The 54,007-nt window shown below is 39.4% G+C and overlaps 2 protein-coding genes across 3 annotated transcripts in view; one reads left to right on the top strand and one right to left on the bottom strand.

The window, feature by feature from the left end:
* Positions 1–4,032: 4,032 nt before the first annotated feature.
* ARFIP1 (ADP ribosylation factor interacting protein 1) lies at positions 4,033–48,851 on the bottom strand. 2 transcript variants are annotated; one of them, XM_063135371.1, is made up of 10 exons: positions 48,763–48,851; positions 38,560–38,639; positions 33,110–33,211; positions 25,863–25,971; positions 25,356–25,451; positions 21,452–21,564; positions 16,186–16,407; positions 15,555–15,712; positions 14,436–14,610; positions 4,033–5,458 (listed from the first exon to the last, which is right to left on the bottom strand). In XM_063135371.1, the coding sequence occupies exons 2-10, from the start codon at positions 38,635–38,637 to the stop codon at positions 5,303–5,305; spliced, it is 1,209 nt and encodes a 402-aa protein (XP_062991441.1). In that variant the 5' UTR covers positions 38,638–38,639; positions 48,763–48,851; the 3' UTR covers positions 4,033–5,302. The 2 variants fall into 2 exon arrangements, with proteins under 2 accessions (XP_062991441.1, XP_062991442.1); XM_063135372.1 differs by lacking the exon at positions 25,356–25,451.
* Positions 48,852–52,878: 4,027 nt separating this feature from the next.
* The window catches only part of TIGD4 (tigger transposable element derived 4), a 1,618-nt gene continuing 489 nt past the window's right edge, over positions 52,879–54,007 (top strand). Inside the window, exon 1 of the mRNA XM_063135706.1 lies at positions 52,879–54,007. This exon is cut by the window's right edge and continues 489 nt beyond it. Coding sequence (XP_062991776.1) covers positions 52,879–54,007 — 1,129 coding nt within the window.

Genomic DNA, 54,007 nt, shown 5'->3' with positions numbered 1-54,007 from the left:
AAAGCTGCAGGAGCCCTGCCCTCTTTTGTACCTGGTCATTCTAGCTATACTGTCCTCCTTTTCATATGGTCACTCTATGCAACAAGGTCCACTTTTTGGATACAAGGGTACAACTACATAAACACCACATAATCACATAAACACCATGCTATACCTACAAACTGCTGCATATTCCTATGTATTTTCAGCTTCCATGGAGAACACACCACAAAATCCGTTGTCATTAAGAAATTCAGTTTGAATAAGGACACTACATATTTTAATTGGCTCACTGTTACAATCATGTCCAACAATGTTTTGTGAATGGCAACAGTTAATGGCAATAATCACTATCTGTAATTTTCTGCATTTCAATTTTGCATTTCAAGATGTTAAATGGGCTCACCATTGCAATATGCATGTTATTACCCAATAATATTTTGTGAATGGCAACTGTTAAGGTAATGATCACTATCTGTACATTTTTGCATTTCAATTCACTCTAACAACGTTTTCTACATCTTTCCCCTGACCCCCAGGTGTAAATAGAAGTAGACTGCCTCCACAAAAGCTTATGCCAGAATAAATAAATTTGTTAGTCTTTGTGCTACAAGACTTAATTGTTTTCGCTGCAAAAGACTAACTACAACTACTGGAAAACTACAACTACTGGAAATTGCTACATTCTAAAATGGATATTTAATTACTACATGAATGCATTCTTGTTGTCCCATAACTAGAAAAGAAGCACCATTATTGGTGCTCAGTAATGTTTTCATTATTCCCTTTATAAAGGACAATTATCAAGTGGGTGATCAACACAATCCAACCAAAATTAAGTGAAATCTCAATGGATTTTAATGAATTAGGTGCTTTAATCTCTCCTGCTGTGATTAAATGGGATTTAAAAGCACTTGACTCTGGCTGAATAATGCATACATTATACAATTAAGAAGTTATCTTTTTGTATATTGCAGCTGCAAAGTCAGGAATTACTTCAAGACTTAACTGCTATTAGTCACCGGTATAAATATACACTGTACTTATAGAACCTGTTCACTAATTCTAGCACTGAAATGATCAAACTGAGATAAAAATGAGAAAAAGTGCCAACCCAGAGCAAACATTTAAAGTTTCCTCTTTGTTTGTGGGCTTTATTTTATTTTGAATGGTGGCCAGACATTAGCCAGTTCACAGCTCTTAGTGGGCAACATTCTGTCCTTAGAACGTTTTTTTTAAAGCCCCAAGCTCTGAGGATAATATATACATGAAGATTTCACTTTATTATTTAGGCTAATGACAAACTCCCACTAAGATCAGTAGCTGCAAAGAAATTTAACAGTATGCCACTGTCCCAAGGAGAGAATATTGGTATTGGAGCCTTCGTATCTTGTTTAACTGTTAAGTCACATCCTATCTTAGCCATGAGTTACTTAGTGGTTATGGATAAGATGTTCTTTTTTAACCTCAACATGTGTCTGCCTATAGAATGGCAGCAGGATATTAGCAACCTATTTCAGAAGATTCACAAGAGGGATTTTGCATTTCAATCATGCATCTCATTTGTATGTGAAACATTCCCAGTCTGTTTACACAAAGAAACAAATTATAGCATTTCACAATCAATATACGGAAATGTTTTGATGTATGGAGTTCATAAATGATTGCTTTAGTCATACCATTTTATGTATATAGAATAAAAGTTGAAAGTATCCTCAAATTACCTAGACTCAATGTAGGCTGTTTTGCTATATACACAAACAATATTAAAATGAAATTATCTGAGCTACACTGTAGAACCCCTTTCACCCCACCCCCTGAAAAAAACCCAGAAAGAAAGATGCAATTCAGGAAGCAGAGAATGTATTTAGTAAAACAGATTTGGCTAACAGAGTTGTACTTGCTGTTACAGAACACTAAAGATCATCAACATTACAAAATATAAGAACTTAATTAACGAAACTTTAATTTGCAATCCATAGTCAGGATACAAAGTATTTTTGCTGTGTCCAATGGCTTGTGTTTACCTAGTGGGATTATCTATTTTGATATCCCCTTGCCATATAATAAAACTTTTGAAACTCACTTGTTTCAAATGTGGACTGCCATGTAGCATGGTAGATGATGCTATTCAAGAAAGCCAAGTCCAACTAAGTTATGAAGGTCTTATGATCCCCGCCAGCATTTTCAGAAATCAAAAAATCCATTGAATGCAATATGAGATTTAAACAACTGCACTGAACATAGCATTTCAGCTCAGATAATTGCTGTATACTATCAGGAGCACAAAAAGAGCCTGGTCATGATTATACTGCTTCAATTAGATGTGGTAGCAAAGTAGTTTCTGAAGTTTAGCTTGTTAGACCGCACTGTTATGCAACTGTTTAATCCCAATTCAGTTAAAGTGATCAGCTGAATACAGATTACCACCTCTCTTCCCAGTTTCTTTAAAAGTGAAATTGAAGTGTTCATTTATTTTCTATTGAGAAAAGCAAATACTTCAGTGCGTTTTTAAATCCTTTCCTGACTGGAGCAGACAGCTAGTTCACTATATGATTTTACAAACCTTCATATAGTTTTTTTTTAAAAAAAAAAAATCAAAGGTCTCAACATCCTTTGAAATAGTCTATTTTATTGTGCTCACATCAAGCTGGGTTTGATCTACTCCCAGTCTTTGATCTAGTCATAAAGAGCTATCCCTACAGCTAAAAGCTTACAGAAACAGCAATGTTTACTAGAACACTAGAATAAGTGAGCTCATAAATGAAATAAGAATAGTAATGGAATCTTGTGCATTCATACTAGTGATGTGTGAATCCCCTTATCCTTGGGGAAAGAAACTGACCCTTATATCTCTTCTGTTTCAGTTGCTTGTAAACTGTGTCTCTGACATTCTCCAGATTGTGGCAGTGTGACAATCTGGAAAATTGCTAAAAATGTAGATCACATAATGCAATGTCTACAGTTCAAACTATGCCTATTTGAACATATCTCACCATGATTTCAAGTTTGCTTGTGTCAAATTGACTGTGGTTCAGATGTCACAAGCAGTGATTAAGCAAAAATGGAAGCAAAAGCTTCCAAATCCCTCCTCACAATTGTGCTGGGGTAAGGAAGGGCAGCATGCAAGGCTAAGACTGCTGGAAGCTTGTTCATGTCACACTAAACAATGGTTTAACCCAGGTGCCGGCAGCCTTTGGCCTTACTGCCTAATTTCAAAAGATCTGTATAAGCAATCAGTTCAGGCCTCTGGCAAGAGCAATCTGTCCATCACTCTCGGTTCTATCAGGGGTAGAACTGAAAGATATGCAAGACTGAAGAGAGTAGAGTCTTGGAGACAGAAGACATAGGAAAGGAACATGTGAGACAGGGGGAAGATAACTAAAACCTACCCAAGACTTAGGTTGTGCTATTGCAACATGACATCTGGAAGAAAGATATCATTTTACAGGAGCAGAGGGGAGAGCAGTCTGTCTGGGGCCTTGATACTCAAGACTCCTTCCCTGAACGTTCAGCTGTCATTGAAAAAAGTTGCTAGTTCTTTACTGCTGAAAAAGTAGTAAGCCTGGTTCAGTCTTTCAGCCAACTAGTGTAAAAGCAGGGATGATTGAAATTAGTTGGCAAGTTTTAAAAACAGTTATAAGTGGAAATGTATGACTTGTATTTAGTTTTGTTTTTTTCTGTTATTAACTTACCATGCTCAGCTAGTGAACCTCACAGGCTTCTGTCCACAAATATTTTTGGCTATGGGTTAAAATCCAATGACTAACTTAAGCCCCACTCATTTCAGTGGCTCTACTCTGTGTAGGACAAACACTGGATTTAATTCTATAGGCCTATACAAGGCCCAAGAACAGTACAGGCTGCAGGCTGTTTGGAGGAAGTAGGCAAAGAGGTCTAGAGGAGCTTAGCACCTGCTTTCGTAGGGGCATGGCTAGCATTATTGCAGAAGAAAAAGTGAACACAGGTCCAGTCAGGAAAGCAGCACAGGATGATTTGTATCCTGAGGTTACAGATAATAAAAGCATCCCATGGCTAGCTGGAAGACACAGAAAGGTTGTACATATTTTAATCCAATGCACTAAAGGAAACAGACTACAGCAAACACCTTCAGTATGAATACAAAATTAATAATAGAGGCACATTCTGGGGAATAGTAACCGTTACTGCAAAACAAAGACCCAAGAGCAAAAAAAGTAATTGAAGGCTCAGGCAAGAGTGTAATAAGGAATGATTTAAGATGTACTTGATAAACACTTTACATTAAGACTGAAACCAAACCATTTTAAGCAGCAACCGAATCTATTTCAACATATAATACATAATTATACAATCCATATAAGCTGTGATAAGTTATTTTCAGTATCTTATTTATATAAACACAAAAAGCAGTGGAAAGTGTGCAAACAAGGATGCTCCAGAATAGTGAATTTTTAAAGGCTATGACAAGAGAGAACAAACTTCTACATTTAATAACTACTGATTTGGGGTGGGGGGAGCCAGAATCTGTCAGTCAGGGGACATGGTCTGCAGTTCAAACAAGCACACACAACCCAGACTGGCCTTAATCTGTCTCTTTAAAAAGTCATCAATCCAAAGAGCGCTTCCTACAGATTATGTACAGTGGGTAGAAAGAGCGTTGCAAAAGGCACTTTTGAATTTAAGGCAAGTAAAGGTATGGTTTTTATAGAAAGTTAACATTAAATGAGTAGGGCTGTGTCCTGCTTTCCTTAACAGATCAACTTTATAATGATAAAGTGTATGTTCAAAGTTTCAGCCCAAAAGGGTAATTCTAAATTTAGTGTTTTTAAACATATAATGGAAGGACCAACTTTTTTTAAAGGTATTTGCTGCAATTCCATGCATCAGCCAGCGACTGATTAAGGCCTTGTATTATTATTCTATAAAATATTTATTCTTTAAACATAATTACATGAAAAAAGAACCTTTAGAGAGATTTAATACATTTATATAAAATATCAGATGTTGATACAAATCATGAGTGTCTCCCTTTGGAAAAAAATCCATCTAGCCACCACAATTACTAGAGATCACAAACATCTTCGTCAGTGCAAATCTATATTTCCCTATTACAGAAAACCATCCACCCTCAAATACAAAAAGTTCTGTTTCTGAAATGACAAATTTGGTTATATCCACCCACCCTCCCAAATTACTACAGTATGCATTATCAAGGGGGGAGAAATTAAAGCTGCTTGTGCAAGTATCATTACAAACAGTCCTCCAAGTACAAGCTCCTTGATTCTCATTAGGTGTACAGGGATCCTGGGTTGATCAAGGGATGTCTCTATGCTTGGTTCTATTACTGATCTTCAAGCCAAGATGGAGCATCTACTCCAGGTGTTTTCAATTTGATATGGAATAGCTTAAGTGTCTGTTCAAGCTGTTTTTGATTCCCTGCAAAGTATGCTGCAACGGCATTGTGGAACAGAACAAGCTGATTGTGCAATACTTTGACCTGCGGACAAGAATAAATAAAGTTAAAAATGAAAATGCATGTTAACAGAATATTGAACCAGAGGTTAACCTACACGCTGTACCAATTTAAGAGCTGACATTTATTTTCCACTTATATGCTGCTTTTTGACCAACATTCCACAAATGAAAACACTCAGCATAAACCCAGCAGGACAGATCTAGAATCAGTAGATTTTAGTATGAGGAGATAAACAAAAGCTACCTTTCTCAAATGTTCTGGATTACAATTCCCATTACCCCTGACTACTGGCCATGCTGGTTGGGGCTGGGGGGAGCTGCAATCCAAAACATCTGGAGGGTACAGGGTTGGGGAAGGTGAAAGAAGGATATCTTCATTGCAATAATTGAAGGCTGAGGTGGTCTTTAGAGGTATTATCGACATGCATTAGTTAAAACCATCAACATGAACTTTTCTCAGGCCATCATTACAAACCATAATTCAAATAGGTTACAAATAGATGACTGGTGGTTATTAGGTATGAAGCAGAAAAAGTTTGAAAAAAGGATTATAGCTTTCTTCACAGGGATGTTACTGAAAATCACTTCAATCAATATTCAAATCTGAATGCTTGGGAGGAACAGCGGATCATCTTCCAGTTATAAGCAATAAGAAATGAATTCTAATAGCATGTGTCCAAAAGAACACAGGATCTGTGGACACTAGAAAATTGTGAATGGTATATAAAATCCTGAGGGGGATTATTAGGATCAAAGTTATGGACCTTACACTGAGAAGCAAGTGTCACACCATACCACATACATTCTCAAATTTTGATCCATGATTGGCTGATTTAACTATTCTTTCATTCACCTGATGAGGTAGCTTAGGTTGGGAGTTACTTGCCCAATGCCATCCGGTGTGCTTCATGGCTTGGTTGAGAACTTTCAGATTCATGAGCAACAGTAGTTGCTACAATATATAAAAAAATACAACTTTACATCTTATAAGGTAAAAAAAGAAAAGAATGCTCTGCTCAATTTCACAACTGTCATAGTAACATCAACAGCATCAAATGGAGAGGGGCTCTATGCAATGCGATAGTGTAAATCTGTCCATGAGAAACATGCACTTATAATCATGATTAAATCCATGGGTCACTGTTAAGTTCTGAACAAGTTTAAGGTTCAACCAAGGAAAGGAAAGAGAGGTAAAAGTGCAGTGGAAAAAAGAAGCAGATGCTTAATGCTGCCATTTACTTGGAGATCAATGACAAAGACTTCTAACTAAAAGTAGTTAATATCAGGTGCCAGAGATTTAAAAACTGAAAAAAGTTTATTTCATGAGCAGAACAAGCAATTTAAATGCCCACATTCAGAATACATTAACAAAATTAGGCTTTACATTAATAGCAATGTCATGGCTATAGCACTTAAAAAAGAAAAGAAAAAAAAAGAACTCTACAAGTGAAACACCAAACTGCAAAAGCAGGGATTTTAGCAGCCTGTCAAAGCTGCTTTGTGAATTGTAGAAGCCAAGAGGTCACAAATGGAGAATGTGACTTGAAAATCAACCCCTTTCCCACAAGAACACAGACTCAATTGAGCAAGATAAATTAAGAACCAAGCTTTCAGCCATTAATCAATGAAGTATAGTATTTGAATTAATTTCCACGTAAGCACTGTATATAACATTTAAAGCATATTAAGTGTGCTTAATCTCAAGGCTTACATTTCTGAAGCGGAAGTTCCCAACCCTCTTATCCCATAATAAAGTTGTTAATCTTTAAAGGTGCCATCCAACATTTTTTTGTTGCATTAAACTAACACAACAACTACTTCTTTAAAAATGTGCTAAATAAGTTAACAAAACATACCCTCCCTGAATATTCATAATAGCTTGGACTGCAAGACAGATAAGTCTGTAACCAATATTCTATCCCTTGTATAAGCCAAAATTCACGTTAAAAATCTTGCAAAGCATCAATATAAGAGCAAATACAAAATCAGGCAAAAAGTGCTGTAAGGCAGCAATTTGTTTATAGTTCACAACTAGTTCTACTGAGTGTTTATAACTAAAGATTGGGAAAGCACTTGTGTGTGAACTACGTGGGATGGACACACTTAATTTGAACATCTGATTACAATACTCAGACGGCAAACCTAGCCAACATCTTTTTTTACTGACTTAACACTATTTTAAAATCAAGTACTGTGAATTAGATTTATGTATTCACTTATAATGCATTATAGATTTAAAGACATACCACAATAGTCTTGCAATACTCTTACATACTATTTTTTTTTAAAAAGGACATACATAAAGCTCAAAAACCCAGAGGGACTTGACAGAGTTATATTTAGGCAGCCAAAGAACTGGTGTCTCCACAATATTGGTTGAGTGGTGATGGAAGACTGAAGGTACTACTAGCAATCTAAACAAACAGGAAAAGAAATAAAAGCTATTTTACTTACTCACTGCACCCTAACATTGTATTGATTCAACTCCTTCCAACATCACTGTTTCTTGAAGTGCTAGTTCAAATGCACTTGAAAGACTGTATTCTCCCTTATGAGCCTGCTCGTGCTTTGAGATCTTCTGGAGAAGCCCTTCTTTCAGTCCCACCATCTTCACAGGCGCACTTGGTGGGAATATGGGAGAGGGCCTTCTCGGTGGCTGCTCCAGTGCTTTGGAACTCTCTTCCCGGAGAAGCTAGACTGGCTCCCTCCTTGATGGGCTTTCGAAAGCAGGCTAAAACTTGTTTGTTCCAGCAGGCCTTCGGAAAATAATTTTGTCCTCCATCTATGTTAATGACTTATAATTTTGTCGTGTATTTTAAATGTTTATGTTTTATTTATTTATTTATTTATTTTATATTTCTTTTCCTAGGTTTTACAATGTATGTTTTAAACTTTGTAAGGTCGCCTTGAGGCCCAGTATTGGGCAAAAGGTGGGATACAAATAATAATAATAATAATAATAATAATAATAATAATAATAATAATAATAAATGCAACCAATTGCTTTCAGGACATAATGCCTTCATAAGCTCCTGCCGTAGGTTGCTTATTTGTAACTGTAGTGGTGTCTGTGAACTGCAGAGCACTCATTAGACACATTCTAGAGCTGGGCAGGGCTTCCTGTTCAATTTTGATACTGATTATACTTTTAGGAAAAGCTGATCAGACAGCCCTAAGGACTGTACCACTTGTTAATGTAGGTAAGTAAGCTTGTGTGTACATATAAACAGGAGAGAAACCAGAAGTCATAGTACTTTCCCATAAAAACCCTACTAGGATTTTTTTTTAAAAAAAATGGAAGCGTTGAAATATGCTGTTCTTTCTTTCCACGCGGTACACACTTGCATTATCAAGTTGTATAGTTTCTGATGCTTCATAACTTCGGTTCACACTGAAAGAGTCTCTCATTCAACTATACATTTTTATCTCCAACCTGTTCATGAGCAAGCTTCCTTTTGCTTCTGCCAACTATAATAAATTGCTTGATTTAACAAATAGATTCTGGTTTCTATTATTATTATTATTATTATTATTATTATTATTATTATTATTTATATAGCACCATCAATGTACATGGTGCTGTACAGAATAAAACAATAAATAGCAAGACCCTGCCGCATAGGCTTACATTCTAATAACTATATTACATTTCTAGATAACTATAGATAGTGCTATACAAAATGCCTAATGCCAAAACAAAAACAAAACAGAAATCCCAAAAAACAAATACTCCCATCCAAAATGTGAAGCAACTACTGAACTTACACCATATAGATACCCAGCAGAAGAGTACTACTTGATGTTCAAACCAACATGACCAACTTTGGGTCTACATAAGTACATAGAAGCCTTAAATGTACATAAGTACATAGAGAGCTTCGGCTATTGGGCGGTATAAAAATGTAATAAATAAATAAATAAATAAATTAAAAAAGCTACAGCTGAATCTTTGCCCAGTATGATGTGGAGTTACAGCTTAAGTCAATTTGTAACTTAAGATGCAAATGTACTGATTTCTAGCCACAGAAGCCCCAAAATTATTATGAGTAGCAAAGTGCTATGACACAGTGATAGAGCAAATGCTTTGCATGCAAAACAGAAGACAGAACTGGAAATATCTTTCACTTATGCTTTCCTGCTCTTTACTATTTTTCATGGCTCAATACAAAACTTTATACAATGCCCAATACCATTCATGGAATTCATTTTTGATAATAATTAAACATGGATTCAACTTAAAGATATTATTTGTTAACAGCATCCCCACTTATTTTCACATAAGGGTTTACATGCCTTGAGTTTGTTTTAGAATTTCAATTAAGATGTTTGCTTAGAAGTGTCATTGATCACATGAAATACCAGCATTCTCTTCTTCCCATTAAAGCTGTCATCCAAATGGCATTTCTAAGAACAAACCAGGCATAGGAAACAACATGCTGCAGTTGATAGTGGCCATTCCAAATCACAGTACTGGCAATGCCATGTGACTGTGAGAGTCTCATCTTTGGAAATAGAAACTTCGGGTATTTTACATGACATATGAGCTAGCAGGTGGAATACTTTTGGAAGAAGCTCCTTTTTATTATACACATTACGTTTTATTATACACATTACATTCTTCACAATTGTAACTGGCAGCACTGCCATGTTTTATAGAGTTTTTTCTTCTTAAGATAAAGCATTCAGTTCTTTGGGGTTTTTTACACGGGAGGGGAACACTCTTAGCAAACTCCTACCTAGCAACTGCCAGAATATGGAACTCAGCAACTTGAGGGTGAAAATTTATTGGCCCCATGTTTCTAGAATTATCATGGTCCAAAGTAGGATATTGCAAAACAGGCTAAGTGGACTGCCTTGCAGTTCGAGCAAGAAAACTGCTTGAAGGACAACATTTTACAATCCAGAGGCCATGTAATTCTTTATATTCCTTTTCATGTAATTCTTTATATTCCTTTATCATTCACTATCAAGGATCTAAGAGCATTTTCTCAGTTATTCTTAACTTCTACTATTGTTTGACATTGCCAGTAAAGCCAAGCTCAGCTTCCCTCAGTGTTTGAATCACTATAACGAAGAGCAGATAAGTAATAAGTCTGTGCCCAGAATCTCATTTTAGACTCCAGGTGGGGCTTACATGAGGAATGTTCCCCACAAAACATTTTCCTACACCTAGAACACTAGCATAACAGGGAGAAAGCTAGACTAGAACTCTTTTCTCTGATAACCATTTTTCCCATATACAAGAAGAAAAATGATATGAAAGAGTTGTATGAGCTCTACACCTGCAGTCTCAAGTAGCATAGGCCAAACACAGGTTTATCATCTCATCTACTATTAGTGAGGACTATGCAATTGTGTACAGTTTCTCTAAATTTACCTTCTGCCTCTTTTGGCCTATTCCCTCCCAAACTTCTCTTACTCTTTACAGCAGCCTTCCAGTCATTAGTTCTTAGCCACCTGTGGACTGGCTGGATCTCTGTACCCTTTTCAAGTCTGGTATGTATGACATTCAGGCTAATGCTAAACTTGGTGGGAGAGGAAGAACAGCATCTGCACAAGTAGCTTCTTTCTGCTTGTTTCTACCTGCTGGTAGCATTTCTGTATAGCCACAAGCAGAGTTCTTTGAATTAGTGAACAGAAAAACCTTAGCCACTGATTATCTCTAATTTGCTCTTAAGAACAACTCAGCAAGGATACAGAAAGTTGCAAACCAGGAGTGATGTACTCAATATGATTCAAAGTGATTAATTTTAACATTTTCCTCTCTTAAGTGCTCAGGATGTGAAGGTGCAAGTGGTAGCCATCTTCCTAGTATGTTAAAATATTTTGTTGGGCAAAGCAATGCATCAGCCACTCTCCATGCAACCTTCATCATCTTCACTGAAAGACAGTAAAAATGATAAGGTGGGTCCATCCAATATGAAAAAATGGCTCCATCCAATATTAAAAAAGGCAATAGTTTGCCCTCCCAGCTACTTTACACTGTGGCATATAGATAGGGATGGACCAACATTTTGAAACCATTTTGTGTTTATTACATCAGCAGCAAAGAGGCACTTTGAAGTCTATCTCTCAGCACAACCTTTCAGAACTGCAAGAGATTATTTCAATGGTGAAGTATTATTTTAATGGTAAACTATAAGTGTGGAGATTCAGACATTTCGGAATATTCTGATCTCTCATGTTTGCTATTGAAAACTGCAGAGATCTGCAAGTGTGTGGATATGGGTGGTTGGATTTAAAGAAAGCACAATCTGTGCAAACACAGACTAGGCTGGTATAACAGGTAGCGCTACCAACTGTCAAGAGCTCTTGACATCTTATAGATAGTTATTTGTGCACAATGTCACTACAGCTTTTTTTTTTCATTGTAAAGAGAACAAAGATAACAATTTATCTTAACATCTGAAGAGTTACAAAGCCTCCTTCCCTTCAGGGTATTTGTAGCTAATGAAGTCATCGTGACAGTATTTAAAGCAAATCAGTTTTAGAGTTGTACCTCAAATTATTATTTTTTGAAAATGAAGTGAATTAGAGACCTGCACTATTTCAAGGGAACTGAGACCATTGAAAAACATTAAGAGAACTACGTTCATTCACTAAGAGGAGATTTCAACATGATCCATCTTTCCTTTCCTACAACACAGCCTCTGCCACTCCTATCCCTGCAATACGTTAACACAAGCTTAAGTATAAAATCTATTTCAAAAGTAATTGTTTTATTTGTTTTGTACGTTGACCCATAACAAAGTTCTCTGGCAGCCTATGACAAACATAACAATTTAGATTTTAGGAAACAGAACATAAAATCAAAAGTGACATAAAGTACAACAGCAAAACACACAGCAATCCCACAATTAAAAACACAATCTTTTAAAAGTTAGAGGCCCAGACTACATGAGTTATTTAAGACACCTGAGTAAACAGAAAGGTCTTTACTTGGAGCTGAAGAGAATACTGGGATCACACCAAATGAACTTCTCTGGGTAATAGTGGCCAAGATATCAACATCCAGTTAAAGTCACAGGCGATGTATCAGCCAAAGCTGGTAAAAGCTGCTTAAAGCCACTGAGGTCACTTGAGCCTCTAACAATAGCGTTGGATCAATAATCACTCACAGACTGTGAACCTTAACCTTTAGTGAGAGTGCAACCACATCTAGAACAGACTGAACACCATTCACCCAGGTGAACACCATTCACCCAGGTGAACACCATTCACCCCATCAACCACTGTCTGGGTTGTTCATCTTCATTAGCCAAGTGTAAGCCTTCTGCTGTTTTAAATTATTAGTATTTAGTTTTTGTCTTGCAATGGTCCTTGGACCTAAGCAATAAAGTATCTACATTTCTTAGTCCATTGCCATACTTAAGCATTGATTTAGGTCAGCCACATCTTCACCTGTGTCTGATGAAAATGAGAGTATAACACACATCGCGGTGACCCCTCTAACAAAATCTCCCAGCAGTTTCATATAGTTGCTAAAAAGCATGGGATAGGACTCTGTGGAGTCCCAAAGCATACTGCCAAGGGCATGAGGGGTGATCTCCCAAGCACCACCTTTCAGAAATGGCCATTGAAGTAGGAGCAGATTCTCTACCAAGTGGTGTCTTCCATACCCAACCAGGATTTACGTTCAATCAGACTTGACATGATTTTCCCCACCCAAGTTTCACTTATCTGTGCACTTTCAGCATAGTGGGTATTAGCCAGCTGTTTAGCATGATGCCATTAAATCCTCTTCGAACTACTGTAAAGTGAAAACCCTCTTCAAACTAATGAAAAGGCAAACAGTGACTCTTGGGAGTTTTTCCATGACCTAGTGTTCAGGCCAACCATTTTGTTCATTGGACTAGCGCTCACACTGATATTTTGCAGATTTGAAGGCTAAGATGTATGCATACGTTCTGTATTATATTTCCTATCCTCCCTTACCCAATCCAGTCCAGCTATCATTCTTGATTGGGGCAGGGGGAGGGGATATCAACCTCTTTTTATAAAGTTCATTGTACTCCAATTTTGTAACATCTAACATGAGAACCTGAAAATATAAGGAAAACCATGCTAGATCAGACTAAGGGTATATCTAGTCCAGCACTCTGTTTACAAAGTGGTCAACCAGCTGCCCATGGAAAACCTATAAGCAGGACATGAGTGTAACTTTGGTACACATATTGTATATACTGCCTCTGATACTGGAGACAGCATGCAGCCATCAGGAAGAGGATGATGATGATGATATTTATTTGTATCCTGCCTTTTGCCCAATACTGGGCTTCAAGGCGGTATTACAAAGTTAAAACATACATTTTAAAACAAAGGAAAAGAAATGAAAAAAAAGTTTAAAATACACAACAAAATTATAAGTCATTAACATAGATGGAGGACCAAATTATTCTCCAAAGGCCTGCTGGAACAAACAAGTTTTAGCCTGCTTCCGAAAGCCCATCAAGAAGGGAGCCAGTCTAGCTTCCCCGGGAAGAGAGTTCCAAGGCACTGGAGCAGCCACTGAGAAGGCTCAGATTCGATAGCCTTCTCCTCCATGAAATACTCCCCCTAAACACACACACACGCGGATATCTCTAACATGCCACATATTTAGCCAAGATACCATATTTGGTCAGGAAACAGGTTTACTAATAGCAGTACTTTAACTGGAATGCAATGATATTGACCAGTGTACACTGACCAACCATTCTAAATTGCAGGCTTTGGTTTTTCAGTATAGCCTAATGCCAGAGAGGGAAACCATCAGTTCTGTTCCAGGCTGTGCTCCAAAAACCAAAGTAAGTGAAGCAAGTACAAAGTCAGATGAAATCCCAAGCTTTAGGAAGAAAATGCAATTGCAATCTGAGTTGAAACTCAAATTACTCAAGACGAAATTAATTATTGGTAGTGGGAAGGGAATAGCAGGGGCAGAAGTCATGCTGAATTCAAGTTAAATTTCAGGTAATAAAAAAATTATGTATCACTAATTAAGAAGTAAAGCACCTCCGTACCTTGTTTTCCTCTAAAAACTTCAATTTAACTGACACATCATTGCGCATTTTGTCATATTTCTCTTTATGCACTTGGAATAGTTGCTGCGACTGCTCAATCTTTGGCAAGGTGTTAGCATCTCGTGGGCCAAGATTCAGTTCTTCTAAATCAGTGCGATAGGCATCATATTCAATTCTGAAAGGAAGAAGAATGAATTAACATGACCTGCACAAATTGACAAACAGCAACCCATAGCTTATTCATACATTTTAGAAACTTTACATATGGTCTCCCTCAATACTTGTACCCTATCCTTCCATTATTAAAATCTGAAAACATGACTGCTTCTGATTTCTGTAGTTTAACAAATCAAAATTCATACTTCTAAATCTCACTTCATTATGTATAAACTATGCTGTTTTATACCGCCCTATGCCATTGGACGGTATAAAAATGTAATAAATAAATAAATCCCACCCCATTCAAACATTCAGTGTTATTATTGTTAAAAACTATCCTCATTTCAGTTTGTGTTCATACAGCTGCTAAAACATAAGTAATCTCCACCTTCTCCGTCATATCTGAACTTTCATGCTGATGGTAGCATAGTCTCATTTTTACCTAATCAGCATTCTAGGCAATAGATAACTTTTAATCTACATGAATTCAATTATTAATGCAAATCTTATGAAAAATGTAAATCTTTCTAAGTCAACCTTGTAAACATACGGTATTTAGTTTCATCTTCATCAGAACATAAAAGTCTACAATCTGTATATGTTATTTACATTCAAGCAAAGAAATTCATTATAGAGCCAGAAATTCTTTGACTTTTCCCCACATCAACTTCCACTCTCAAATAGGCAAATCACTTTAAGCTTACAAATCAGTTGTTGGGATTCAGCCTTTATATTTAGAGAATTAAATTTATTTCTATGGAAAATGGGTTGGATCCAGATTTACTCATACTTTGAATAAAACCACTCTGATCAATGGGACTTAAGTTAGTCATGGGTCTGCGAGTATGACTAAATCTGAACCTATCATGTCTTACTTAATGTGATGTAAACTCAGCATTCAATACATTATTAGTTTATTTCTTAAAGCTAAGATAATAGATAAATGGGATAAACCATTACCTGGCACTCTCATATTGCTTCACGGTCAGTAACGTATCTTCAATTGTTTTATTCACCAAAGTGTTCACGCTAGCAATAAAAAAGTTAATTGCCCCAAGAAGAGTTTCACCATTTTTAGAAAGAAGTTTTTGAGTCTCTGCATTGTATCCAAACTCCTCCTATAAATAGAATTGAAATACATGTTTCTCAATGCTTAATTTTCTGGTAGCACCAAACTGTTATCACTCACTATCACAGCAGTCAAAAGATTTCAAGTTCAGCCTTAGAACAGCCAACACAGTGAACTTACTTACTCTCTGTCACCTTTTCTGCATTCAAAGCACTTTGGGCACACCACATGTATCTCATTTTTCTTGGACATAAAATGTACAGAAGCACATACTAGCTTCATTGGAGAAACAAACTTCTTAAAATAAACACCTTCAGCTTATTTCAAAAATTCAAATTAGCAGAGATTAGATAGAGTTAGTATTTAACATACAAGGCAACAATTCATGCTGTTTTCTTCAATTCAGTTAAGCCAACCATACTGAAAGTTGGATATAACAATTTTAAGCATTTCCATTGTAGTATGTAGGTAGCCTACATTCCTCTAAATTTTACTACTTTTCTAATGCAGTTAAAAACTTACATGGAGTTCTAATGATTTCAAACTCAAGTCCGCGAATGCATCTCCAAGCTGTCTTTGGGTATGCACCATCTGGAAAAGCTGAGTCGACAAGGTTTGTGCCAGTTTCAGGACGTTCTCATACTTCTTTTTGTTATCTCTCAGGATTTCTATTTGCGCTTCCAACTCGATATCTACTGTTCGTGAGCCTCGGCCCAGTCTCTCAGAGATTATCTGACGAGTACACTGTAGAGTTTGCAAGACAAAGTTTAAAATTACTAAATTAGTTCAGTACACCACATGCCCATTCCTTAAGTTTGCAACCTTAATGCACATCAAAGTTTTTATAATATTCTTCTGAATATAACCAATTCAATCACCTGATATCACCATACACCTTTCCAAAACACTCACTATTTTAGAGGGTAGATTAATTTATGTTTACAAATGCAGCAGTGTGTTCAAAATCAAATGAATACTACAATGACAGCAGTTTTTACTGTTACTTACATGAAGAGGTTTTAAGACCTTTATTTTGTTTGTACTATTATAAAGAGTTGCTACAAGAAAGCAAAGAGTTCTGGTATTTAGAAGCCCAATAAATTACATTCCAATCAATAAGTAACTAAATTGTGAGGTAAGGGAAAAAGTAAGCCCCCCCTCCGAAGATATGGAGGAGAACAGGGTGACGGGGGAGGGGGGCTCCAGGAATGTATGGGAAATAAGGAAATTCCCCACTTCCCACCTCTTTTTAGTGGTGGGAACAAGGTGGGAATCACCCATATGTTGAAAGGATGCTCGGTGGGGAGGAATGGGGCTGGAAGACCTGCACCACAGAACGCATCCAAACCCATACTCTGTCTCTCCCCTTGAAGCCCCAGGCTTCTTCCTTTCCTTCAGCCCCTCCCAATTGCCACCCCAACTGGCAGAAGACTTGTGCTTTCATGGTACTCCATGGAAGCAAACATTCAAAGCCTTTGACTCCTGGGAATAGGTGGGGATGGTTCCAATCCATGTATTTTTCTGCAAAGTGAAGGAGTCTATCATTGGTCTATCACCGTCTTTTCCCAGCGCTCCCTTTTAAGGCTCCAGGGAAATCTGTACGTAGACACACCCCTCTACAGCTAATTACATTTTTTTACTAACCTACTTAATTAGAGTAAAAGACAAAAACAAAAACACACACAACCAGGTATAGTGAAAACCCATGCCTGTTACAAGCAAACTTGTACATTTTTGATAGAATTTTTTAAAAGTCCAAGAATAAGAAAGTGAAGACTGTAGGGATCTTTCTGTTCAGAGAGCCTGAAAGAGTACTCAGCATGAAAGCATTCAATCAAAGGAACTAACATTACACTTCTGGGACTATGCAAATAAAGAGAAGGGGCCATTGAAGTATCACATAATTCCCCGGTCTCCTCCACTCCCCTGGGAATGCTTTGCAAGCAGAGAGGCAGCTAGCATGGTTTGTTCCACGCTGGCTTTGAGGGGCAGGGAGCTCGCTTTCCCGACTCCCAGCTCAGAGCCCTGTCTATGAGCTCTGAGCCAGGAAACTGAGCAATCCCATGTGTGTGTGTGTCCCCTGCCCAACCAGGCCCTGCCTAAGGAACTTAAGATTGCTCCCTTATGTGGTTTCTTTGAAGTTGCCAAACATGGAGCCACTTCTACTTGTATTTCCCATGAGAGTTCCATAATTGTGGGGCCAATGGAAAAAAGTTCTTGTCCCTGGTAGACATCAGTTTAATATCTTTTATACGTGGGCTGAGAGCAGAGCTCAATGACTAACTGTAAAGCCTGGGCAGGCTTGTAATGAGGCAGGAGGTCCTTCAGACCACCTTGAGTGCACCACACCAGTGATTCAAATGCTCATCTAGAACTTTAAATAGTGCATCACAGACACATTCCAGTTCCTGTCCCTTTATGAGAAAAGCTAATGACAGCAGAGTAACATTTATGGCAGTCGCTATTAAAGCAGTAGACAGTATGCTTTTACAGATCTAGAATGTAGAAGACATGTTCCACTTGCACCAATTTGTACAAATGATCCTGAGCAAACTGATACAATTTAAACTGGTTCTGCCAGCAAAAAGGAACATGTGTATTTTGCTGGCTAAAGGGTAAATATGTCATTTTGGGTTGCTGCTGCTATGTAGACATTTGAGACAAAAATGCTCATTAAAAAGATTAACTCATCCTGAAAAATGGAGACCAGATGACTTTAGTGTTAGTCCCTCTTCTGAGTGGACTTAAGTCAGAATGCTCCAACATACAAAGTTGACCAGTTTTCTGAATATTAAATCAAGCATTGGGTCAGAATATAAGTAAAAGGATCTGCCATACATTTTTTTTTGAAAAACTGAAACCTAATATATTCATTTATTTAATTATTGTGAAGAACCTCAAGCTCTGGAAAGAAGGGATACAAGTAAACCTACTCCTTTCATGGATATAGTTTCCCCAAATCCCATCAGTCTTTAATTGCATACTATCTACTGGTTTAATAGCTATTGCCATAATGTTAGCCCAATTCAGTTCACAACCACCATGGAAAAGCTTTGCTCATAGCAAGCTTCATTGTAATAGGAACTGGAACTTGCCTGTGCTCCAAGGCAATAATTAGGTTGTCACCCTGATCCTCGTATTTTTCGACATGTGAGAACATATGCAAAAGCACATGCCATGGACACTTTTCATACAAGGAGCTTACACCACTAGGGAGACAGCAGGAGAGGTCTCATATCAAGTCAGTCGTTAAGATTGCCCTGGCAGATTCCTTCATGGAAGTGGCAAGTTACACAGCACCATTGGGGTACATGAGAGTGCTTTACCGAGTAATGTAAGAAAAGGAGATACGCCCATGGCCATTGTGTTACTTTGCCTAGACACTCCCTACCTTGACAGTTTAGTGAATAATAAAACGTTACTCTGAAACCACGTATTTCATGAACATCTGCACCTTCTAACTTAAGCAATATGTCCTTTATTGCTTTTTCATATTCCTTTTATCATCTCTATGCTTCAACATGACACATCAGCTCTAGCCCTTTTGAAATCACACCTAATATCAACTAGAAAAGTCTCTTCCCCTGCCAGTTCTTGTACTGCACACTCAAGATGCTTCCTTCCACTACTACCACTATGAAATATACCCTCAGATTGTAAACCCGTAGTGCTGCAGTGCATCAAACTTTATAATTGCACCAAGTAAAGAACCATAGTTCTCTGTAACTAGAAGAGTTAATAGTTTTCAGAAAATTCATTGCGACAACTTTAATCAGGAATTCCTTCTTAGGCAGGTGATGAGGTTGCCAAAGCAAATAGCCATTTATGTAATAGATTAACAGAAAACATGGTCAAGAATAAGAGTGAAAGCAAGTTTTGATAATGGTATAATTCTTAAGTTTCCCCATCAACAGACATGAGCAAGACAGCAACACAGATTCTGTTTTCAAAGGCAATTAAGAAGTTACAAATTAGAGGAGAAAAGGAACCAATTCTCTGCTCTCAACATTAATAAATTCTACATAAGATAGTTCACACAACAAGATTTCCCCTCACACCCTTAAGTAGTTCTGACTTTTACTAGTTATGTGCACTTACCTGGAAAAACAATGGGCAAGTCAGTGGATTGCCGATATAACCAGTAGCAATTCCCATGTTATAAGCAGGACTTTTGAACATGGGAACTGCTATTGACTATGGCTCAATTCAGACATCACAGCCAAACCATGATTTGGCCATGGTGAATGGGCTTCAGGATCACACCCTCTCTCCTCCCTGGTACATGCTCAGATTCCCTCCCTTACTTCCTGATCTGTGATTAGCTATAGTTCCACCACGTCATCCAAATAAGACAAACTATAGCTTGCCTGATTTGGGCGACCAGCAAAACTACAATTATTGTAAACCACGAAGTAGGGGAGAGTATCTAAGCCATAGTTTGACCAGGATATCAAGATCAGGCCTATTCCAGTGATTTCCACAATCATGAGTACATACTGAAATGCAATGAGACAGCAAGTTTGTTACTTGCACAATGCTGTAATTTGTTACAATAGATAAGTACATTCCACACAATCTTTATCCCTCATTTCTTGTTGGGAATGGGCAACAAGGCTGCACCTATCCAACATGAACATGTTGGAATGAAGCATGCAGGTTGCCTTCACTTAGAGTAGAACCATTTAAATGGAGCTTAAGTAGTCCTATTCATTTCAATGTTTACTCTAAGTAGGACTGACATTGGATTCAACCCAGTATATGTCAAAATGTAGAAGGGATACGCACAGGGCTGAGGGCAAGGGAAGCAAAATGTGCTCCACAACATTTTGTTATGCCCACATTTGTGAATGTTGTGAACAGGCCCATTAAGTTTTTTCATGTGAGTGCATACACATGGGATGCAACTCCTTGCTAAGAAAAATATGCTTTGTGTGAACTAGCTCTCTGAAAAAAATACAATATTTTTCTAAGCTGAAAAAGTTTGGCATCTCAGCATCTTTTCCAGGTTGGGAAGAGCACTGCCTTCAGAACACAGAAAAGAATTTTGCTAGATAGGGAGAGCATCTTTCAGAAGGAAAATGTAGTTGCTACTTTTTAATTGTAGGTACACATGTAGGTAAGACAATATGAGCAGCCTGGATGTGTGTGAGAGCCTGGTAGTATTAAGGAACTACTTCTTCCAGACTAAGGGAGTGACAAATAATCTCACTGAGAACCTGCTGCAGGATGACATAATAAATTCTCCACCTTGATCACAAAGCAGCACGAAAGAAATACATTTTGCCTCTTACTTTGCAACCTGAAATCTACAGAATACAAAATCATGAGCAGGCATAACAATGAAACTTAAACTCTTTTATTGCAAAAATCTTAAAGGTGTTAGCAGTGATTCTATTCTCATCAAATTCTGTTAGGAGAGGATCATTTTGAATGAACTTGTGGCTTGTATGTATGTATGCTTATATGGTTGCCCCAAAACATAGGTGCTTTGGGCCGCTCACAAAAAAAATAATATACTGCTTAATATTTCATTTTAATTCAAGCAAGTCCACACAGCACTCGAAAATTTTAGAGAAATGAACTTTAGAAAACAAATTATGTTCCTTCCTTATTACATGTCATTGTTCCAAAAAACCCTTTCTCAAATCCAAGAAGTCACTGTAGCAGAAGGAGATTAATTTAAAAATGCACGTCAGTCTCTTAGCCTTCAAGTTCTGGTAAAATGCCAAATGCTTTTATATGTGAAGCACCCAAAGTACTAAACTGCAACAGTGAAACCAACACAAACCTTGTAAGTGTTTAGGCTCCATCTTCTTACAAGCTCCAGCTTCTCCATTGCTGGATTTTTCACTTCCTCTGCTAGAACAACTGGTCCACTTTTCTGCTGCATTCTTATATTGCCTGTTTAGAAACCACATGGAAAGGGTCAGGCCAAGTGTTAAGGCAATTGCTAAAGCAAACTACTTAAGCACAGGGCTATAAAGTAAATTATTTTCAGTACCATTCTGAAGATAAAAGATCACCAGTATTATGATAGACCTTAAAGAATAAGACTGCTTGTGCTTTTGTATTTAGCTTACGATTACTAGTAATTTGGAACTTTTAACTAAGCAGCTTTAAATACTCTAATTATCTCATACTACCAGGTTATTAGTAAATACCACAGAGCAGACCCAATTCATTACTGTGTTTGCCAGATATCGCGTTGTTCACAGTATGAAATTGGGGTGCTTGTCCAAGCACACTAAAGAAATAACAACTCTCCCAGGCATGTAGAAAAGATATAGCATCTTCTATTTTCACCACAGGCATATGTTTCACTAAAGCTCACGAAGGCTAGACCCTTCAAAACTCTGCATAGTAACCATGACTGCAAACCTATGCACGTTTAATTGAGAGTATGTTCTATTGAACTCAGTCTTGCTTCAGAATTAAGAGACACTGGATCAGTTTGCCAGAGTACTTCTGCCTGGCATAATATTTAAAAATGCCTTATTTTAAAAAGTTGCATCAGAACAGAGAATAATTTTCCCCATAACTAATGCATGCAGAGTTAATGGAAATAATTTCAATTAACCATTCAATACCTGCAAAGCATACTAGATTACTACTCTATGCTCTCAATGGAATAGAGAAGTTTCTCATTCTCCCCAGCCCCATCCTATTTCTATAGCACCCCATTCACAATTTCAAGAACAGGTTATTCAGGGAAGCGTCACACTTTTTAAAGCAGATGTCTTCCTAGTGTACCTGCCATGTGCACTCAGATGAGCACTTAAAGTATGAAGTAGGCACCCTAAAACACACAGGAAGATATGGGATCCTGCAATTGATTGCAGAACTCTAGGATATGATACATCACCCTCTTCAGGGGGTTTGATGTTCAGTAAGACATGTGTGAAGCAGCCTTGAATAAGTAGACACTGCTTCTAAAGCAGAGTGAGTCATCTTTTGGCCCAAGGGAACTTACCAGGGACTGATAGACAAAGGTGAGTTCCCTGCAAAAGTGGGCTGGGTCAAAGCTAAAGAGGGTGAGTTGCCCACCACTAGGTTAAGTCTTCCCTCCCCAGCTGTGATTGCCCCAAAGCATTACTTTTGAAAAAAATCTGCTGGTACTAATGGAAGGCTTTTTTTCAAGCTTAATTGCTGCAGGGATACAGGGAGAGGAGGAGAGGCTACGTGGCCCAGGTTCCCCACACCTATTCAACAGTGTCTCTAATGACTATGGCAAAGATACTGCAACGCAAAAGAGAAAGAAAAGTCACTTTGTTCTTCAACTGCAGTTTTTTCAGTTCATAGTTATAAGCCAGAATATTCCTTCTAGTGTTCCATTATCCCCAATTCATACAATGTGTCAGTTTGGCATCCCACAAGTGTAGAAATAAATATCTGCCATGATCCTTAAAGAGAGACAGCAGTGAGAAACCCAGCCATGTACAAGTAGTTAGTAAAAGAATTTAAGCAAGACAGTGATTTTTTTGCAGCATGCTATATTTAGTTCAAAAGATACCATTTGCAGATAAGGAGTGGGTTTTTTTTCCTCTCTTTTCAAAATTTGCTCTTATAACAAGCATCCAGAAAAAAAGACACTGAAGTCTGTGTTGAGTGTTGAAGGTACTGTGTATTATGGTGCTTCCACTCCTACATGGACGGCCAGTTCACGAAGGCAATACAGCAGCATTATTGCTCTAGTCTTGGCAGTTTCACTACAGAGTTCCAAACAGCACTATTTGATCGTCCATGCTATTTAACATCTACATGAAACTGCTGGGAGAGGGTATCCGATGAAGTGGATGGAGGTGCCATGAATATGCGGATAACACCCAGCTCTCTTTCATTGTATCCAGTTGAAGCAGCTGGTGTCCTAAATCAGTGCCTGGATGTAGTAATGCACAGGATGAAGGCCAATAAACTGATATTCAATCCAGACGAGATGGAGAAACTGCTAGTGGGTGGTTGTCTGCCCAGTTGAGTGGTGTTTAGCCCCTTTCAAAGGGGCTGCACACCCGCTAAAACAGTCTTTCCCAAGCGGGGCCCTTCAAATCAAAACTGGCCATGCAGGCTGGGGTTGATGGGCATTGTAGTTCAAAACACTTGGGAGGGCATTAAGTTGGAGATGTCTTAAAGCACCAGATTCATAATTTCGGAGTGCTCTTGGACCCGCCATTGTTGCTGGAAACACAGGTGGGCCTTGGTGGGCCTTTTAACAGTTTAGGCTGATATACCTATTCATAGTCTGGTTATTTCTAGTTTGGATTGCCACAATGAGTTATAAGTGTAGCTGCCTTTGAAAACAGCCTGGAAACTTCAGCTAATCCAAGATAGAGCAGCAAGATTGTTACTGGGACTGGCTGTTATGATGTTACACCACTGCGGTGCCATTTGCACTGGGTTGTTGTTTTTTCACTTTGTTTCCAGGCCCAACTCAAAGTGCTGGTATTCGTTTTTAAAGCCTGAAATGGTTTGGGGCCAGGTTACCTGAAGGATCGCCTCCTCCCTGGAAGAACTACCTGGGCTCTAAGGTATCTTCAGTTGCCCTTCTCCAAGGACCCTCAGCCAAAGGATGCCTGGCACGCGGCTGCTAAAGACGACCTTTTCTGTGTTGGCTCCAGTTTAGCATTCCTTCTCCAGAAAGGCTCACTTGACATCTATGTTATAGTGCTTCCAGAGCCAGTAAAACCTTGCTATTTTCCAAGGACTTTCAAACTTAAATATGTTTAGTACTTTTAAACATCAATACAACTGGCCTATTCTCTACTGCTGTTTTAGAATTTATTTTTGTGTTGTATTTTTGTATTTTAAGGGAGGGAGAGAAGATAGCTGCTTCCTAGCACAAAGATGAACTGTTAGGGCTGTATTAATTCCCACTGATGACATTATTTTGATATGCAGGATAAAGTGTGTTGAGAAACATACCAACTTCAAGAACTACAACCTGAAATGTTTACTAAGTACAAGGCCAAAATGCAGTAGGCCATGTTTTGATTATGAGAGTGCCACTTTAAAAAGAAGGAAAAAAGCACTGATTAATTCATTTGGTTTGTAAATATGATCTAGCATATACATAACTATGCAGATTTTGAACTGCTGTAAAAGTCTAACTTTTTCCCCACTAAACAGCTAATACAATACTTGATTACAGTACTTTATATGTTCACAATTCCAGTCATGTTAAAGCCTCGAGTGTCTTCAGAAATTTCTTTCAATGCTGGTCGCTGACACCTACTAGGAACTTCATCATAACTGAAATAGTGTCTATGCAATATCAATACATGTGGCCAAGGAAACACTATGACTTTTTAGAGTTTCAGAACTAACTAACTTTCTCAGAACCAAGTAGTCCATGGCACATACTTGGAAATTATTTATCACCATTATAATGGAGAATAACACTACTGCTACTTACTAATAGTAAGACAGTAAGGTTAAATGCATAAAATTCAATGTCTTTGTTATTCCTCACAGTTCATTTTCCTGAAGAGAGTATTCATTTGATCATGCTTAATACTGAAGGAAGATAGTATGCAGAAAGAAAAATGCATCAGTTAATTTGCAAAGCGACAGAACAATAAAAAAGAAAGCATTATACTCAGTCAAAGCAAGTAAAGTAATCACAAGTCAATCAATTGTCTGCAAACGTGAAGGTTAGTATTGTATCAGCAAGGGTGTTATCTGCTTAGACCTTTGAATACCTTTGGGAATAATTAAATCACTCCCTTGTCCAGCCAGTCTGCTAGCTGCTTCACTGCTAGGTGATATAACAGGTGACATAGGTAGTGTCGAGGGACCTGGAAATGGGACATACACCATAAACATCCATCTCTATTGGACCACATATTTCTTATGCGCAAAATATTGGAGAAACCAGAATTAATGTTGGGTGTGAGAATTTCAAGTTAGGGCTGCTTCAAATAGAGACTGCTTATTACTGCCTCCACATGATGGCTACTCCATGTAGTAAGCCGTTTCGTGTATAATGACTAGATTCCCCAATTATTATTTCCCACCACTACCATGAAGCAGCCCTTCAGACTCTTTTTTCATAAACAAATTCAGTGAAGGATTTGTAAATACATACATTAGTCCAGTGAAGTGATACTTTACGTAGGCCTGAATAACAATAAATGCTACACAGAATCCCCTTTCTGGTATTGACATATTTGTAATTACACTCAAAGTTCAAACATAATTACTGTTACCTTGAAAAGGTCCAGCTTCAATGATTCCCTCTTTGGTACTGTCAAAGCCATGTGATGTAATCTGGGTCTCAGATAAACCAAGTCCAGCTGGTAAAGAACGCTTCAAGTCCTTAGAAATGTTTGAATAAAAAGGAATATCCATGTAAAGATCCCAGATGAGGGAACATTTAGGCATAACAGCTTTTCAAACTCATCTTGAGCAATGTATTCTATATCTGGAATCTAGTTTATGTTGTCATGACATTCTATTTTGATGACTTAACACAATACATTTTTGCAGCATACATCACAGATTTCACTTACATTTGTGGATCAGATTTTGACTTGGTTTGCATGTCACAGCAACAATTCCTGGGTTGTTTAACCGAAGAATTGCTGGGGACAAATGAAGAAGCAAGCAAACCAAGAACTCTGGATTGTTTAGGGATTAAGTAAGCCAGAGTTAACCGATGGTTTGTTGTTGGGTTAACTCTGACTTAATACATAAGCAACCCAGAATTTCCAGGTTCACATGTTATAAAACAACCTAGGAATAGGGTGTTCCTGGGCTGTGTGGAGGGCAAAAGCCTTCCAGAAAGTGCCTTCAGCGGGTCAAGATATTATTTCTTCCCTAAAGGTTTGTCTTTGCTCATATACTTTCAAACATCCAGAGGTATTACTCTGATTTTATGACTTCTATCCCCTGCCTTTACTGAAGCTGAAAACCAACTGTTGTTAGGTAAACCTGCGGTCTGTTTTAATTAAACTTTGGAAGGCTTAAGATTTGGGCTGGCACCATCAAAAGCAATTCATCTTTACTCCAATCATGTAAATGTGTTTTATTTTTTCTTACTTAGGAAAGATCACTATAAGTTTGAGATACATTGCACATGGAACAAACTATGTGCCCTATAGATTTTATTAAAAAACTAACTTTAATAAAACAGTTATAGAATAGATATACTCAAAAGCAATAGTTCACAGCAGAAACATGGTATAAAACATTCCGTTGTCCTTGCCCTCATCTGTAAACATCTTGTATACACAGCACCCACTTAAGTTCAGAGTGCTATACAACATATAGTGTGAGAATCCACATATTATGAATGTACAACTTTTGTGAAGTAATATAATTTACACAACTAGACGTAGAGAAATTTGCCAAGAGTTATATAGCAAATGCTAGAAAAATGGTAACAAGAACAGTTAGTGATGAGTCAGCTCCTCAAAGTCCAATTCAGAACATGCCTGACTGATAAGGCCTGAATGAATTTGTTGGGCCATATATGAATTGGGCCCTGCCACCTCACCTGCCAAGGCCTCCCCACTACGGCCCCCATGCCCAGAAGTATCCTGGTTAAGAAAGGGGGTAGTAACAGATGCCTCAGAAGAAACTTTGCACTGATCTAGAAACCATTGGAAATAGCACTTTCAAAGCTTCTGAGTGGCAATACTGAATTTCATGGAACTGCCCAGAGCTTAAACATAAGGCCTCCACTATTGCCACTCTTCACTGCCAGACCTGTTCTTAAGAGTAGGGAGTTGAGAACAGGGGTTGATGGGACTGAATTGAGTACTGAATTAATTTTTGTGAAGCGCCCAGGGAGCTTCGGCTAGTAAACGGTATAAAAATGCAATAGATAAATAAATTTTCCAAATCAAGCCCAAATTTCAGAGATCTGGATCTAATTTAAAAGGTGTTAAGAAGTTGCCTTTCTAAACCCCCACCCCATTCCACGGTTGGTAATACTTTACTTGACCTAAATAAAAGACGACCCTTTTTAGCAGTGTACATGTATATGTTAATCCATGCCATGGTTTGTTGTTACCTGAACATGCCCTTAGGAGCCTTGGGATTGCATGCATCCCAGCCCCAGTTCCTGATCCTTATTTGTAGCAACCCATAATTTTCCATTTTATACATACAACTAAACTATAATTTGCACTTGCCTGCAGACTAGGATCAACCCTCATTTGGAGGCAAGGACAAAGTACAACACAAACAAATATAAGAAGTAGGGAATTGCCACATGTGAGGGAAGGAGGGAGCGCATGAAGGTCTGAGGTATGGAGAAACCTGTAATGGGTTCAGATTTCTTTGAATCTGACCTGCAGATCCTGCAGTAGACCGGCCTTTTCTGAACCTCATGGATTCTGCAAACTGTTTGTTTATACTTTTGGGGTGGGGATTTGCACTAATGCACATTAGTGAAAGTGGAATGAAATTCTCATACATCCTTTAAAAAAAATCCAATTCCATTAATGAGCAGATGACAAAATGAAAGAAGCCTGTCAATTTGTGAAACAGAGACAGAACAGATTTAACAAAATCCCTATATCTCTAGTCTAAGGCTCCTCTAGGCTTGTTTCCATGATGCCTAACAATGGCTTAGCATTACATTTGAATAGGCCCTAAGGCTTAATCCAGAGAACATGGCAAACTATTGTTAATTAAACTTTATGGATTAGTGCAATGTCTGCACTGACAAGCCATGGGTTTTGATTGGCTGCTAAGCCAAAACAAAAAAACTATTATGTGAAGACCTGAATTTGGTAAGATGGCTGAGATGACAAAACATAGTTACAATTAATTATGGTTATAAATAATTATGCCTATAATTATTTCTTTTGAGATTAGAATGCTAAACAGGTGGAAAATTAAAGGGACAAGCATCTCTACACCAGGGCTTTCCTGTCCCTTTGGAAGCTCAAACAATTGTTTGGCATGTCTGCATTTGTGGTACATAGACAACTCTCAGAATTTCCCTAAAATCATGCCAAGTAATGAATGAATAGTTCAAGCAATGCTATACCACAGTAAAAAAAAGGAGAAATGAGTACCAGCATGCATCATAATAAATCTACATACCCTGCTTCTGCCATCCAATATTATAGTAAACTGAAAAGAACTGATGAAATTAAGAAGCAGTCATGTGTTGCCTTATCTCCCACCACTGCACATATTGATCAATGAAGCAAGTAAGATTTCTGTATTACTCTTCTTTGTGAATTATACAACATTTGTTTCAATTGATCAGGGATGTATTGTTTATTGACCTGACTAGTAGGGTGGGCACTGATCACCTTAGGTTTTAATTTATGCTTGTTCCTACAAGTATATTCCCCCGCCCACCACCCAGTGTGTGTGCATGTAAGAAGGGTGACTTATGAAGTCCCCAGCCCTGGTAAAACCCCTTAGACATTCTCACCAAGATTTGATACAGGTATGACACAGATTTGCTTTGCAGTGAACTCTGCACTTCTCAACTTTAGTCCAAGTACATGTCTACCTTTCATTTTTCTGAAAATTTTTATTACTTGCCCCTTTTGCTAATGATCTGTAGAGTTGTACTGCTCTCTGTGGGACTTTTGCATGCACACATGCACGCACACAATTCATTGTCATCCCCTTTCCACGCCCAAGTTCTGGCAGTTCTGGAACATTTTCTTGTTTTGCACTAAGTGCCAAACTCTTGTAGCAATGAACAATCACTAGGGATTAAAGCTTTAATCTCTAATCAAGAGATTCAGTCTTTTATTGAGAAAGGCTGTCAGCCGTAGTTTCAAAACCACAATGTTAATGACTATAATAGGCACAAAAGCATGCCAAAAGTCAACTTATAACTTAATTTTGCAGTTGACTGATTCAAAGGTTTAGAAAACATGTGCAGTTTCCCTAAACTTTTCCCAAGGGTTGCTATATAGAAAGCTGTCTTACACTTACTCCTTGCCGCTTTAAAATAATTCACAGGCAACTCTCTAAAGTGCAGGGTTGACAATTGCCAAACCCACAAAGGAGCACAAAACTGAATGATCCCTGTCCTCAGCTGCCAGTAGATTTATCTAAACTTATAGCCAGTACCATGTTCTATTATTAATTTGGGTGAGCTACAGGTTTTAGGGAACAGAATGCCACTAAAAATAGCACTCATTGTTAAGAGCCAGCCACCCTTCCTGGAATGTTTAACGATGCTCAACTCTGCGGCCATTTCATTATGTCCTTGCCAGCCAATGGTGTGAAGTGGGACAAGGGAACACAACAGAAGACATCACATATATTGTTAAGTAATGCTACATGTTATAGAAGGAGAGCAAAGAACTCAGACACCTTTCTGCTTTTTCCTTGTTTTCCCCATGATGTATAGATCATCTCTGACATTACATCTGAACAAAAATCAAATAACTTACAAAAATTTCCAGTTGCTTTCCATTTTTCAAGTGTACCACCATTTAAGTAAGTCTCCCCTCTATTTTTTTTAAAAAAGAGATCTTGAATCCTTTCCTGAAATCTTCAAGTGGCCAATCCCACAATGTTATATGCTATGGTAGACATAATACTTGGGGGTTTGAACATATGAACTATGAAGTTACTAAATGTCAGACCTTTGATCCATCAATGTCAGAACTTTCATCCATCAATGGCCAACCAGATGTTATGGTCAATGCATCTTTGTGTGGAATGTACGCTTTGAAAAAACTGCAAATAGAAGCCATTGGGGCAGGGGCTGATAATTATACCCCTCTGGTGCCAGTGGGAGCTTCCTCCTGATGCAAATACCAGCTTTGAAGGAGCATGTTTGATCAGGACCACAGCTGGGAAGAAGGGCTAAACTCCCCCTCCCTGACTGCTACAATTCCAATTATCAGCTCATATAGTGGCTAATTGCATTTTAAAACATACATGTTAAAATACAAAGATGCAGTTACATCTAATGTCCCCCCATCTCAGTAGTATATACTCTTAACTTGCAGTGGCACTCCAAATGTCTCAGGCAATGATTTCCCCCCAGCTCTGCTATCTTTAACTTGACATGGAGACTGAACCTCTGAGTGCAAACCATGTGCTCTACCACAGACCATAACCATTTGTAACAAGAACAACCAGGGAGTAAAATGCTACAGAATGATGCCTTTGCTAGTTCGTAACAATTGCATGAACTAAAGCTGTGCCAAAATAGTCACTGGACACTCTTTTGACGATATGGGGGCAAAAAAGCTACCAGAAAAAGAAACTGTTTGGGGAGACAAGGCAGGGGGAGGGAATCTATTAATTTTCAATGTGCAAAGGGCTTACCATTATGTGAGAAAATGCATAACGTTTCTGAATTTATTTCCTTTGACCAAAAGTTTTGCCACTGCTTCAAATAGCAGCCAAGCTGCAAACAACCCAATGCTTTTGCAATGTCCTAAAGAATGGCTCAGTAGGAATAACGTTACATCATGACAATGTGTTGCTTCCAGGAGCATTGTTGTAAAATAAGATGGCTGCACCAATCATTCCCAGGGAGCCATGATGCCTGTGGAGACCTCCAACAGCGCCCAATCCCTGCTCCCTTCAAACATTTCAATAAAAACGTTGAAAAAGGGTAGGGCATCAAGTTCTCCTTCCTGTTTTGTACCTACTCTGAAGAGAAGAAAATTGCTGCATCCTGGCCCCACCCAATCTTCTTCCATCCACACAGCACTTTATTTTATTTATTTATTTATTACACTTATATACCGCCCCCATAGCCAGAGCTCTCTGGGCGGTTTACAGAAATTCTAAAATTGAGATAAAAACAAGTATTACTTCTCTCTCTCCCTCCCTATTCCCAGCTTCAAGCCTTGCTCTTTCTCTCCACCCAAATCTTTCCTCACTCTTTCTCCCCCTTCCCCATCTCTAGCATTTCTTTCTCATTGCTTAGCCTCTGGCCTTGCTCTTTCTCTCCCCTTTACCTGCTTGCCTTGCTGTTCCCCCCTCCCCCCTAACCTCACTATTCTTCCCCCTACCACCACTACCTCTTTTAACTAGCCAGCCCCCACGGCAGCCATTACGTCACTAGCTACATCCTCCGTGGGAGCCATTTTGCGCTGGTGCGCACAGCAATTTCTCAAATTTCCAAATGTGTCCACAGGTCCAAAATGTTTGGGGACCCATGCCGAAGGACACTGGGACACTGCCAGGCTGCTTACTGCAACTCCACTGCTACGTGAAGTGGGGGCAAAGCTTTTGTTGTTGTTGCTGTTAAAGGAAATAAACTGGGAAACTATCACCTTTACTCATAATATATCTATGTCTGAGCCAGATTCAAAGTGCTAGAATTAACATTCAAAGCCCTAAATGGCTTGGGGTGAGGTTATCTGAAGGATCGCCTTCCCCCATTTGCATCTGCTCGGACCCTAAGATAATCTTCAGGGGCCCTTCTCTGTGAGCCCTGGCCAAAGGAGGTGAGGCGGGTCTTTCCTGCTGTGACACCCTGGCTGTGGAATGAGATCCCTAGAGAGGTTTGCCTGGCACCTATGTTGCATTCTTTCTGGCATCTTTTAATTTCCCCAGTACTTTAGCATTTTGCCATCCTAGTCTTTTAACTCTGCTGTTTTAAATCTGTATTTTGAATTTCTCTGCACTGCTGCTCAGTTTTATTCTGGTTGCACTTTTATAGTGTGGCTTTAAGCTTCTATATTGATATTTTACACTATACCTTACAGTTTAAATTTTTGTGAACTACCCAGAGAGCTATGGCTATTGAGTGGTATAGAAATAAATGAATAAATAATAGTCACCTAATCCCTGAAAAACAGATTTTGCCCTTCCCCTCAAGAAACCTGCTGAAAATGCCCTCCAACTTTTGCAGAGGATCAATGATGCTGCAGACATTTGAGGGCATTCAGCCCAGTGCTAGTATAAACCAGGAGAGATTCATTTTTGTCATTTGAAAAACCATACAGCTTATGCCTGGGTACCCCCTAGTGGACGGAGAAGTATTTTGCATTTCATTTTACATTTGCAATTTTATATAGCAGTAATCTCTGTCAAAAATATAAAATAGAGAACTTCAGATTCAACAAGAAATGGAAGAATATAAATTATGTAGAAGTCTAGTAGGTTCTTAGATTCTAGCTAGTTCTCATTCACACCATATTTGTCTGTGAGATTTATTCATTATTCTGGATATTTAGCTTGCCTTATTCCCAATGATCAGGACAAATCACACCTTAACAAAATGGTAAAACAAGAATGAATAAGAATCTGAGGGGTAAATAATTAACATCTGACAGTCTCTCACCCAGGTCCTCATTTTCTGTTAATGGTTTTTGATACTTTAACGAAGCTATTTGTGGCTTACCTTGCAATGCCTTTTATTCATCTCTCACAGGCAACAAAACTTTCTCTAAGCAACAAAAAAGTTTGCTTAATCTAGGCTAATTTTGGTTGTCTCAGCAATAATCTAATTGGATTACTACTGGCAACCAATTTAAGGGATTTAATTAAGACTATACATTCATACCCTGTTAAAGTTGTGCTCATGCGTATCTTCAAGTTCTCCATTGCTTGTCACGGAAATCTCTGCTGCTGAATTTTTTGGAGATTCCTGAGCCATTGAACAGCCCTATAATATGAAGAGATATATGTTAGCTTTCTCTAAATATATTAATGTTCAGCTTTTAAACACGATACTTTGGGGGAAGATTTTACAGAAACCTGAAGAGATAACAACACAATAATTTTATGAAACATAGTTTAATTATTAAGTATTCTGAAAACCCAAGTATTGTATTATATATCCTTTTCTCCAGAAGTTCACCCATCCCGATACTAGCAGCTAACTTAAACAATAACATCATAGTCATCATACACAAAATATTCTTGACAATTAGCATTACCAAGCAGCATTGTAGTTATATTTACTTTGGTGCATGGCAGACCATTTCTTTGACCAAAAGATGTTCACAAAAGAATGAAAGCAAATTGCACCATGTACAAGCCATCTGTCACTTGTTATACAGCCCCAAATATTAATGCCTACAAGGCAGATGCATGCATCTATTCATACACCTAACAGATTGTCATAGTGCCAGGTGGAACTATTTGTCCACTTTTCCCCTAATATAGGTCCAAAGGACAACCACTGCTGTTCTCATACCAGGTTTAGGAAACTTGTAATGGATTAGATACTGCTGCTTAATCTGAACAATGTGGAATTTTGATACAGTACTTCAAATAACTTCAATAGAAGTATATTGGCAAATCATTTCCTCTTTTACTCAACACCTGCTGATTTTATGAGTCAGATGCATGTAACTATGGCATGTTTATAGAGGTCATGGGTTAGGGTTAGTAAACTGTCCAGAAGTCCAGACAAATTTTATGTTAAGTTTCTGATGGAAGAGTAACTCAAGAGTAACTTTGGCTGTTGCTAAATTTCTTACAGTGGCGGCCAGGATTAGAGCTCTGTGTATTAGATGAAAGTTGATAATAGCTCTAACTGTATGATTTCATGTTTGATTCTTGTTTTCTCATGGATCGCAATAAAGAAGTATGGTATGGTAAAAGCCTAATGCAGTTTTAAGCCAATTTAAAAGCATCACATAGTTACTATCTGTAACTTTGGCTCATCTTCACAAAACAAGAATATGCACCATGGAGCCATTGTACATCTGCCTTCTTGGTTTTATTTGCTTAATTATGGACATTGATGGTTCTTCATAAATAAGGTTTAGTAAATGAGGACAGAGAGAGGAGCTTGTACAGAACCTTTCCACATCAATCTTAGTCCATCATGGGTGCTCTAGAGTTTGCAGATACTAGTGTGATACTAATAGACAGCATGATACTAATAGAATGCAACGGTGTGATACTAATAGGGAGAATGCAATGAACACTCATGGCCATTTGATAGCCTCATGGCCATTTGATGTGAACCTTATCCAATCTGAGCCTCGTGTGGTGCAGAGTGGTAAGCGGCAGTTACTGCAGCCGAAACTCTCCCCACGGCCTGAGTTTGACCCCAGCGAATGCTGGTTCTCAGGCAGCCGGCTCAGGTCGACTCAGCCTTCCATCCTTCCGAGGTCGGTAAAATGAGTACCCAGCTAGCTGGGGGAAAGGTAATCACAACTGGGGAAGGCAATGGCAAACCACCCCGCTACAAAGTCTGCCAAGAAAATGTCAGCGAAAGCAGGCGTCCCTCTAGGAGTCAGCAATGGCTCAAGTGCTTGCACGAGAGGTTCCTTTCCTTTCCTTCCTTTATCCAATCAAGTCACCACAGAGTCCATTGCATATACTGACCAGTCCTGAAAATGCTAGAACAGTTGTTGGATCAGCCAATTCTAGATGTGGTAATTTCAAACTTACAGTGTGACATATTTTAAAAGTTGCTCGTCTAATCACTTGCCCTACCCCATATTAGGTCACATTAACTAAATGCTCCTTCATTAAACAATGAGCGTGTATAGTCTGCTTGCTCCCAATGTCTCAACTTGAATTTTCTTTTTCCCCCCATCTACAAGGTCAAATGTATTTATCTTTCGTCTGAAATACAGATTAAGACAATCATTGCAGCAGAGATACAGATCTGAAAAAATACTGCTTTAATACCACTTCGTAAGTTGGAACCAGATTTACATGTGTGTGAAGGACTGGCAGAAACAGATTTCCCTACCTGCTTCCACCCCCTGAAATGGCTACATGGTCAGACCATGCTGAAAATGATGAGTAGGGCTGGGCTGCAGCATAGGAGACTGAGGACCAGGAGGACCCCCAAAATTAAGCAGTGGTATCTTCCGTGAGTGGACACCCTTCTCATAGAAAGTGCCTTAATCTGATTTGGGGAGACTTTCCTGTCCTCCTTCACTCCCCTTTCCACAGCCCACCCTATTTAGGAGGGTCCCCCAATCCTCTGGGTAGCATTTTGAGGGGGGATCAATGGGGAGGGGCTGGGAAAGTCCACTTCAGTCAGCCCCATTACGCACAGCGTAACTCTGCCATTGGGAGGAGGAGGTCACCAGCAATGTAATCACACCTAGTTATGGATCAAACCCACTGGATTTTAAATAAGATTTTAAATAAGAACTTTTCTTCCCTTTAAAAAGAGAATGTTCAGTTCAAAGGTACTGAAAAGAGAAATAAATTATGCTGAACTAGATATCACTGAATATGCTTACATAAGCAAATACACTTTTCTTCCGCTTTGTTACCCACAAGTGTTTTCTGAATTAGTTCTATGCCTAGAAATGGAGTACAGGTGAAATGGATACTAGCTGACAAAACCCATGCTAAAAGCTAGGTATTTGCTCAGCCTTGCAGGTAAAAAGGGGGGAAAAGGTTCCCCCCAGCCACAGAAAATAAACCCATTTGTAACAAGATGGTTGAAAAAGTTTATTATAAAATTTCTAGAGCACACTCCACCCACAAAAGTGGATTCCAGGATGATGTACAAAAATAAAACAAATCTTAACATATAAAAGCACAATTAAATATCAAGCTGCAAAACTGAGAAGTATAGAATTCATCAACTACCTAAAGCCATACACAAACTACAATGTTGGTGACAGTGTGCCCTCACGTGGCAGTCCTTATATAGTACAAGAATTTTTGCCTGAACATAGTTGCATTCTAATGGAATTATTTGAATTCAGACAATATTTGCACCTTTACCAAACCACTGTGATTCCATAGTTGTAGCAAAACTACTTCGTATATGGACATAAGACAATTTTTAATGAGGCGTAGCATAACAGCTACATAAAATCCTTACTAATAGGACTTTGGGGCTTCCTGTTGCAAACTTTTATCTAAGGGCACAGAAGAACTGCAAATTCACAGAGTCTATTGTTCAAAATTGTTGCTTCTTAGTCTATAGGAAACTTAGGCAAGTGACTAACTCACCTGTCATATTAGTTTAATATTGCAGAAGATTTTAAGATATTCCAACTTTGGCCTAATCTACACCAAGCAAGATATAGCATTATGAAAGCGGTATATGTCAATGGACCCCAACAGTTGTCAGTGCACTTCAATACCGTTACAAAGCAGTAGTGTGGCTCCTGCTTTTTATATACTGCTTTCATAGTGCAATATCCTGCTTGGTGTAGATTAGGCCTTTGTGTCCAGGCTCAAAACTTACATTCCAAGGAACAAGTACTGGGCACATGTGTTAATTTAGTCTTAAACGTTATGTCAGTGAGATTACTGATAGAATCACAGACTTCTTGAATAATATCCAATTTCATCTTGTATGCATATCTGCTGGAGCTTTCAAAACTATGGAGCTAATTGTAATAAAATCCTCTGACCTTGCTTTAAACTTACCCCTGCCCCTACCACACGAACACATGCACTCTGCAGGGCATGGCAATTCCTTCTAAAAATTCCTGCAACTCCTTTCTATCTTTCAGATAAATTTTAGCTGTATATGTTCAGCTTCCAATGGAGCAGAAAAGCAGATAAAAACTGCATGAGCCAACATGCTGATCTGAGTGCAATTAAGAAAGGCACATAAGGAGTCTTAATTAATATCTAATTATCAGGAGAGACTTATCAACTGTATTCATATTAACAACTGTATTTATATTTTAGCCAAGACACTAGCAGATGTTGCCGCCCTGAGCTCCCTGTGACATAGGGCGGGATATAAATGTTTTAATAAATAAATAAATAAATAAATAAATAATTGTTTTGATTTACATAGATAATTAGTGTTGACAGACCAGGATAAAAAAGAAAGCTATATGTGTTGCATTTGTCTACAATTTGTTTACTTATTTTATTATATGTCTACTATAAATTATTATAGTAGACATATAGTATAGTATAAATTCTGTAATATATTTTACTAGATCCCTGGGCATTTATCATAGATGGCTACAATGACAATGTTGTCCCAATTTGTTCAAGGCAACAGAACCAAGACCACAACAGAAGACAAAGCAGAATGCAGCTTATCTGTTAAACATGAAAAAAGGCACAAAAAGCTACCAAGCATAAGCAGGATACATGATTTTCAGGGACTGAATGGCAAGGTAAGCATGACGAAGTGACAGGAAATACCAGCATGCTTAATTTTAGTATGGTTTAAGGCCAATCAGTAGTCAAATTTACTTCTGTTATTTAGGGTGCAATCCTATGCATATTTGGACAGAAAAAAGACCTTCATGTCCCATGCTGGCTACTGATCGCCTTTTTGAGAAGCGAGTTATAAGGCCATGCTGATTAGAAGTGGTGGGAATTGTAGTCTAACACATCTGAAGAGCACCACTTTGGGGGAGGCTGCTCTAGAACAGTGACAGTCCCTCAAAAGTGGGATGAGAATAAGCAGCATATCCCCTCAAAATAACTGTTTGTCAGACATCCCTATTTTGGGGGCACACTCATCAGAGCTGCTTGGCTTCCCTGGCACAAGACCAGCCCAGCTGTACATGCTACTTCCCGTATGTGTTTGGCTGGCTGCTAGAACACTCTTTAGCAAGACCCTGCCAAAGAACAATAATGAGCAGAAGTAGGAACAACTGAGTTCTGCTGAACCAGTACCCCATGCCTAGTCTAGTGGCCAACTGGAGCACATGTGATATCATCTTGTCAGCATCATCTCATTTCCAATGAACACGCAAGAAACCTGGATCAATAGGCTTCCAGAGCTTCACATATGCAACTGACCTGAAAAATTGTCAGATGTCCCCAACAACCAAAAACCCCACGAGATTGAGAGACCATCAAAACACTTTCTGATGATCTATAAAATCCTCATTGTTCCTATTGTCTGACATCATGCTCAGTTTAATGGGGTAATATAAAATTAAAAGACAATTTATTTTCAGTTAATCATTGTTTGATTTTTTACATATATTTGCCTGTTATGTGTAATTAAAATAGAGATTGCTTCAAGATGTTTTTTCCAGTCTGAGCCTGTTACTGGATTGGTTGATTTTTAAATAGCCACAACCACATGAATCACCCAATCACCTCAGAGTCAGACTGGACTTCTTCTGGAGCCTGGCGAGGTTGATCAACAGTTGTGGAATTCTTGCTGTGTTCTGACATACCTGAAAACGAAATAAGTTGAGGATGCATTAAATTCTTCTGAATGACTAAATAAGGGGTTGTAATGAATTCTTCATGACCTTAATGAGTCTTTCCAAATATATAAGTACCCAAAATCAGTTCACTTTCTATCAAATAGAAATCACTATCTCAAAATATAAGTTATTTTAGGCTTAATGAGTCATCCCAAATACAAGATAATGAACAAAGGACTAGTTAAGGGCTATTGGAACTAACAGATAAACATGCCTAACAAACGATATTAAAATTAGCTACTAAAAACAAAACATGATGTACAAGTTCAACTTATAGATCAAAATGTGTGATATATAATAAAAATACATGAACAAACACAAGATCACAATGCTTTATACTAGCAGCTGGGAATGTTTTTCAGCTTTAGGTATCTGCCATAATATTTTTACATACTTGAATTTTTCAGATTTGCCATGTTTTATCATTTTTACTTTTGTAATTATGTAAATCCTGTCTAGAATAATGCAATCAACACATATGCCTACTACATTTACTGCTAAGAACTGGGTATATTGGACAAAAATATTGTTATTATATCTTTAAAAACAGGATTTTAAATTTATTCTGTATTATCCCCATTCTGTATTATCCCCTATTAGTTTGAAAGTGAAATAGGGTTGCCCCAAAATAAGGAAGTTATTTCAGCATACTCAGAAGAACTTCTTAGATATGCATAAGTATATTTGGTTGTAATTAAAAATGAAAAAACTTGAGAGCAGACAAGTCCCCAAAGGGACCTAGGTGCTTTAATTTCCAGACCATATGGAATGTTGAAGGCAACTGAGCCACAGAATGTTGAGGGTGTCAGTTGAAAAGAAAAAAGAAAAACGTGAAATTGGCCCAGTTAAGCCTCTAACAGCTTTTAGTGTCATATAATTGGGATTAGTTGGGGTGGGGGTGAGGTTGAGAATTAAGGTCAAGGAGATGTTTGCCAAGAGGTTAAAACAACCCCTCTTCTCCATGCTAAACAGGGAAGTTTCAAGATCAGGAAAAGATGAAGGGAAATTGCTCCTTTTCTCCCTTTCTCTCTCCCCAGAAACTTCACCTTTTCCCTGAAACACAGGAAACAAGAGTGCTTTGGGGCCAAAGCCCTTTCTTTAGTGTAATATAGCACAGTTGGGCAGGTTTCTGAAAAATGAGATAGAAAAAAGGAATTCTTTTCCTGAAAACTTCCCCTTCCACAAGCCTTGAATAGCTCATGTTCCAGGCTACTTGGACCCCTGAACATGAACATACTTCTTTGGGATTGGGGATCCACTGCAACATTGTTATCATCCCCCAATTGTCATATCCTAACTTCAAACCAGCCTGTATTCCAAGAGCTATTTCTGGTGCCATTTTAAAATACTTTAGTGTCTAACAAGCACCATTAGAAAGGTTTTAAAACTGCTCTGTACTAATTTTTATGAAACTTTGACTGGGTTTACACAACATACTAAGCCATGAAGATTTATTTTCTAGAACAACTCATGATGGATTAGCATGTTGTCTGTGGGATGGCCCCCTGCCCCAGGTTAAGTTATTTCTCCCAAATAAGCTACCCTGGGAACCCAGTCTGCAGTAAGAGTTAATTAACTTTATGGTGGTTTAGCGTGTTGTCTGTCACGCTACTGTGGGTTAAGGAGATTATTACTATTATACTCGCAGCCAACAACAGTGCCGCCACTCTGTTCCCCTCAAGTGATCGCTATTTCCACTGCAAAGGAAGCTGGGATACCTGCCCACCTGGGCTGGAGGGCTACAGGAGGAAAAGAAGCGAGGGCAGTGAAATTAACTATCCTATGTAGCTTGCTTGCCTGATGGTCTGATGGAGGACAGTAGGTTGTTTACATACCACCTATCTACCATAGCCTGCCATCCATTGTGGCTTAGCGTGATGTGTGAACCCAGCCTCTGAGTCATTTATTTAATCTTGTTAACTTCGTGCTGGTCTTGAGGATATATTCGCACCTAACCTTAAAACTAGATATTTATACCAAAAGTAACTTGCATATATACATATGTAGATTATGTGTTTAATTTCAAATTAAAACTCTCCCCAAACACTAGGGGGTGGATCTAGATTTAGTTATACTTAGAGAAGACCAATTGAAATAAATGGGACTTAAGTTATTCATAACTAACTTACGTTGCATCTATTTCAGCGGATCTACTCGAAGTATGACTAAGTCTGGAGCCAAAACTAGGTTTTCCTCTTAGACAAGTATTCTGTCTAGAGTCTAGAAAAAACAGAGAATCAGCACTTTGTCTTATTTAATTGAAATTTCCCTGCAGTGGAGTTTTTTGGAGGTTTGTTGTTGTTTTGCCCAACCACTTCCTATAAGCTGAACCATGGGGCAGACTAGAGAGACTGCAACTGCTAAAGTTTTCAGCATACATTTACAGATGAGTACAAGAGACCTAGAACATCACTAGGTCTAAATACTAAGACCACATTCAAGCACACAGAATTAAGGAGAAGTAAAATGTTTTAAACTGTCAAGTGCGTATTTTTAGAAGGAAAAGATCACCACTACAACCATTTAACCAATTTTGAATGTTTTATTTATACTGAATCTAATTATGAGTGTTTCCATCACACGGTCCGATATTATCTAGAATGCAAGATAACATGCTGTACATAAAAGATGGTGAAACTGAACCACATGGATTACATTACATTGAGCTACATCTCGCTAACTTAACATTAGCAAAGATAAAGAGCACTGCATAAAGTTGTTAAAACTCTTAAGTCACTACCAGCTATAAAGCTATATAAACCCACCCTCTAAAAAGAAAGTTAATATCAGCAATTAAAAGAAAAATAGTTTCAAATAGTGTAGTCACTCTCTCCCATTCAGCTAATAGAGGGGTCAGGGCTCTTTGTCCTTAACCCTTTGTTAGTTTCCTTATGAGAGACTAAGGCCACAGCTAGACCTAAGGGTTATCCTGGGATCATCCAGGGTTCACCCCTGCCTGAGCACTGGATCCCCTGTGTGTCACCTAGATGAACAGGTTTGACCCCTGGACGATCCAGGGATAAACCTTAGGTCTAGCTATGGCCTTAGAGACATGCACTTCCTTAAAAGAACACCCACATCCTCTTATCTCTAAACCTTTATAAACCCTACTTTTTCTTCTGGGTGACTTGAATAGGATACGTACACAAAATATGCCCTAACTTTTTTCTACCACTATCAGAAATTCCTATAGAATTGTTCTAAGAATTATAAGATAATGCATATAACACACTTTTGTAGTAGAAATGCAGAAGATTACTATATATCAGTGAGCTAGTGGTGCATCACAATTGTTCTACTGCCCATGTCAAGAGTGCCATTCGGCCTATTCCTTGAACTGATGGGGGCTAGCTATGCTGGCTCACAGAGCTAAGGATGTTCATCTGTACTCGAGGTTGGTAGATCAGGCTTTTTGGCATGATCTCATGGCCATCTGAGAGGAGATGGGACCAATCTGTGTTGGGCTGCCTGCCTGCTAATTGTTGAGGCTGGCTGTTTTCCATTCTACAGAATGTAGAATATATGAAGTCATGGGACCATGATCAGAAAAGGAGGAATCAAGGGGAAAGCATATGGTTCCCTGGGACCCTCCCAATGCAAAGTCTCAACACAGACTAACCATAAAAGCATTGTGTAGCAACCAGGCTGATTCTCAGGGTGCACTCACTGCTGGAAGGGACTCCAGCAGCTAGAGGGCATACATATCAATCTTTTCTTTAAACTTCTGTTTTAATATCCTATTTTAGCTAAATAAACTTATTTCCTTCACCCATTGGTGTGTTCATTGCCTCTGAATAGCCAAAAAGAACCACTGGCTATTGACAAAACAACTTTGAACTCTTGAAAGAGCTACACAAAAGTTAAATATTATTTCAAGTTACAACATCCCTTCTTTTCTCTTCTAATATCTAGGCCAGCGTAATTCTTGCAATGATTCCCACCATACTTGTCCTTAACTCTCTACATCTTCTACTGAAACCTTTGACCACTTGCACTTCCCACCTAGACTTCTCTAACCTACCTGCTGACTTTCTCTCCCTTATTCAATTAATTCCAAATATGTCCACTAAAGTGATCAGAGTACCCAGAACCTCAGTGATAATTCATATTATTGGAATCTGTTTTTGTCTTTTGTATCTACAAGAGTAAAATGAGGATTAATTCATGTTGAATACCCGATTGTCAATACCCCATCATAGCTGCTTTTGCAAACAGACTTCAGTGTTCTAGAGTGAGGTTTTATTTTTAACAGGATTATCATGAGCCATCCACATATATTACAACTGTCCTTTTTACAAGACTTTTACTTGCTGTAGCCTAATTACAGAAATGAATGTATGTGTAAAGGTGACATTACCAGCTTGCATTAACACGCTAAAGTTAAACAAATATCTTGTCCCATAAATAAGTGACAATGTGTCCCAAGTCACAAAAGTAAAAGTGGCAAGATGTTCAAATAAGTAAAGAAGTAGTTACCAGTAACTTCTGTGCCTCCTAGTACTCAGGAAGTTAAGCAAGGTTACATTGCAAACTAGGATGTTTCACAGTGATTGTGGTTTCACATGATCCTGTGCATTTCTGACTTGCCAAAATCGGGGATCGACAAATATGATCACCACTGGTAACTGCTCCCGGGGTCAAAGTGCCTGGTGGTTCCTTCACCTGGTGCATGGATCAAGGAGAGACTTTCCTATGCAGAGGCTTTCCAGGTCAGCAAAGTCCAAGTCCTCTTCACTCCTTCAATGGAGGAGTGGTGGGGCCTCAGATGGCTTTACTCACCTCATCCCATCAAGGAGGACTTGGGGTAGGTGGTGGAGTAGCAATGGTGACTCTGCCAGCTTGGCTTTACTACATGTAGGGCTTCTCTGACTAGAGAGCTCTCACACATCAAACCAGCAGCACAGGGGAATCCATGCTGTAATCTCTGGTCTGTGATTAGAGAGAACAGCAAGGATTAATCTCCCTGCTTCCTAGCCCAGGGGTAGGACTTGTGGAGGATGTGAAGGAAGGGTGTGGGGTCTGTGGAGGTGGCAGAAGCCTCCGCAGGCCAGAATCGGACCACAGGTCTTTGGTTCTACATCCCTGAAATAATTCATGATTTAATGTTAAATTCAGATATATACTGTTAAACAGATATTTATTTCCTCTCACCTTAACCTATCTCACAAGACTGCTGTAAGGATACAGTGAGGTATCACTCATGTTTGCCACCCTGAGTAAGGGTAGGATACAAATAACATGTAATTATTTATAATAGTACTAAACAACGTTCAATAGAGATTATATCAAACTATCGAAGAACACAACCACAATATTACTTCAGAGAGTTTTGGCAGAACATATTCTTCACATTTACATGTTGCCTATTTCAACCCCTAGCATTTCCTGAAGAGTGCAAAAATACACTCTGAAGAGTATTGGTCATTATTTTTAAAGTCTTGAACAGCTTGAGTCCAAGACACTTAAAGGAACACCTACTCCCACATGATGCCCTGGAGATCTGCTGGGGAGGTTCTCCTTCTGATCCTACCACCATCATTTGAGATCCAGTTGGTAGAGACATTAACAGGGCCTTCTTAGCTGTGGAATTCCTTCAGGTGGCCAGCCAGCCTGCTTAGCCTCCTCCCTTTCAGGCTTTTGCAGTATGAAGAAAGACTGCCACATATTATTATTTACATTTATATACTGCCCCATAGCCGAAGCTCTCTGGGCGGTTTACAAAATGGACCTCTGGTTTGGATTAATTTTGTTCCCCCAAATGATGGTTTTGATGTACTTCTGCTGTTTCTGCTTTACTTCTGTTTTTCCCCCCATGCTGTTTATGTTAATTAGAATGCAGGGCCATGCTGAATCAGACCATGGGTCTATCCAGCATTCTGTTCACACAGTGGCTAACCAGCTGCTTGTGGGAAGCCCACAAGAAGAACATGAGTGCAAGAACACCCTCCCACTCCTGTTCCCCAGCAACTGGTATACAGATACACACTGCCACCAATACTGGAGGTAATACATGCCCATAATGATTAGTAGCCATTGATAGCCTTATCCCCCATGAATTTGTCAATTGCATTTTTAAAACCATCCAAGTTGGTGGCTATCACTACACTGTGTGGTAGCAAATTCCATAGTTTAACTTTGTGTTCTTCCTTTTATCGGTCCGGAATCTTCCCTCATTCAACTTCATGGGATAACTCTGGGTTCTAATATTATGAGAGGGAGAAAAATTTCTCCCTATCCAGTTTCTCCACACAATGCATAATTGTATACATCTCTATCACATCTCCCCATATTGGCCTTGCCCCCCGCCAAAGCTAAATAGTCTCAGACCGTAATTTTCCTGCATAGGGGAGTTTCTCCAGCCCCTTGATCATTTTGATTGCCCTTTTCTGCATAGTTTCCAACTCTAAAATAACCTTTCTGAGGTGCAGGTACTAGAACTGTACACAGTATCCCAAGTATGACCACACAACAGAATTGTATAATATTGCCAAATTTTATTTTCAGTTCCTTTTCTAATTATGTTCAAGACAGAACTTGCCTTTTTCACAGCAGCCACCACACTGAGTCAATGTTTTCATCAAGCTATCCACAACCCCAAGGTATCTTTCTTTGTCAGACACCACCAACTTGGATCCCATTAGTACATACATAGTTGAGATGTTTTGCTCCAATGTGCATCATTTTATACTTGTTTACACTGAACTGCATTTGCCATTTTAATGCCCAGTCTCCCTGTTTGGAGAGATCCTTTTGGAGATTTTCATAAGCTCTTTTTTATTTTAAATTAACTGGTATCATCAGCAAACTCATTTTTAATTTCAGATCATTTATAAATATGTTAAAAAGCACCAATCCCAATAAAGATCCTAGTAGGATCCCACTGTTTACATCCCTTCATTGCGAGAACTGACCATGTATTTCTTCTTTAACTAGTTACCGATCCAGAAGAGAAGCTCACCTCTTATTTCATTACAGTAAGTGCGCTCAGGAGTTTTTGATTAAAGACTTTGTCAAAAGCCTTTTGGAAGTCCGAGTAAACAGTGACCTGGTTTGTACTATACAACAGCCTACCGTGGCCTAATTTACCAGGAGCTGTTGTGACAAAGGTGTCATTTTTCCATAGTGCCCACAAGCTCCCAGCTTGCTGTGTCATGTGAACGCAGGAGGCAGGAGTAGTTTGAGGGTTGGACAACTCCCAAACAATCCATGGCTTGTTTTAGGATTATTTGAGGGTTGCCTAACCCTCAAATAATAACTCCTGCAGCCTGGGTTCAAATTATATGACAAGCCATGGTAAACCAGATGCCATGCAAAAATGGTAGCTGCCCAGCATGACACAAAAGCCCTCATGGGTACATTAAACCGCAGTGGGCTGTCATGAAGTGCAGACAGACTCAATATCTACCAGATGCATGCTGTTTATTGACACTCTCAAAGAACTTTACAAGGTTAGATGTGGCATACATTTGCAGAAGCCATCTTGATACTTTTTCAACAGGACTTACCCTTTCAAATACTTGATATCAGCTTTAATAATGCTTTCTTCCAATTTATCCGGAGCAGACATTAAGCTAACGAGCCTGTAATTTCCCAGATCACCCCCTGGATACTTTTTTTTTTTTTAATGGTGTTACATTAACCACTCTCCAGACCTCTGGCATAGACACTGATCTTAGGGATGGATGACATTTTGTTAGGAAATCAGCAAATTCTCATTTGATTTCTTTAAGACCTCTACGATGGATACCATCTGAACCCAGAGATGTATTATTATTATTATTATTATTTATTTATATAGCACCATCAATGTACATGGTGCTGTACAGAGTAAAACAGTAAATAGCAAGACCCTGCCGCATAGGCTTACAATCTAATAAAATCATAGTAAAACAATAAGGAGGGGAAGAGAATGCAAACAGGTACAGGGTAGGGTAAGCAGGCACAGGGTAGGGAAAAACTAACAGTAGAAAGTAACAGTAGAAGTCTGCACAACATCAAGTTTTAAAAGCTTTAATGTGTTACCTTTAAATTTGTTAATAAGGTCTAGAACAAAGGTGGGCAACTGATTTTGAGCAGGGGGGACAAATGACACCCCTCAATGGGAAGATGACATAAGGGGTGGTCCCTGACTTCATTACTCCCCATTTCTGCAGGTAGTTCACCCATGCTGCATCATCCCTGACGAGGAATATGGGCAAAGCTATCTTAGATGAGTCTGGAGTGCCCAGACTCATCTAAGCAGCATGCTAAGGGGAACCTCCTATTACCTCAAATCATTGATGAGATATAGCAGGAGGATCCCCCTCCAAGCTTATGGTAGATTACTCCTTTAGTACTCCTTTAACTATGTTGTCATCCAATAATTCAACAGCCTCCCTAGCCAATTTCCTGCTGCTGGTTTATTTAACCAATTCTTTATTTTAGCCTTGATGTTATTAGCAATACTCTCCTCAAAATACTTCTTTGCATCCCTTGTTGACTGCTTGTATTTCCTTTATGCAAGTTTGTGTTTCTTTATATTCTCATCAAACATTAGGGCAAGAGGAAGAAGAGCACATCCTTGTAAAATTCATCAAGATTCTAGCAATGTATGAATCTATAAAACCACTTGATCCCAGCAAAGGTTGAGAACATATACAACAGACTAGATGTTCAAGCTAGAGGGAGAAGAAGTACCAGAAGACCACAAGCATATTCTTCACCTATTCTTCAGCCCTCTTTTACGTCTCACCTGTAGAAACCATGACGTGCATTTCCCCCATGGCAATCACAACACACACATGACCAGCCTATATTGTTGAGCCTGGTTGTCAGCTTCATCCACTGAGAGGGTTAAGAGAGAACAGATCATTCTAGCGATTTATGAATAGATTCACTGATCGAGTACAGTTATTCAAACTTTAAAACCCAGATGGCACTAAACTACAAGTTTCATTTGCCAATGAATAAAAGAATACCACCTTCATAGTGCAGAAAAATTACTGATTTTAAAAATCCATCTATAACCAATACAGGTGATGGTTGGTGATCATGGAGCTTGAGGAGCAATAAGGAAAGAAGCAAAGTATTTCTCCAAGAAATGATTACCAACGCTGCTATCTTTCCGGCGCCAGGTTAAGACTTTCCTCTTTGCCCAGGCATATGGCGGCACATCTTAATCACCCACATGTTTAGTTTTTTTTAACAGTTTTTAATGCTTTATGTGTCTATGTTCTGTGTTTTAGAATTTTAAATTTTGTATACTCGTTTTTATCTTAATTTTAGAATTTCTGTAAACCACCCAGAGAGCCCTGGCTATGGGAGCGGTATATAAGTGCAATAAATAAATAAATACTGAGAAAAAAGCTTCACCTTTAGAAGTCTGGCCAAGGATCTGAACACCACACACCTAAAGGGAATAAACTAGAAGATGCAAAGTGGAAGAAAACAAAGGAAGCCGTTTTTAAATGACCACATTTAGATTGCTTCGTTGGGAACAGTAATTCCTCCAGTCCCCAATCAACACCAGGCCCGTCACTGCCGCACCTGCCTCAAGATAAAGACTGTAAATCCGGGTGTGCACCAGGATTGCCTCTTTTCTTCCTGGCACGGTTCCCAGCTCTTTTAACAGCTGCAGGCAAGCACTGACGAGGTGGAGTAAACCTGCCCTCTTCATCTCGTTACCGTGCCAGGGAAAGCAGCACCTGTTGAGCTACTTCCTTGTCGGGCAGGCTGCAGCTGAAAAGGCAGAAACTCCGCCGGGAGAGATGGGGGGGAGAAGCGAGAGAGAAAAAGCGACACCCCCACCCATCCCGTTCATACGTCGCCTGGCACCAGGTTCGGGGCTGCAGCAGAAGACAGGGCCAAGACACCGGCCTGCCTGCGTAGAGGGCGGGGAGAAGAGGTGTAACGGGAGCGGCAGCGCAGGCACGCAGGCAGGCGTCGCCGAGAGGAAAGGAGGGAGAACACGGGAAGGGTTTTGGAGAAACTAAACGCCTCAGATCGGCCCGGTCTGAGGGGACAGAGGGCCGCTCACCGCCCCAGCAATCCCCCCGTGCTGGCACCAGCGGCTGACCCCACCCACCCACCACCACCTCATTCCCTCACTTGCCTTCAGCTCGACTACCGCCTGCTGCTCCACCTCAAAGTCGGCCCAAAAAAATTCTTCAGGAAGCTCCGCTGGCGCCGGTTGCCTCCGCCTTTATACTTTGCCCCCCTTTTCCCCCCTTCAACTCCAGCACTAACCGGAACTGCCTGGCCGGAAGTAGAGCGTCAGCTTGCTACTCTATAGACTTGCCCCCTCCACATACACATAAAGAAAAGCCGTTCTAGGAGGGAGGCTACGGCGACACGGTGTCTCTGCAACGTAGCTGTAACCATGGTAACAGCAGCATCCGGGTCTACGGTATTATCGGCCGTTCCCCACCCTCGCTGCCGTTCTTGTCCCTGTCAAGGAAACGCAAGCATAGACTCATTAAAAGTGTAGAGGTATCTCCGGATTGCAATCTGATGGGGGGGGGGGGTGAGGCGAACTCCGCAGAGAAACAGGACAGAGCACCACGGAGTTGTAAGGCTGACGCGGCTGGCCCGTTTTGCATTATGATCCCGTCCCACATATTGTAGGCCCCTTCCAACTCTGCTATTCTATGATTATTGTTAACTTTCATTTACAACTAACGTAGAGCTCTAAAAATCCTTGGGTAGAATATGACGATGGTCCCATGAGAAGAGGAAGGCCCCGTTCAGAAGACACTTTAAACCACGGCTTTAAGCACGGTTTGCCTTAGTCACTGTGGTTAAAACCATGGTTTACGGTGTCTTCTGAACGGCCCGAAGTGAGGTCTGGGGTGTGATTCTTCTCATTTTCCAGACGGTAGCAGCTGTGTTAAGTCGGTTGTAGCAAAAATAAGTCTGATCTCATCTCACCTTAAAAGGTTAAGGGCGCAACCCTAAGCGTGTTTAGACAGAAAAAAGCCCTACAACTCCCAGCATTCTTGCGCCCTAAGAATTTTATTTTGGCATAAATTTGTATGTCCTATAAGGTTGGGCAGATGGTTGATCAGGATGGACTAGTAGATATCTGGATGATTTGCAGGGAGTTGAAAACGGATTCTGACTCCCAGTTGTGGGAGTATAACAATTACAACTAAACGCTTCCCATCCTTAAATTAGGTTGCTGATAACACTAGCCCAGGGTGAAGGAGTGAGGGGTGGGTGGGGGAACCCAGGAGCGGATTGTTTTGTGAAAAGGATTTGTGAGCTTGTTTCTAGTACTCGGCAAAACTTCCTGGGCAAAACACATATTCAGAGGCACCCTGTTCCCCAAGTCTTAGCATGTCTGCGCCAGCCTGAATCATCATTTTGCACTGGACTCCGGCTGATGGGACAAAGTATACCCCACAGCCCTGAAGTTAAGTCTGCCCATCCCTGGCCTAGAGTATTCTTTTCTGATCTAGGCCTAATCTACACCTACTGCCCTTTCACAAGAAAGGAGGGGTGGTTGCCGTTACGGGGCACAAGTGGGGGAAGTTTCCTGCAAGTAAAGGAGAGCTGTTGTGGGAGGATGTGTGTCCCCCTAATGGTGCTTCTGCATGTGGATTGGGAGTAGTGTGCGGGGATACCTAGCTACGGGGATATACTGAATTGGGAGGATGAGCACAAACGCAAAATCACAGCTACACATAGGGTGGATAGGAGGTCCAGCGATTATGCAGTGCTGCGCAGAGATATGTTTGTGTTAAAAAAAATACACATGGTCAGTGCCACGACATGGCGACAACTAATCAAAAAATGTGCCCAAATTAGGGGTTGGTCCACTCCCACACACCTCCGAAACCGCTGGACATGCTCCTGATAGTGGGTTGACTGTTCGCCGAGCTGGGAACTCATGCCAAACAGCAACAGCTTTGCAAAGGGTGTGTGTGATGTTCAGCTGCCTTATATGATGTAAATGTATTTACACACAAAGTTATTGTTTATATGTATAAAGTTCAGGAAATAAGTAGGCCTCAAGGTACTTATAATTTGTAAAGGGGGATTGAATGCCTGAACGCTGATTGGATGGTTGAGGGGAAGTGCAGATTGGCTGAGTAAGAGTGGGTAGAGCTAAAGAAATGTATCTATATATAGTTAAGGGAGTGAGAGGAAGCCTGTTTCTGCACCTGCCTTTCCCCCTCAAGATCATCCCTGTGCATCCAAATGACACACGGGATCCCAGGAGTAGGCAGGGACGATCACTCCATTTTCCTGGGATAACCTTAGGTGTAGAAAGGGCCAAAGAGGGTGTGGGTTGGAATTCTGTGAAGTGAAGGTAGAAGTGGGGTAGAAAGAAGTGAATGATTATATGAGAGAAGTGGATGATTTTAGTATTCTGTAGTAGAACCTTATAAGAAAGAAGTGACTGAAACCAATACACTTTGAACCCTGTAACCATACGCATTTGAATTGAGGAAACCATTAAGCTTATACACGCATTTACTTGAGTTAATAAATTCCAATTATATTTACAAACAACTGGTGTGGTCTGTGGAGGTGACTGAAGAGAAAACAACAAATGGTGGCAGCAGAATGGGAAACTGAGAGCTAGGTTGCTGGGCTGTGGAGCCTGAAGTAGAAGCGAGACAGGAGCAGCAGCAATAATAATAATAATAATAATAATTTATTTCTTACCCGCCTCTCCCTTTGGATCGTGGCGGGGAACAACATTAGTACAGGAATCAACACATTTTAAAAATTCTTGATTTTACATTAATCTGGGTAGGCCTGTCGGAAAAGGCTAGTCTTCAAAGCTGCCTTAAAATCACAGAGAGAGTTAATATTACGAATCTCCTTCAGCAGGCCGTTCCATAATCCAGGGGTGACAGAAGAAAAGGTCCTCTGGGAGACTGATGTCTGCCAAGTTTTGGCTGACTGAAGTAAATTCTCCCCAGAGGACCTGAGTGTGCGGGGTGGACTGTATGGGAGAAGGCGATCCCGCAGGTAACCTGGACCCAAACCATTTAGGGCTAAAGCCTCAAACACGTCATTAGCACAGGTGGTCCTGGGTGCTAGTGGCATGGACAGTCCTGTTGGGTGCTAGTGGGTGTCTCAGGTAAAGTTGAGTTGACACAGTCACAGGGGGCACACCAGCCGCGGACTTTGGGATTGCAGCGAGATAGCCAGAAAAACTGTGACAAATCCTGTCAGTGATATTCCTGAATAACTGAGTGGGGGACCTGCAATCACCTCGGGATCAGCTGTGCGTCATGCGGCCTGGTAGGGATGACTTTGATATTATCCTGGAATAAACAGCTGACGTAGACAAGGCCCTGGTGTCCTCCAGATCTTTTGAACTACAACTCCCATCATCTCTAACCATTGGTCAGGCTGGCTCAGGATAGTGAGAGTTTTAGTCCCAAATATCTGGTGGGATACAGGTTCCCCACTCCCCCCCCATTTTTACCCTAGAATAGGTGCAGGGCCCCCAATTCAGATCTTTAAATCCCCCTATCCTACCTCTCACGCTATGGTCCTAATCTGTATTAGGTTCCCTGTTCCTAACAAAACCATAGCTGCTACAAGGATTTAAACTATTGTTGGTTTTGGTCTGTTTTCTGCTCATGGAATCCAATCCAAAACAGATATTATTTAATAGTATCTAGCAGCTATGTCTCTAGTACCGCTTGGGGAAAATTAGGTGAACACTCATCTAAGACTCTCTGTTGACATCAGAGGAAATGTTAAAATGTACTCCAGTTCAGGATCTTTATGTTCTGCCAGCTAAAGAAGATTTAGGAGTGATCCTATTCTTGTCCAGCAAGATAGAATCACATGGTTAGACAGAACAGCCCTAGTGTAGAGTGCCGAAGATACATTTTAAAAGAGAACGAGTGAAACAAATCGAAGTATCGCTCAGCAGAACTCCAAAAATAAAACACCACTACTGAAGAGATTTTCATACAGGAGCATTCCTAAATTGTTTTAAAAGAGGTAATTAATTAGACCACATGCACAAGACTAAACTGAGTTTCTTATTAGGCAATGATGCTCGAAGAGATTATTTCTGTGTGCTTATGACATGCAAAAATATATTCATGACATTGCCAGTCCAGCACTGTGACATTTATTTATTTTAGCATGACATCAGGATACTGATTTGCAAGCCAATCTAATTAAAGCAGTTGATGATAGCAAAGTGACAGAACAAATCTATATGCATTTGAGCTTCCAAGGGAGTTCTGTGTACACCATGGCGGAGTCTTCAGATGTTCCCTCACCTTTACCTGTACTAAAAAAGAAGAAAAGTATATCAATCAAGGACAAAATTGCCATAATAGCTGCAATAGAAACTGGTAAGAAGAAGACAGATATTGCAGAAAAATATGGCATAAAGAAAAATTCCCTGTCTACCATTATGAAGAACAAAGGAAAAGTTTTAGAAGCCTTTGACTCTTTGCCATTCAACCCTAAGAGAAAAAGGTTAAGGACTGCATTTTATAGCGATCTGGAAGAGGCCCTGGTGAAGTGGTACAAAACGGCTCAGTGCTCAAATATACCAGTAAATGGACCAATGCTGCGCTTCAAAGCTAATTGTTTTGCACAGAAACTTGGACATAATGACTTTAAATGCAGTAATGGCTGGCTAGATCGCTTTAAATCAAGGCATGGATTAGCATTCAGACCTCAGCCTCCTGTAGCTATGGCTGCTGCTACTACTGCTGCTACTACGGTGGATGCAGCAACTGCTTGGCATCAAAATATTCTGCCTTACTATTTAAGGGTTTATCAGCCAAACAATATATTTAATATGAAAGAGACAGGATTGTTTTATCAGATGTTACCTAGTCATACTTTTGCATTTAAAGGAGAAACCTGCTCCACGGGGGAATTAAATAAGGAAAGAATAACTCTAGTGGTTGGTACAAATATGGATGCCTCAGAAAAACTTCCTTTGCTTGTTATTGGAAAAAACAAGACCCCTCGCTGCTTTCAGGGTGTCATGTCACCGCCTGTAGAATACCAAGCAAATGCTATGTCATGGATGACTTCGGAGGTGTTTGAACAATGGGTGAGCAAACTTGACAAGAGGTTTCAAATGCAGGAGCGGCAAGTCGTTATTTTTGTGGGCCCTTTCCCTGACCACCCGGAGGTAAAGAATTTAAAGTCTGTGAAACTTGTATTCTTTCCTTCTTGCTCACTTTCTAGATTTACAGCTATGAAACAAGGGGTAATCAAGAGTCTGAAAATCAAATACCGGTACCTTCTTCTCAAGAGATTTGTAGACTGTATTGAAAGCGGTAAGGAGTTTACCTTGACTCTGCTTGATGCTCTTCATATGTTGCACCGCTGTTGGAGGGCTGTAGCTCCAGAGACTATTG

This window comes from Elgaria multicarinata, chromosome 10 (genome assembly GCF_023053635.1).
Source record: "Elgaria multicarinata webbii isolate HBS135686 ecotype San Diego chromosome 10, rElgMul1.1.pri, whole genome shotgun sequence".
NCBI lineage: Eukaryota > Metazoa > Chordata > Lepidosauria > Squamata > Anguidae > Elgaria > Elgaria multicarinata.
This window is presented reverse-complemented; position numbering and strand designations above follow the sequence as displayed.

Bases quoted from the DNA above. Each gene is read 5' to 3' on its own strand.
- ARFIP1 (XM_063135371.1), bottom strand. From the start codon at position 38,637: ATGTCAGAACACAGCAAGAATTCCACAACTGTTGATCAACCTCGCCAG. The intron at 21,565-25,355 runs GTATTCAAAGGT...GTTTCTAAACAG, and splicing joins TGATTTAATTATTCCCAAAG to GCAATATAAGAATGCAGCAG. The intron at 14,611-15,554 runs GTAATGGTTTAT...TCTTCCTTTCAG, and splicing joins AAGCAATATGAGAGTGCCAG to AATTGAATATGATGCCTATC.